The following is a 72,089-nucleotide window of genomic DNA, read 5'->3' as shown; positions in this document are numbered from 1 at the left end:
TTCTATTTCAATAAAACTTTAATGTATCAAACAACCAATATGCACAATCATTCAGAAAACGTTTTTTTTTTTAAATAAACTTTAATGTATCAAACAACCAATAGGCACAATTCTGAAAACAAAATTGGTTTCTTTTGGTTTATGGCGAGTGACATTTATAAGGTTAAAGGGACAGTCAACACCAGAATTTTTGTTGTTTTAAAAGCTAGATAATCCCTTTATTACCCATTCCCCAGTTTTGAATAACCAACACAGTTATAATAATATACTTTTTACTTCTGTGATTAACTTGTATCTAATCATCTTCTGACAGCCCCCTGATCACATGACATTTTATTTATTATCTATTGACTTTCATTTTAGCCAATTAGTGCAGTGTCTGCCACAATCCACGGACATGCTCACAATGTTATCTATAGGGTTTACCTGAACTAGCTCTCCCCTGCTGTGAAAAGCAAATACAAAAGTATGTGATTAGAGGCGGCCTTCAAGGGCTTAGAAATTATCATATGAGCCTTCCTAGGTCTAGCTTTCAACTAAGAATACCAAAAGAACAAAGCAAAATTGGTGATAAAAGTAAATTGGAAAGTTGTTTAAAATGACATGCCCTATTTGAAACATGAACGTTTTTTTTGGACTTGACTGTCCCTTTAAGGCAAAGTGTAAGCGAATGTAATGATTAAGTTATAAATAGATCAGGAAATCACAGGAGGAATTCTTTAGTGTTTATGTATTATCTACTGTTTTAAATGAACAATACTGAACTATTTAAAGCTCCACTCTACACAAGAAACACGTGACATCCACAACCTCCAGGGGAAGTTCTCTTTAAACAAGAAGAAGGTTTGCTGCATTCTTTTTTTTATTTAACCCCGTAGTGACCTGACTGTTGTACCAATTTTTTAGCGTTAGCGACCAGGGCTGTTTTTACATTGCTGCAGTGTTTGTGTTTAGCTGCAATTTCCCTCTTACGCCTTTACTGTACCCACACATATTATATACTCAGTACTGTACCCACACATATTATATACTCATTACTGTACTCACACATATTATATACTCATTTACTGTACCCACACATATTATATACTCATTACTGTACCCACACATATTATATACTCATTACTGTCCTCACACATATTATATACTCATTACTGTACCCACACATATTATATACTCATTACTGTACCACACACATTATATACTCATTTACTGTACCCACACATATTATATACTCATTACTGTACCACACACATTATATACTCATTACTGTACCCACACATATTATATACTCATTACTGTACTCACACATATTATATACTCAGTACTGTACCCACACATATTATATACTCATTACTGTACTCACACATATTATATACTCATTTACTGTACCCACACATATTATATACTCATTACTGTACCACACACATTATATACTCATTTACTGTACCCACACATATTATATACTCAGTACTGTACCCACACATATTATATACTCATTACTGTACCACACACATTATATACTCATTACTGTACCCACACATATTATATACTCATTACTGTACTCACACATATTATATACTCAGTACTGTACCCACACATATTATATACTCATTACTGTACTCACACATATTATATACTCATTTACTGTACCCACACATATTATATACTCATTACTGTACTCACACATATTATATACTCATTACTGTACCCACACATATTATATACTCATTACTGTACCACACACATTATATACTCATTTACTGTACCCACACATATTATATACTCAGTACTGTACCCACACATATTATATACTCATTACTGTACCACACACATTATATACTCATTACTGTACTCACACATATTATATACTCATTACTGTACTCACACATATTATATACTCATTTACTGTACCCACACATATTATATACTCATTACTGTACTCACACATATTATATACTCATTATACTGTACCCACACATATTATATACTCATTACTGTACTCACACATATTATATACTCATTACTGTACCCACACATATTATATACTCATTATACTGTACCCACACATATTATATACTCATTACTGTACTCACACATATTATATACTCATTACTGTACCCACACATATTATATACTCATTACTGTACTCACACATATTATATACTCATTATACTGTACCCACACATATTATATACTCGTTACTGTACTCACACATATTATATACTCATTACTGTACCCACACATATTATATACTCATTACTGTACTCACACATATTATATACTCATTACTGTACACACATATTATATACTCATTACTGTACTCACACATATTATATACTCATTACTGTACCCACACATATTATATACTCATTACTGTACTCACACATATTATATACTCATTATACTGTACCCACACATATTATATACTCATTACTGTACTCACACATATTATATACTCATTACTGTACCCACACATATTATATACTCATTACTGTACTCACACATATTATATACTCATTTACTGTACCCACACATATTATATACTTATTACTGTACTCACACACATATTATATACTCATTACTGTACCCACACATATTATATACTCATTACTGTACTCACACATATTATATACTCATTACTGTACCACACATATTATATACTCATTACTGTACCCACACATATTATATACTCATTACTGTACCACACATATTATATACTCATTACTGTACTCACACATATTATATACTCATTACTGTACCCACACATATTATATACTCATTACTGTACTCACATATATTATATACTCAGTACTGTACTCACACATATTATATACTCATTACTGTACACACATATTATATACTCATTACTGTACACACATATTATATACTCAGTACTGTACCCACACATATTATATGTTCATTACTGTACTCACACACATATTATATACTCATTACTGTACACACATATTATATACTCATTACTGTACTCACACATATTATATACTCAGTACTGTACTCACACATATTATATACTCATTACTGTACACACATATTATATACTCATTACTGTACTCACACATATTATATACTCATTACTGTACCCACACATATTATATACTCATTACTGTACTCACACATATTATATACTCATTACTGTACTCACACACATATTATATACTCATTACTGTACACACATATTATATACTCAGTACTGTACCCACACATATTATATACTCATTACTGTACTCACACACATATTATATACTCATTACTGTACACACATATTATATACTCATTACTGTACCCACACATATTATATACTCATTTACTGTACCACACATATTATATACTCAGTACTGTACCCACACATATTATATACTCAGTACTGTACCACACATATTATATACTGTTTATATACTCATTACTGTACCCACACATATTATATACTCATTACTGTACCCACACATATTATATACTCATTACTGTACCCACATATTATATATTTATTTACTGTACTCACACACATATTATATACTCATTACTGTACCCACACATATTATATACTCATTACTGTACCCACACACATATTATATACTCATTACTGTACCCACATATTATATACTTATTTACTGTACTCACACACATATTATATACTCATTACTGTACCCACACATATTATATACTCATTACTGTACCCACACACATATTATATACTCATTACTGTACTCACACATATTATATACTCATTTACTGTACCCACACATATTATATACTCATTACTGTACCCATACATATTATATACTCATTACTGTACTCACACATATTATATACTCATTTACTGTACCCACACATATTATATACTCATTACTGTACTCACACATATTATATACTCATTACTGTACCCACACACATATTATATACTCATTACTGTACTCACACATATTATATACTCATTACTGTACCCACACACATATTATATACTCATTACTGTACTCACACATATTATATACTCATTACTGTACACACACACATATTATATACTCATTACTGTACCCACACACATATTATATACTCATTACTGTACTCACACATATTATATACTCATTACTGTACACACACACATATTATATACTCATTACTGTACTCACACATATTATATACTCATTACTGTACCCACACACATATTATATACTCATTACTGTACTCACACATATTATATACTCATTACTGTACCCATACATATTATATACTCATTACTGTACCCACACATATTATATACTCATTACTGTACTCACACATATTATATACTCATTACTGTACCCACACATATTATATACTCATTACTGTACTCACACATATTATATACTCATTACTGTACCCACACATATTATATACTCATTACTGTACTCACACATATTATATACTCATTACTGTACCCACACATATTATATACTTATTACTGTACCCACACATATTATATACTTATTACTGTACCCACACATATTATATACTCATTACTGTACTCACACATATTATATACTCATTACTGTACTCACACACATATTATATACTCATTACTGTACACACATATTATATACTCAGTACTGTACCCACACATATTATATACTCATTACTGTACTCACACACATATTATATACTCATTACTGTACACACATATTATATACTCATTACTGTACCCACACATATTATATACTCATTTACTGTACCACACATATTATATACTCAGTACTGTACCCACACATATTATATACTCAGTACTGTACCACACATATTATATACTGTTTATATACTCATTACTGTACCCACACATATTATATACTCATTACTGTACCCACACATATTATATACTCATTACTGTACCCACATATTATATATTTATTTACTGTACTCACACACATATTATATACTCATTACTGTACCCACACATATTATATACTCATTACTGTACCCACACACATATTATATACTCATTACTGTACCCACATATTATATACTTATTTACTGTACTCACACACATATTATATACTCATTACTGTACCCACACATATTATATACTCATTACTGTACCCACACACATATTATATACTCATTACTGTACTCACACATATTATATACTCATTTACTGTACCCACACATATTATATACTCATTACTGTACCCATACATATTATATACTCATTACTGTACTCACACATATTATATACTCATTTACTGTACCCACACATATTATATACTCATTACTGTACTCACACATATTATATACTCATTACTGTACCCACACACATATTATATACTCATTACTGTACTCACACATATTATATACTCATTACTGTACCCACACACATATTATATACTCATTACTGTACTCACACATATTATATACTCATTACTGTACACACACACATATTATATACTCATTACTGTACCCACACACATATTATATACTCATTACTGTACTCACACATATTATATACTCATTACTGTACACACACACATATTATATACTCATTACTGTACTCACACATATTATATACTCATTACTGTACCCACACACATATTATATACTCATTACTGTACTCACACATATTATATACTCATTACTGTACCCATACATATTATATACTCATTACTGTACCCACACATATTATATACTCATTACTGTACTCACACATATTATATACTCATTACTGTACCCACACATATTATATACTCATTACTGTACTCACACATATTATATACTCATTACTGTACCCACACATATTATATACTTATTACTGTACCCACACATATTATATACTCATTACTGTACCCACACATATTATATACCGTTTTTCTCGCCATAAGATTGACTTTCTACGATACCATTATTTTCATCATTTCATAATTTTTACTAAATATTTTTATAAATTATGATTAAAAATATTAAAAAACACGCTTTTTTTTTTACTTTTACCCCTAAAATCTGTTACGCATCTACAACCCCCAAGAAAACAAGATGGCTAAACAGTTTCTTCATTTTGTCCTGAGTTTTGAAATACCCAATTTTCAATTTTTACAATTAACCTTTTTCTCCTTCAGTGACCTTTTAACCCCAACCCTCCCCCTAGATCTAACCCTCCCCCTAGATCTACCACTAAGCCTAGATCTAACCCTAACCCTACATAACTATTTATTTTTATTATTTTTACTATTTAATTTTTTTTCATCTGTTACAGCTGCGGTCCTTAAGGAGATAAAGGGATAGTAAATTCAAAATTTAACTTGCATGATTCAGATAGAACATGTCATTTTAAGACACTTATAAATTCACATCTATTTTTAAATGTGCTTTGTTCTCTTGTTATCCCTTGCTGAAAGAGAATACGCACATATTCAACACTAGTGGGAGCTAGCTGCTGATTTTTGCCTGCACACATTTGTCTTTTGCGATTGGATGACTATGGCTCCATTCGGGCAGCGCTCCAAGCAAACTGGGACTCGCTTGTAGCGTTTTCCTCACATTTGCAAGTGAGATGCCTGGCGTTTTTGAGTGCTCTGATGATATAAGTCCCAGCGCTTCCATCGTGCTGGAAAAGCTGTCACTTTTCAGAGCAAGCTCAGACGCTTGGCAACATGGCAGCCTCCACACACGTTTTGCTGTGGAGGCTGCCATGTTTTTATAAGCAGCAGAGGAGGGACAGGTGAGGCGGATGAGTCTGACAGCAGCATTTAGTACAGGGCAAATTGGAGATAGGTTAAGTAAGCCCTGTACTAAATGCTGCTGTCATGCTTATCCGGTGTTATGCTGAGAATTGTTTCCCCAGTGTCTCTGGTTTCCCCTGCCTCTCGGCAAACATTGGAACTCTGACCCACCTCCATTCAGCTGCTCTCAGCTCAGCACCTGTACTATTATTAGCTTAATGTGGCAGGATAAGCTACAGGGGCTGAGCTGAGAACAGCTGAATGAAGGTGGGTCAGAGTTCCAATGTTTGCCGAGAGGCAGGGGAAACCATTCTTGAACAACGGTGTTGTGTAAACAGCTTAAATAAAAATAATCCTCCACTAATAAAGAGAGACACAATTTAAACATTTTTACAGTCAGCTACAAGGGAGCTTATTTAAAAACGTTCATTATTGTGCAGCAGATCCCTTTGCGCATGCAATCGTTTTCTCTAAGCTCCCTTGCTTGTGACGTCACCTAGCGCCACGTCATCGCTGGAAGTGAAGCGCCTCCACTAGCTCCTGAGCGCTGCCCGAACGCGGCCTATATGTGTTCATCTTGCTGCCAGTAGTGCAATGTTGTTCCTTCAGCAAAGGATAACAAGAGAACGAAGCAGATTTTATAATGGAAGTAAATTGGAAACTGCATGTTCTTTCTGATTTATAAAAGTCTGTTTTTGACTTGAGTGTCCCTTAAATGATTTTTTATTTATTATGAAAATAACAGTTTTGATTCTGACTATGACTAAGTTTCCTCCCATGTGCTTGACACAGGAGCCAGCAATCATTAAAGATCTACACATTGCTATACAATGGGTTGTCAAGAATGAGGCACTGTTCTGTGGGCGCATAACCATGCCAAGTTATGTGTCAATGAATGAAGATGACCGCCAGAAGGCCATAGATAACGTGATGCAAAGAGAAGAACCAGAAGCAAGGGAGCCATTCCTCTTTGTATTTCAGCACAGAGAAGATATGGAGTTGTTTTTGCAGGCATGTCTTGACCAACAGGGCCTCCAAGTTAATGTCATGTTCAACAAATGACTGATGGACAAGGGGTGGTGGTGTGTTTCTGTTTAAATTATTTCTGAGTCAGTGCTTTAATAACACACTACCACAAGTATGAAGGTACAAGATAATTATAGGTAACAGTATATATATATATAGCAGTAGCCTATTGTTGCTTCTGCTTTCATAGTATAAGGTTAGGGTTATAAGTTCAAATGGTTTCTGACCTTGATTGAACACGATTCTCCAGAGCTCCGGGGAACAGCAAGAAAGCACACAAGCACAGAGAGTGTTTCTCACTAGTTCCGTTTACTGTAAGTATACACAGCAGTTATATAGCAGTCTCGCATCATGAGGCTACAGGAAATGCAGTTTGAGGAGTAACATAAAATGTCCATATATGTCTATCTAAGAAACATGTTAAAGGAAGTTGTGGGTGTTGTTTGCTGTATTACAGACAATCATATGAGTTTCAAAATGCCCTCATGTGTCGGTTACAAGTCACCCAGTAACATAATATACCTATCAACACACAGACACATAAAACACACAAAGACATAGAGACACACACACAGCCTCACTGAGACATCCAGAGAAAACAGAGAGACATACACTCTCATTGAGACACCCACAGAAACTGCACATACATACACACACCCTCACAGAGACAACCAAAGAAAACACACAGACATACTCACACACCCTCAGAGAGACATCCACAGAAAACGCAGACATACATACACACACCCTCAAAGAGACATCCACATAAAAAATTATACACATCCACCCTCACAGAGGCATCAAGAGGAAATACACAAAGACATACATACACACACCCTCACAGGGACACAAATAGAAAAAGCACAACGACATATGCACACACCCTCACAGACATACACAGAAAATGCACAAAGACATATACACCCACTCTCACAGAGAGACCAACAAAAACAACAAAACAGTGTTTGACATGCATGATAAAAAAAATTGCAGAAATTAAGAGATCACTTTTTAAACAATCAGATTTGCAAATGTGCAAACAAAAATGAAACTCTATGAATTCAAAATTGTAGATTAATGTTATCGGTAGATGGTTAGATGAAGAAAAGTACTTTTAAAAGGTTGACATATGTTTGTGTTTTGTCCCCCAAACAAGAGCAACACTTCAATTATGGTGTAAACATGTTCCCATCTGTCAGCTGTACTTATGGATTTTGAAAATGCTGTGCTCTATATGGTCTTGGTGGAACCATAAGCCGTGGCACTAGGTCTCATACCATTAGATATGGTTAAATGCATGATTTAGGCTCGTTTGTATGTATTTCAAAATTAAGTCAGCTGTAGTGTAAACTGAACAGTGTTAAGTTAACCTGTATCATTTGAAACACTGAGAAATCTTAGGCCTAGATTTGGAGTTCGGCGGTAAAAGGTCTGTTAACGCTCCGCGGGCTTTTTTCTGGCCGCACCATAAAATTAACTCTGGTATCGAGAGTTCAAACAAATGCTGCGTTAGGCTCCAAAAAAGGAGCGTAGAGCATTTTTACCGCAAATGCAACTCTCGATACCAGAGTTGCTTACGGACGCGGCCGGCCTCAAAAACGTGCTCGTGCACGATTCCCCCATAGGAAACAATGGGGCTGTTTGAGCTGAAAAAAAACCTAACACCTGCAAAAAAGCAGCGTTCAGCTCCTAACGCAGCCCCATTGTTTCCTATGGGGAAACACTTCCTACGTCTGCACCTAACACTCTAACATGTACCCCGAGTCTAAACACCCCTAACCTTACACTTATTAACCCCTAATCTGCCGCCCCCGCTATCGCTGACCCCTGCATATTTTTTTAACCCCTAATCTGCCGCTCCGTAAACCGCCGCTACCTACATTATCCCTATGTACCCCTAATCTGCTGCCCCTAACACCGCCGACCCCTATATTATATTTATTAACCCCTAATCTGCCCCCCTCAACGTCGCCGACACCTGCCTACACTTATTAACCCCTAATCTGCCGAGCGGACCTGAGCGCTACTATAATAAAGTTATTAACCCCTAATCCGCCTCACTAACCCTATCATAAATAGTATTAACCCCTAATCTGCCCTCCCTAACATCGCCGACACCTACCTTCAATTATTAACCCCTAATCTTCCGATCGGAGCTCACCGCTATTCTAATAAATGGATTAACCCCTAAAGCTAAGTCTAACCCTAACACTAACACCCCCCTAAATTAAATATAATTTTTATCTAACGAAATAAATTAACTCTTATTAAATAAATGATTCCTATTTAAAGCTAAATACTTACCTGTAAAATAAATCCTAATATAGCTACAATATAAATTATAATTATATTATAGCTATTTTAGGATTAATATTTATTTTACAGGCAACTTTGTAATTATTTTAACCAGGTACAATAGCTATTAAATAGTTAAGAACTATTTAATAGCTACTTAGTTAAAATAATTACAAAATTACCTGTAAAATAAATCCTAACCTAAGTTATAATTAAACCTAACACTACCCTATCAATAAAATAATTAAATAAACTACCTACAATTAACCTAACACTACACTATCAATAAATTAATTAAACACAATTCCTACAAATAAATACAATTAAATAAACTAGCTAAAGTACAAAAAATAAAAAAGAACTAAGTTACAGAAAATAAAAAAATATTTACAAACATAAGAAAAATATTACAACAATTTTAAACTAATTACACCTACTCTAAGCCCCCTAATAAAATAACAAAGCCCCCCAAAATAAAAAATTCCCTACCCTATTCTAAATTAAAAAAGTTACAAGCTCTTTTACCTTACCAGCCCTGAACAGGGCCCTTTGCGGGGCATGCCCCAAGAATTTCAGCTCTTTTGCCTGTAAAAAAAAACATACAATACCCCCCCCCCAACATTACAACCCACCACCCACATACCCCTAATCTAACCCAAACCCCCCTTAAATAAACCTAACACTAATCCCCTGAAGATCTTCCTACCTTGTCTTCACCATCCAGGTATCACCGATCCGTCCTGGCTCCAAGATCTTCATCCAACCCAAGCGGGGGTTGGCGATCCATAATCCGGTCCAGAAGAGGCTCCAAAGTCTTCCTCCTATCCGGCAAGAAGAGGACATCCGGACCGGCAAACATCTTCTCCAAGCGGCATCTTCGATCTTCTTCCATCCGGAGCGAAGCGGCAGGATCCTGAAGACCTCCAGCGCGGAACATCCATCCGGACCGACGACTGAACGACGAATGACTGTTCCTTTAAGGGACGTCATCCAAGATGGCGTCCCTCGAATTCCGATTGGCTGATAGGATTCTATCAGCCAATCGGAATTAAGGTAGGAATTTTCTGATTGGCTGATGGAATCAGCCAATCAGAATCTAGTTCAATCCGATTGGCTGATCCAATCAGCCAATCAGATTGAGCTCGCATTCTATTGGCTGTTCCGATCAGCCAATAGAATGCGAGCTCAATCTGATTGGCTGATTGGATCGGCCAATCGGATTGAACTAGATTCTGATTGGCTGATTCCATCAGCCAATCAGAAAATTCCTACCTTAATTCCGATTGGCTGATAGAATCCTATCAGCCAATCGGAATTCGAGGGACGCTATCTTGGATGACGTCCCTTAAAGGAACAGTCATTCGTCGTTCAGTCGTCGGTCCGGATGGATGTTCCGCGCTGGAGGTCTTCAGGATCCTGCCGCTTCGCTCCGGATGGAAGAAGATCGAAGATGCCGCTTGGAGAAGATGTTTGCCGGTCCGGATGTCCTCTTCTTGCCGGATAGGAGGAAGACTTTGGAGCCTCTTCTGGACCGGATTATGGATCGCCAACCCCCGCTTGGGTTGGATGAAGATCTTGGAGCCAGGACGGATCGGTGATACCTGGATGGTGAAGACAAGGTAGGAAGATCTTCAGGGGATTAGTGTTAGGTTTATTTAAGGGGGGTTTGGGTTAGATTAGGGGTATGTGGGTGGTGGGTTGTAATGTTGGGGGGGGGGTATTGTATGTTTTTTTTTACAGGCAAAAGAGCTGAAATTCTTGGGGCATGCCCCGCAAAGGGCCCTGTTCAGGGCTGGTAAGGTAAAAGAGCTTGTAACTTTTTTAATTTAGAATAGGGTAGGGAATTTTTTATTTTGGGGGGCTTTGTTATTTTATTAGGGGGCTTAGAGTAGGTGTAATTAGTTTAAAATTGTTGTAATATTTTTCTTATGTTTGTAAATATTTTTTTATTTTCTGTAACTTAGTTCTTTTTTATTTTTTGTACTTTAGCTAGTTTATTTAATTGTATTTATTTGTAGGAATTGTGTTTAATTAATTTATTGATAGTGTAGTGTTAGGTTAATTGTAGGTAATTGTAGGTAGTTTATTTAATTATTTTATTGATAGGGTAGTGTTAGGTTTAATTATAACTTAGGTTAGGATTTATTTTACAGGTAATTTTGTAATTATTTTAACTAAGTAGCTATTAAATAGTTCTTAACTATTTAATAGCTATTGTACCTGGTTAAAATAATTACAAAGTTGCCTGTAAAATAAATATTAATCCTAAAATAGCTATAATATAATTATAATTTATATTGTAGCTATATTAGGATTTATTTTACAGGTAAGTATTTAGCTTTAAATAGGAATAAGTTATTTAATAAGAGTTAATTTATTTCGTTAGATGTAAATTATATTTAACTTAGGGGGGTGTTAGTGTTAGGGTTAGACTTAGCTTTAGGGGTTAATCCATTTATTAGAATAGCGGTGAGCTCCGGTCGGCAGATTAGGGGTTAATAATTGAAGTTAGGTGTCGGCGATGTTAGGGAGGGCAGATTAGGGGTTAATACTATTTATGATAGGGTTAGTGATGCGGGTTAGGGGTTAATAACTTTATTATAGTAGCGCTCAGGTCCGCTCGGCAGATTAGGAGTTAATAAGTGTAGGCAGGTGTCGGCGACGTTGTGGGGGGCAGATTAGGGGTTAATAAATATAATATAGGGGTCGGCGGTGTTAGGGGTAGCAGATTAGGGGTACATAGGGATAACGTAGGTGGCGGCGCTTTGCGGTCGGAAGATTAGGGGTTAATTATTTTAAGTAGCTGGCGGCGACGTTGTGGGGGGCAGGTTAGGGGTTAATAAATATAATACAGGGGTCGGCGGGGTTAGGGGCAGCAGATTAGGGGTACATAAATATAACGTAGGTGGCGGTCGGCAGATTAGGGGTTAAAAATTTTAATCGAGTGTCGGCGATGTGGGGGGGCCTCGGTTTAGGGGTACATAGGTAGTTTATGGGTGTTAGTGTACTTTAGGGTACAGTAGTTAAGAGCTTTATAAACCGGCGTTAGCCAGAAAGCTCTTAACTCCTGCTATTTTCAGGCGGCTGGAATTTTGTCGTTAGAGCTCTAACGCTCACTTCAGAAACGACTCTAAATACCAGCGTTAGAAAGATCCCATTGAAAAGATAGGCTACGCAAATGGCGTAGGGGGATCTGCGGTATGGAAAAGTCGCGGCTGAAAAGTGAGCGTTAGACCCTTTAATCACTGACTCCAAATACCAGCGGGCGGCCAAAACCAGCGTTAGGAGCCTCTAACGCTGGTTTTGACGGCTACCGCCGAACTCCAAATCTAGGCCTTAGTTTGAAAGTATAACTTTTTATGCATATGTAAAAATCATAGATAAAATGCCTCCTTGCATGTGTAAAGTCCTTGCATAAAGGGGCAGTAAACTGAAATGTAGTTAAAATGTATATATTACAAAAAAAAATATCTTTCAAAAGGGCAACTACCATTTGTGTATTAAGGAGGAAACCTTTATGCATGGCTTTAAATATAGAATTTCTACAGCATTGTCAAATAATCATAAATACACTGCTGCAGATTGCTAAAAAAATAAATGTTTTTTATGGACCCCTGGCCCCACCATACTACTACCACACTGAAGTTACAATCCAAAATTGCACAAAGAAATAAAAAAAAATTACTATGTAAATCCTACCTCCTCTGCAAATGAAAGTGCTCTGCCATCTGACTCGGACACACACTGTACAAACTTAAAGGGCTACTGGACCCACATTTTTTCTTTCATGATTCAGATAGAGCATGCAATTTTAAGCAGCTTTATAATTTGTTCCTATTATAATTTTTTATTCGTTCTCTTGCTATCTTTATTTGAAAAGTTAGGAATGGAAGCTTTGGAGCATGGCTATTTTTTGTTCAGTACCCTGGATAGAGCTTGCTAATAGGTGCCTGCATTTAGCCATCCAATAAGCAAGCGTAACCCAGGTTCTCAAACTAACATGGGCCGGCTCAAACGCTTTTATTTCTTCTTTTTCAGATAAATATAGGAAGAGAACGAAGAAAATGTAATAATAGAAGTAAATACCTTTACTTAATAAGGTACGATAAAATATATGAAGTTGCAAAGTTGGCACCAGATTGTTTGCATTGGGCCATGCTGAAAATATTTGTCTATTCTATGATGAAGTTCATGCCGGGTATTTATCATCACAGAAATGAGTGACCCAAAAGGATTTTAACGCTTTTAAAATAACAGTTTATTATAAAAGGTAAAATATATGAAGTAGCAAGGTTGTCACCAATGTTTTCCATAAAGAGCGTTGGGCAAGTCTGATAACATGTCTGTCATATGATGGGGTTCGTGCCGTGTATATATCCACAAATAAATAAGTGGCTCAAAGGATTTTAACTCTTTTTAAAATAACAGTTACTTTTTGAAAACATAACCAAATTTGTTCCACATTTGCTATCTGTTTATTGCAATACTAGTGTTAAAGTCCGTGTAGACGGTCAAAAATGTGTCCAACTTACTAACCACTCCCTTATTTACCCACCTCTCCCTCCAAGAACCTTTGCCTACCATCTGACCCCCCATCCACTCAGATCTCCTCTCTCTTATCCCCCCTCCCTCCTTCACCCTCCCTGCCACTTTCAACATCTAATTTTCTGCAGCGCAGAGATACCACCCGCTCCCGTCTATATCACCAATCCCTCTATCTCTATCACTATCCATATATCCCTCTATCCCTCTGTTGCTGTGTCCATCTATCCCTATCCATCTATCCCTCTATCTCTATTCCTCTATCTCTATCCCTATCTCCCTATACCTATATCCATTTATCTCTATCCATCTATCACTATCCTGCTATCCCTATCTTAACATATTTTTTTTATGCAGCGCAGTGGTCCCAGCCTCTCCAGCCCCTCCAGCGATGGGGCTCCCACCTGCCTCCCTCCTTACCCTCCCACGCCATTGATTGGCACCACCGCTGCACAATACAGAAAGGGACACAGATTGCAGAAATGCCTCAGTATTGAGGCATAGTGCATTACCATTTTCTAAGCAACCGTTGCAGAGAGGGCCAGTGATGGTGCCGATCGTTGGTGGCATGCGAAGGATAGGAGGTAGGCAGGTGGGTGGCCCATCACTGGAGGTAGGAGGAAGAAGGCGGTAGGGTGTGTGAGAGGGGCAGGAGCGGGTGGGAACGCTTATACTACGGAAAAAGTTGGAAGCTGGAAGGAGGGAGAGGGGGATAATAGATTAGTAAAATAAACTGGGAGAGGGTAGAGTGGTAGGGGAATGAGGGTGGGCAAATACACTACAGATTTTATTTTATATATCTACTGTATATAAAAAAAATAAAAGCAAATAAATATTAGCTACTGGCAGACAGCTGAAAGTACATAACATGTACGCTAAAAGGTAGAAGGGGGGGGGGGTTAGAGAGCTGTTTGGGTGGGGGGTCTGAACAAAGGAGATCCCAGAGATGCATTTACAACCATTTGTGCTATAATTGCACAAGCTGTTTGTTCAGTGATAAACCCAAAGTTTGTGAAAAAGTAAAACATTTTTTTTATTTGATCGCATTTGGCGGTGAAATGGTAGCATGAAATATAGCAAAATGGGCCTAGATCAATACTTTGGGTTGTCTACTACACGAAAGTGAAAATTAAACGTACAAGCTCCCTACAAGCTAATGAATTAACACCTTCACTGCTGGGCATAATAAAAGTGTGGTGCGCAGCAGCATTTAGCAGCCTTCTAATTACCAAAAAGCAATCCCAAAGCCATATAAGTCTGCTATTTCTGAACAAAGGGGATCCCAGAGAAGCATTTACAACCATTTGTGCCATAACTGCTGAAGCTTTTTGTAAATAATTTCAGTGGGAAACCTAAAGTTTGTGACAAAATGTGTGAAAAAGTTAACTTTTTTTTTTTTATTTGATCGCCTTTGGCGGTGAAATGGTGGCATGAAATATACCAAAATGGGCCTAGATCAATACTTTGGGTTGTCTACTAAAAAAAAAATATATACATGTCAATAGATATTCAGAGATTCCTGAAAGATATCAGTGTTCTAATGTAACAAGCGCTTATTTTGAAAAAAAAAAAATGGTTTGGAAATAGCAAAGTGCTACTTGTATTTATGGCCCTATAACTTACAAAAAAAGCAAAGAACATGTAAACATTGGGTATATCTAAACTCAGGACAAAATTTAGAAACTATTTAGCATGGGTGTTTTTTGGTGGTTGTAGATATGTAACAGATTTTGGGGGTCAAAGTAAGAAAAAGTGTTTTTTTCATTTTTTCCTCATATTTTACAAAAAGAATTATAGTAAATTATAAGATATGATGAAAATAATGGTATCTTTAGAAAGTCCATTTAGTGGCGAGAAAAACGGTATATAATATGTGTGGGTACAGTAAATGAGTAAGAGGAAAATATAGCCCTGGTACTTAAAGGGACATGAAACCCAAATTTTTTATTTCATGATTTAGAAAAAGCATGCAATTTTAAACAACTTTCTAATTTACTTGTATTATCTAATTTGCTTCACTTTCTTGGTATACTTTGCTGAAAAGCATATCTAGATAGGCTCAGTAGCTGCTGATTGGTTGCTGCACATTGATGCCTCCTGTTATTGGCTCACACATGTGCATTGCTATTTCTTCAACAAAGGATATCTGAAGAATGAAGCAAATTAGATAATAAAAGTAAATAAGAGTGTTGTTTAAAATTGTATTCTCTACTTGAATCCTGAAATAAAATTGTTGGGTTTAGTGTCCCTTTAAGGGTAAGAAAATGTAACAATGGTCTGGTCACTAAGGGGTTAATGTTCATTCACAGTGGTTACCTTATAAATCACAATCTGCATAAAACACTGTGAATGCAAGAAAGCTACAAAATGTTTCGTTTTCATAATCATTGTCACAGTCTATAGCTTGTTTGTTACATTAAAGTTGATTTAAAAAAAAAAAAAAAAAAGCTTTGAGTGGAGGTCACATGCTTCCTGTCTAGAGTGGAGCTCCACTCTGCAGTTGGACCCTTCTCGCATTTAATACAGGGCAAATTGGAGATAGGTTAAGTAACCTATCTCCAATTTGCCCTGTACTAAATGCTGCTGTCATGCTTATCCGGTGTTATGCTGAGAATTGTTTCCCCAGTGTCTCTGGTTTCCCCTGCCTCTCGGCAAACATCAGAACTCTGACCCACCTCCATTCAGCTGCTCTCAGCTCAGCACCTGTAGTATTATTAGCTGAATGGGGCAGGATAAGCTACAGGGGCTGAGCTGAGAACAGCTGAATGAAGGTGGGTCAGAGTTACAATGTTTGCCGAGAGGCAGGGGAAACCATTCTCGAACAACGGTGTTGTGTAAACAGCTTAAATAAAAATAATCCTCCACTAATAAAGAGAGACACAATTTAAACATTTTTACAGTCAGCTACAAGGGAGCTTATTTAAAAACGTTCATTATTGTTCAGCAGATCCCTTTGCGCATGCAATCGTTTTCTCTAAGTTCCCTTGCTTCTGACGTCACCTAGCGCCACGTCATCGCTGGAAGTGAAGCACCTCCACTAGCTCCTGAGCACTGCCCGAACGCGGCCTATATGTGTTCATCTTGCTGCCAGTAGTGCAATGTTGTTCCTTCAGCAAAGGATAACAAGAGAACGAAGCATATTTTATAATGGAAGTAAATTGGAAACTGCATGTTCTTTCTGATTTATAAAAGTCTGTTTTTGACTTGAGTGTCCCTTAAATGATTTTTTATTTATTATGAAAATAACAGTTTTGATTCTGACTATGACTAAGTTTCCTCCCATGTGCTTGACACAGGAGCCAACAATCATTAAAGATCTACACATTGCTATACAATGGGTTGTCAAGAATGAGGCACTGTTCTGTGGGCGCATAACCATGCCAAGTTATGTGTCAATGAATGAAGATGACCGCCAGAAGGCCATAGATAACGTGATGCAAAGAGAAGAACCAGAAGCAAGGGAGCCATTCCTCTTTGTATTTCAGCACAGAGAAGATATGGAGTTGTTTTTGCAGGCATGTCTTGACCAACAGGGCCTCCAAGTTAATGCCATGTTCAACAAATGACTGATGGACAAGGGGTGGTGGTGTGTTTCTGTTTAAATTATTGATAATAATAAAAAAATAAGATAATTAACACCATTTCTGAGTCAGTGCTTTAATAACACACTACCACAAGTATGAAGGTACAAGATAATTATAGTTAACAGTATATATATATATATATATATATATATATATATAGCAGAAGCCTATTGTTGCTTCTGCTTTCATAGTATCAGGTTAGGGTTATAAGTTCAAATGGTTTCTGACCTTGATTGAACACGATTCTCCAGAGCTCCGGGGAACAGCAAGAAAGCACACAAGCACAGAGAGTGTTTCTCACTAGTTCCGTTTACTGTAAGTATACACAGCAGTTATATAGCAGCCGCGCATCATGAGGCTACAGGAAATGCAGTTAGAGGAGTAACATAAAATGTCCATATATGTCTATCTAAGAAACATGTTAAAGGAAGTTGTGGGTGTTGTTTGCTGTATTACAGACAATCATATGAGTTTCAAAATGCCCTCATGTGTCGGTTACAAGTCACCCACTAACATAATATACCCATCAACACACAGACACATAAAACACACAAAGACATAGAGACACACACACACCCCCTCACTGAGACATCCAGAGAAAACAGAGAGACATACACTCTCAGAGAGACACCCACAGAAACTGCACATACATACACACACCCTCACAGAGACAACCAAAGAAAACACACAGACATACTCACACACCCTCAGAGAGACATCCACAGAAAACGCAGACATACATACATACACACACCCACCCTCAAAGAGACATCCACATTAAAAAAAAAAGTCATACACATCCACCCTCACAGAGGCATCAAGAGGAAATACACAAAGACATACATACACACACCCTCACAGGGACACAAATAGAAAAAGCACAACGACATACGCACACACCCTCACAGACATACACAGAAAATGCACAAAGACATATACACCCACTCTCACAGAGAGACCAACAAAACAGTGTGTGACATGCATGATAAAAAAATTGCAGAAATTAAGAGATCACTTTTTAAACAATCAGATTTGCAAATGTGCAAACAAAAATTAAACTCTGAATTCAAAATTGTAGATTAATCTTATCGGTAGATGGTTAGATGAAGAAAACTTTTAAAAGGTTGACATATGTTTGTGTTTTTTCCCCCAAACAAGAGCAACACTTCAATTATGGTGTAAACATGTTCCCATCTGTCAGCTGAACTTATGGATTTTGAAAATGCTGTACTCTATATGGTCTTGGTGGAACCATAAGCCGTGGCACTAGGTCTCATACCATTAGATATGGTTAAATGCATGATTTAGGCTCGTTTGTATGTATTTCAAAATTAAGTCAGCTGTAGTGTAAACTGAACAGTGTTAAGTTAACCTGTATCATTTGAAACACTGAGAAATCTTAGTTTGAAAGTATATCTTTTTATGCATATGTAAAAATCATAGATAAAATGCCTCCTTGCATCTGTAAAGTCCTTGCATAAAGGGGCAGTAAACTGAAATGTAGTTAAAATGTATATATTACAAAAAAAAAATATCTTTCAAAAGGGCAACTACCATTTGTGTATTAAGGAGGAAACCTTTATGCATGGCTTTAAATATAGAATTTCTACAGCATTGTCAAATAATCATAAATACACTGCTGCAGATTGCTAAAAAAATAAATGTTTTTTATGGACCCCTGGCCCCACCATACTACTACCACACTGAAGTTACAATCCAAAATTGCACAAAGAAATAAAAAAAATTACTATGTAAGTCCTACCTCCTCTGCAAATGAAAGTGCTCTGCCATCTGACTCAGACACACACTGTACAAACTTAAAGGGCTACTGGACCCACATTTTTTCTTTCATGATTCAGATAGACCATGCAATTTTAAGCAGCTTTATAATTTATTCCTATTATAATTTTTTATTCGTTCTCTTGCTATCTTTATTTGAAAAGTTAGGAATGAAAGCTTTGGAGCATGACTATTTTTTGTTCAGTACCCTGGATAGAGCTTGCTAATAGGTGCCTGCATCTAGCCATCCAATAAGCAAGCGTAACCCAGGTTCTCAAACTAACATGGGCCGGCTCAAACGCTTTTATTTCTTCTTTTTCAGATAAATATAGGAAGAGAACAAAGAAAATTTGATAATAGAAGTAAATTAAAAAGCTGCTTAAAATTGCATGCTCTATCTGAATCTAGAATGAAAAAAATTGTGTTTAGTGTCCTTTTAAGTGCCAAGTCTGTCTCACTATGCATAGTGATTTAGTGCACACTCAAAAATCCTCTCAAATGCTAATGCTTTACTCATTTTAATACAATTGACCACACTCAGTAGCACTCTGCTGTAGTACCCTCTGGTGGCTGCCAAAATTGTTTAAAGAAAATAATAGTTGTTCTTGCCTCATGGGGCACCCTGGCCCATTTGGCCCCTGACAGGAGTCACCCCTGTAACCCCCTGATGGCAGCCAGGTGTGATTTACGGATATAATTTTAAACCTTTTTAAATACAAGTTACTTTTAAAAAAGGTAAAATATATTCAGTGGCAAGGTTGGCACAAGTTTGTTTGCCATATAAAGCATTGGGTCAGGCTTAGAACTTAAAAATATGAAGGGGTTCATGCCCTGTATATATACACACAGAAATGAGTGACTCATCAGATTTCAACCCTTTTTAAATACCAGTTTAAATACCAGTTACTTATTCAGAAAAGGTAAAATATATGAAGTGGCCAGGTTGGCACCAAAAAATTGCTATAAAAAGCATTGGGCACGGCTGAAAATATGTATATTCTATGAAGATGTTCATGCCGAGTATATATCATCACAGAAATAAGTGACCAAAAGGATTTTAACACTTAAAATACCAGTTACTTATTCAGAAAAGGTAAAATATATGAAGTGGCAAGGTTGGCACCAGATTGTTTGATATAAAAAGCATTGTGACAGGCTGAAAACATGTATATCCTATATAGAGGCTTATGCCATGTATATAAGCACACATTAATGAGCGTTCCAAAGGATTTTAAGAGTTTTTAAATACCAATTACTTATTTAGAAAAGGTAAAATATATGAAATGGCAAGGTTGCCTGCATTTTTTTTGCTATAAAAAGCGTTGGGCCAGGTTGATAACATGTCTATTCTATAATGGGGTTCATGCCCTGTATATATCCACACATAAATTAGTGGGCCAAATGATTTTAACCCTTTTTAAATACCTTTACTTGATAAGATAAGATAAAATATATGAAGTTGCAAAGTTGGCACCAGATTGTTTGCATTGGGCCATGCTGAAAATATTTGTCTATTCTATGATGAAGCTCATGCCGAGTATTTATCATCACAGAAATGAGTGACCCAAAAGGATTTTAACCCTTTTAAAATAACAGTTTATTATAAAAGGTAAAATATATGAAGTAGCAAGGTTGTCACCAATGTTTTCCATAAAGAGCGTTGGGCAAGTCTGATAACATGTCTGTCCTATGATGGGGTTCATGCCGTGTATATATCCACAAATAAATAAGTGGCTCAAAGGATTTTAACTCTTTTTTAAATAACAGTTACTTTTTGAAAACATAAACAAATTTGTTCCACATTTGCTATCTGTTTATTGCAATACTAGTGTTAAAGTCCGTGTAGGCGGTCAAAAATGTGTCCAACTTACTAACCACTCCCTTATTTACCCACCTCTCCCTCCAAGAACCTTTGCCTACCATCTGACCCCCCATCCACTCAGATCTCCTCTCTCTTATCCCCCCTCCCTCCTTCACCCTCCCTGCCACTTTCAACATCTAATTTTCTGCAGCGCAGAGGTACCACCCACTCCCGTCTATATCTATCACCAATCCCTCTATCTCTATCACTATCCATATATCCCTCTATCCCTCTATTGCTGTGTCCATCTATCCCTATCCATCTATCCCTCTATCTCTATTCATCTATCTCTATCCCTATCTCCCTATACCTATATCCATTTATCTCTATCCATCTATCACTATCCTTCTATCCCTATCTTAACATATTTTTTTTATGCAGCACAGTGGTCCCAGCCTCTCCAGCCCCTCCAGCGATGGGGCTCCCACCTGCCTCCCTCCTTACCCTCCCACGCCACCGATTGGCACCACCGCTGCACAATACAGAAAGGGACACAGATTGCAGAAATGCCTCAATATTGAGGCATAGTGCATTACCATTTTCTAAGCAACCGTTGCAGAGAGGGCCAGTGATGGTGCCAATCGTTGGTGGCATGCGAAGGATAGGAGGGAGGCAGGTGGGTGGCCCATCACTGGAGGTAGGAGGAAGAAGGCGGTAGGGTGTGTGAGATTGGCAGGAGCGGGTGGTAACGCTTATACTACGGAACAGTTGGAAGCTGGAAGGAGGGAGAGGGGGATAATAGATTAGTAAAATAAACTGGGAGAGGGTAGAGTGGTAGGGGAATGAGGGTGGGCAAATACACTACAGATTTTATTTTATATATCTACTGTATATAAAAAAAATAAAAGCAAATAAATATTAGCTACTGGCAGACAGCTGAAAGTACATAACATGTACGCTAAAAGTTAGAAGGGGGGGTTAGAGAGCTGTTTGGGGGGGGGGGGGGGGGTTCTGAACAAAGGAGATCCCAGAGAAGCATTTACAACCATTTGTGCTATAATTGCACAAGCTGTTTGTTCAGTGATAAACCCAAAGTTTGTGAAAAAGTAAAACATTTTTTTTATTTGATCGCATTTGGCGGTGAAATGGTAGCATGAAATATAGCAAAATGGGCCTAGATCAATACTTTGGGTTGTCTACTACACTAAAGCGAAAATTAAACGTACAAGCTCCCTACAAGCTAATGAATTAACACCTTCACTGCTGGGCATAATACAAGTGTGGTGCGCAGCAGCATTTAGCAGCCTTCTAATTACCAAAAAGCAATCCCAAAGCCATAAATGTCTGCTATTTCTGAACAAAGGGGATCCCAGAGAAGCATTTACAACCATTTGTGCCATAATTGCATAAGGTGTTTGTAAATAATTTCTGTGAGAAACCTAAAGTTTGTGAAAAAGTGAAATTTTTTTTTGTATTTTATGCATTTGGCGGTGAAATGAAATATACCAAGATGGGCCTAGATCAATACTTTGGGTTGTCTACTACACTACACTTAAGCTAAAATTAACTCTACAAGCTCCCTACATGCTCCCTAATTAACCCCTTCACTGCTGGGCATAAAACACATGTGGTGCGCAGTGGCATTTAGCAGCCTTCTAATTACCAAAAAGCAACGCCAAAGCCATATAAGTCTGCTATTTCTGAACAAAGGGGATCCCAGAGAAGCATTTACAACCATTTATGCCATAATTGCATAAGTTGTTTGTAAATAATTTCTTTGAGAAAAATAAATTTTGTGAAAAAATAAACATTTTTTTTTTATTTGATCGCATTTGGCGGTGAAATGGTGGCATGAAATATACCAAAATGGGCCTAGATTAATACTTTGGGGTGTCTTCTAAAAAAAAATATATATATACATGTCAAGGGATATTCAGAGATTCCTGAAAGATATCAGTGTCCCAATGTAACTAGCGCTAATTTTGAAAAAAAAAAAATGGTTTGGAAATAGCAAAGTGCTACTTGTATTTATGACCCTATAACTTACAAAAAAAGCAAAGAACATGTAAAAATTGGGTATTTCTAAACTCAGGACAAAATTTAGAAACTATTTAGCATGGGTGTTTTTTGTGGTTGTAGATATGTAACAGATTTTGGGGGTCAAAGTAAGAAAAAGTGTGTTTTTTTCATTTTTTCCTCATATTTTATAAAAAAAATTATAGTAAATTATAAGATATGATGAAAATAATGGTATCTTTAGAAAGTCCATTTAGTGGCGAGAAAAACGGTATATAATATGTGTGGGTACAGTAAATGAGTAAGAGGAAAATATAGCCCTGGTCCTTAAAGGGACATGAAACCCAATTTTTTTATTTCATTATTTAGAAAGAGCATGCAATTTTAAACAACTTTCTAATTTACTTGTATTATCTAATTTGCTTCACTTTCTTGGTATACTTTGCTCAAAAGCATATCTAGATAGGCTCAGTAGCTGCTGATTGGTTGCTGCACATTGATGCCTCCTGTTATTGGCTCACCCATGTGCATTGCTATTTCTTCAACAAAGGATATCTGAAGAATGAAGCAAATTAGATAATAAAAGTAAATAGGAGTGTTGTTTAAAATTGTATTCTCTACTTGAATCCTGAAATAAAATTGTTGGGTTTAGTGTCCCTTTAAGGGTAAGAAAATGTAACAATGGTCTGGTCACTAAGGGGTTAATGTTCATTCACAGTGGTTACCTTATAAATCACAATCTGCATAAAACACTGTGAATAAACTTTAAGAAGAACAAGAAAGCTACAAAATGTTTCGTTTTCATAATCATTGTCACAGTCTATAGCTTGTTTGTTACATTAAAGTTGATTAAAAAAAAAAAAAAAAAGCTTTGAGTGGAGGTCACATGCTTCCTGTCTAGAGTGGAGCTCCACTCTGCAGTTGGACCCTTCTCAGCTGCAGACTGGAGCTCCACTGTAGACAGGAAACATGAGACCTCCACTGACTCTAGACAGGAAACATGTGACCTACACTCAAAGCTTTTTTTTTTTTTTAATCAACTTTAATATAACAAACAACCTATAGACAATCATTCTGATAACGAAACATTTTGCAGCTTTCTTGTTCTTCTTAATGTGCACTCACAGTGGTTTATGCTGATTGTCATTTATAAGGTAACCACTGTGAGTGCACATTAAGAAGAACAAGAAAGCTGCAAAATGTTTCGTTTTCAGAATGATTGTCTATAAGTTGTTTGTTACATTAAAGTTGATTAAAAAAAAAAAAAAAACAACAACTTTGAGTGGAGGTCACATGTTTCCTGTCTAGAGTCAGTGGAGGTCGTATGTTTCCTGTCTAGAGTGGAAGAGCTGCAGCTAGACCCTTCTGGAAGGAGTGTGTGTGTGAGTCAGAGGAAACCTCTTTATAATATTATTTATTTGTGTATAATGCACCGGGGAGATGTTTATGTGTGAGGCAATGGGGATATCTCTCTAATATTTTATACCTGTGTATAAGGTACTAGGGAAGGGGGCGGGTGTGTGTGTGAGGCAAAGGAACCTCTCTATAATATCATATATCTGTGTATAAGGTACTGGGGAGGGGTCTGTGTTTGTGACACAATGGGACTTCTCTATAATATATATCTGTATATAAGGTACTGGGGAGGGGTCTGTGTGTGTGAGACAATAGGAACCTCTCTATAATATATATCTGTATATAAGGTACTGGGGAGGGGGCGGTGTGTGTGAGACAATGGAACCTCTCTATAATATATATCTGTATATAAGGTACTGGGGAGGGGTCTGTGTGTGAGACAATGGGAACCTCTCTATAATATATATCTGTATATAAGGTACTGGGGAGAGGTCTGTGTGTGTGAGACAATGGGAACCTCTCTATAATATATCTCTGTATATAAGGTACTGGGGAGGGCTCTGTGTGTGTGAGACAATGGGAACCTCTCTATAATATATATCTGTATATAAGGCACTGCACTGGGGAGGGGGCGGTGTGTGTGTGTGAGGCAAAGGAACCTCTATATAATATATATCTGTATATAAGGTACTGGAGAGGGGTCTGTGTGTGTGAGACAATGGGAACCTCTCTATAATATATATCTGTATATAAGGTACTGGGGAGGGGTCTATGTGTGTGAGACAATGGGAACCTCTCTATAATATATATATCTGTATATAAGGCACTGGGGAGGGGGCGGTGTGTGTGTGAGGCAAAGGAACCTCTCTATAATATATATCTGTATATAAGGTACTGGGGAGGGGTCTGTAGTGTGAGACCATGGGACTTCTCTATAATATATATCTGCATATAAGGTACTGGAGAGGGTTCTATGTGTGTGAGACATTGGGAACCTCTCTATAATATATATCTGTATATAAGGTACTGGGGAGGGGGCGGTGTGTGTGAGACAATGGGACTTCTCTATAATGTATATCTGTATATAAGGTACTGGAGAGGGTTCTATGTGTGTGAGACATTGGGAACCTCTCTATAATATATATCTGTATATAAGGTACGGGGGAGGGGGCGGTGTGTGTGAGACAATGGGACTTCTCTATAATGTATATCTGTATATAAGGTACTGGGGAGGGGTCTATGTGTGTGAGACAATGGGAACCTCTCTATAATATATATCTGTATATAAGGTACTGGGGAGGGCTCTGTGTGTGTGAGACAATGGGAACCTCTCTATAATATATATCTGTATATAAGGTACTGGGAAGGGGGCGGTGTGTGTGAGACAATGGGAACCTCTCTATAATATATATTTGTGTATAAGGTACTGGGGAGGGGTCTGTGTGTTTGAGACAATGGGAACCTCTCTATAATATATATCTGTATATAAGGTACTGGGTGCTCTGACAAAATGCAGAAGGACATTTGGCCGACAGACAGAAAGCTAAAGAATGTTCAGATGACGGCCGAGGGCAGATGCGTTCCAGAGTGCTCTGTTCTAATCAGAGCCTCGGGCGCCGCAACTGCCTCTGAGAACCTTACCATGGGTCTCAGACGCACGTCTTGTAATTCTCTGTCTGGGAAATTATCTATCTATCAAATCTATCTATTTATCTATCAAATCTATCTATCTATCGTATCTATCAAATGTATCTATTGCATCTATTGATCTATCTATCTAATCTATGTATCTATCAAATCTATCTATCTCGTGGCCGGACTGTTATCTGACAGCCACTTGTGTTTCGGCCAAATGTCCGTCTGCCAAATGTCCGTCGGCTAAAAGTCCGGCCACGAGGTACTGGGGTGGAGTCTGTGTGTTTGAGACAATGGGGAGGATAGCTCTATAATATATATCTGTATATAAGGTACTGGGGAGGGGTCTGTGTGTGTGAGACAATGGGGATATCTCTATAATATATATCTGTATATAAGGTACTGGGGAGGGCTCTGTGTTTGTGAGACAATGGGAACCTCTCTATAATATATATCTGTATATAAGGTACTGGGGAGGGGTCTGTGTGTATAAAACAACGGGAACCTCTCTGTAATATATATCTGTATATAAGGTACTGCGGTGGACTCTGTGTGTGTGATACAATGGGAACCTTTCTAATATATATCTGTATATAAGGTACTGGGGAAGGGGCGGTATGTGTGTGAGACAATGGGAGCCTCTCTATAATATTATATATTTTTATATAAGGTACATAGTACTGTGTGTGTGATGCAATGGGAAACGTTCTATAATATTTTATGTATGTATAGAAGCTAATGGAGAGGGGGCTGGGTGTGTGAGACAATGCAGACATCCCAACTCTCCCTGAAGTTTAGGGAGTCTCCCTGGTTATAATAGTGACTCCCTGATGCAAGCAAATGTTATGCAATCTCCCTGAAACTCCAAGTACCATGATCCAATGTGGCCCAAATACGGAAAATTATTTCTTTAATGAATGCCTTTAGTTGCTGGGACGTTATAGAACCCTCAAACATGCATCAGTAACCAAAAAGCCCCCCCTGATTTTAATAAAATAAAACACAAATACTACCTTATTTACTGCACATAATTAAACTTCGTATTCTAAAATATTTAAGCATTCAACAAGCGTACGATCACTGGAAAATAGGTTTGTTGTATGTGGTTGTGCAATAAAGCTACTTTTTTAAAATGTGACTTTAGTGGGAAGCTACTTTAATGATAAGTCTCTATCTTATTTAGGGTTTCAAGGTGTCCAATATATAACTGGGGGGGGGGGGGGTGGCGCAGTAGCCGGTGAAGCCACCTCCCTGAAATGAGTTTTTGCAGGTTGGGATGTCTGGAGAATTTGAACCTCTTTATATTATATATCTGTATATACGGTACTGGGGAGGGGTCTGTCTGTGTGTAAAACAATGGGAAAATCTCTATAATATTATATATTTTTATATAAGGTACATAGTACTGTGTGTGTGATGCAATGGGAAACGTTCTATAATATTTTATGTATGTATAGAAGCTAATGGAGAGGGGGCTGGGTGTGTGAGACAGAGAGAACCTCTCTATAATATTATATATCTGTATATAAGGAACAAGAGTGGGGTCTGGGTGTGCATGAGACAAATGAAACCGCCGTATAAAATTATATGTCTGCATTTTAAAGGGACAGTCAACCCAAAAATTACTGTTACTTATTTAGATTAGTTAATTAATGATCTTTACAGCAAACCGTAACCCAATTATCATCTAAATAAACTTTGGCAGAAAATACACTTACTAGATCTCATCTGGCCGTTTTGAAATGGCCGCCTGACCCCTCCTTCTCTGACGTCTCCCAAAAACTTCCACTAGTACAGGATCCTTTCGTCCCTGCGCGCCCCTGTATCTCCCTTAATTCAGTTCAGTGAGACACTCATATGGCACCCTCCTCACACTATCTCCCCTCACTTCACTATCACCCTCATTCATCCCCACAGCTGCAATTTCAGCTCTCTAGCTGTTCGTACCCGGCACTCACTGCCTCTCATCCATGCTGTGCACTGTGTGTTACAGAGAATGAGAGGTAGTGAGTGCCGGGCAGGCGGCCATGTGATGTGGGTCTGTGCGTGTAACAGCGATAACCGGGTCTACAAGCTGTTCCTGCCGGCACTCACTGCCTCTCATTCTCTGTAATAGTGTATCAGTGAAACATCATACAACTACTGTATGTTAGATTTTAACAGCTTAACAGCCAAGAGGTTAAGAAGGCTCTGTAAGGATCATATTAAATAGTAAAACACAATAACTTCAATAGGTCTTCCTTTCAGCAGAACGTTCTGTCTGCACAATCTCTTCCTGTTCTCTTTTGTATTTTGTGCATGTGTAAGGATGGGATGCAGAACGACTTTTACTCTGCATAGTGATTACAGTGAAAGACAGCTCCTGCTGCTCCTAAGCGTGTGTTTGTGTTTGTGCAGACAGAACATTCTGCTAAAGGAAGACCTATTGAAGTTATTGTGTTTTACTATTTAAAGGGACATTCAACACTTACTGTAACAGGCTTTGATATTGTAAATAAAAAAAACGGAGGTCCGCCTACACTATACCCCTCCTCCCTTGCCGCCTTGCTTCTGTCCTAATCAGCGGCGCTAACTACTCTAATGCCCGGTCAATATGGATGCCGAACTCCCCCCACTATTACGTAGCTGCCTTCTTCTTCAACTGATAATCAAATCAGAATCCAGACCTCGGACAGAAATTGCACGCGCGTTAGGACAGAAGCAAGGCGGCAAGGGAGGAGGGGTATAGTGTTGGCGGACCTCCGTTTTTTTATTTACAATATCAAAACCTGTTACAGTAAGTGTTGAATGTCCCTTTAATATGATCCTTACAGAGCCTTCATTTTTTACCTCTTGGCTGTTAAGCTGTTAAAATCTAACTATCATATAAAACCTGCTTCTAACATACAGTAGTTATATGATGTTTCACTGATACACTATTACAGAGAATGAGAGGCAGTGAGTGCCGGCAGGAACAGCTTGTAGACCCGGTTATCGCTGTTACACGCACAGACCCACATCACATCGCCGCCTGCCCGGCACTCGCTGCCTCTCATTCTCTGTAACATAGCGCACATCATGTTTGAGAGGCAGTGAGTGCCGGGTACGAACAGCTAGAGAGCTGAAATTGCGGCCGTTGGGATGAATGAGGGAGATAGTGAAGTAAGTTGAGATAGTTAGTGTGAGGGGGGTGCCATATGAGTGTCTCACTGAACTGAATGAAGGGAGACACAGGAGCGTGCAGGGACAAAAGATCATGTACTAGTGGAAGCTTTTGGGAGACGTCAGAGAAGGAGGGGTCAGGTGACCATTTCAAAACGGCCAGATGAGATCTAGTAAGTGTATTTTCTGCCAAAGTTTATTTAGATGATAATTGGGTTACGGTTTGCTGTAAAGATCATTAATTAACTAATCTAAATAAGTAACAGTAATTTTTGGGTTGACTGTCCCTTTAAGTACTGGGAAGGGGGGGGCTGTACTAAAAGGAATGACAAGGGTGAATGACAAAATAACTTTAATGGGATGTAAAGTTAAAAGTGCTATAGCAATAAATCTATGAGACATATTAAGTAGATATTTACTAGATATGTTCCCTAGATAATGTAACATATTCTGAAAGTGAGATTATGTGGGATTATAGCTGATTTCTATGGAATGACAAGGGTGAATGACAAAATGGGATGCCCATAGACTTTAATGGGATGTAAAGTTAAAAGCAGCTATAATCCCACATAATCTCACTTTCAGAATATGATACTGCACACAGGGAATATATCTGGTAAATATCTACTTGATATCTCTCAGTTTTTTGTTTTTTTTTAATTCTTTTTATTGAGAGAAGACGTGGATACATACAGTCATATACAGTCATATCAATAAAACATCACAATTCTCAGTCTTTTTATACACGATATATCTCAAATTAGAAGTATGTATTACATTTAGAGATCACCATCTCCATCATTCCACTCACTTGTGTCACATCAGTATTTTTCAATGTATAGCTTCTCAAATCCTAAAGAATTCCACATGTATCTAACTCTCATATTTTTTATTTTTATGGAGAGACAAGGGTCTCTATCCTAAACTTAACTAATCAACAAACCTAACCTTATAGCTAATCTAGCTAACTAATTTAACCATTAAACAAAAAAACAAAACAACATACTATAACAGAACAAACTTTAGCTTGTTGTCTCAGCCTATGATTTGATATATGAATTACTCCGGTGAGTAAAAAGGACAGAAACATAGAGAACTTCTCAAGTTATAACATGATGGCACACCTTAAAGTCTTGCAACAGGGCTTTAAAAGAAAAGCAAGGAGCCCATTTTTTTCCTACTAAGTGGTAGAATTGCATGAACTGAACCAGGGGCTGACATTTACCAGCAAAATCCTTGGACCTAAACAATGACATTAACGCAAAATGAGCAAACATATGAAGCAGAATATTTATAATAATTGTGTACCAAGCAACTATTTCTGCCTGATAATTGTGACCTTAAAGGGGCAGTAAACACCAGCATTTTGTTTAAAAAGGTAGATAATCCCTTTATTACCCATTCCCCAATTTTGCATAACCATCACAGTTATAATAATACACTTTTTACCCCTGTGAATACCTTGTATCTATGCCCCTGCAAACTGCCCTTTTATTTCAGTTCTTTTGACTGACTTGCATTTTTAGCCAATCAGTGCTGACTCCTAAGAGCTTCATGTGCTTGAGCTCAATGTTATCTATATGAAACACATGAATTAATGCCCTCTAGTGGTGATAAACTGTCAAATGCTTTCAGATTAGAGGCAGTCTTCAAGGCCTAAGAAATTAGCATATGAACATCCTAGATTTAGCTTTCAACTAAGAATACCAAGAGAACAAAGCAAAATTGGTAATAAAAGTAAATTGGAAAGTTGTTTAAAATGACATGCCCAATTTAAATCATGAAAGTTTTTTTTTTTTTTTTTTACTTTACTGTCCCTTTAAGAGAGAAAGGCAGTCATGAGTCCTTAGATGTGTAATATTGCCTGTAGTGCCCATTAGGATTAGAATCTAGAAACTTAGCGTTATTGTTAAAAATAGAGATACCTTGGCGAAAGTGGACATTCACTTTGTATTGAGATGCAATACTACAATAACCACTAGAGGTCCTCGTGTTTTCTTTCCTTTCCAGTTTATATCTGACAAAATCAATATTCTTGACATGTTATGCAGAATTAAACACCAGAAACAGATACTTCAAGTTTTCCAGGAGTTTTTGTCCATCAATTTTTAAATCTGCTGGCAGAGGAGACAAGGTAAAGTGTTAATTATAATTTCAGCCTTCATATTAACTTTAAATTATGCCATTGTCAGATTATGGACACTGGCATCCGTTTTATACACTACACTGCTAATTAGCTAAAAATGGATGCGTGTAACCTATTCCCCTCTGCCTAAAAGCAAAAGAAGCAGGCTTCAGGTTCCAAAGCCAGATTAAAGTGAATGCAGAGATAAACACATAACTAGGGGTAATAGCTAGGACTATAGCTTCAGTATTAAACACTGCAGATATTACAAAGTAAACCTAGGAGCAGACAAATATCAGGGCGCGAGAGTGTCGTAACAAGATTGTTGCTACTGAACAACTTAGCACTCTGCACAAGTAAAGCTGTGTCCCTTTTTACATAGAATTCAGTTTGAATAGCCAGCGCAACCTTAGGATAGTAATATAAAAAATTAAGTAAGTCAGACCCACATATCTTAGGGAATATCATGCTATGGTTTTGTTTCTCTCTTCCTCCCTCCTGCTCAGAAGAAGTAGGTAGACAGGATGTATTACAGTAAGAGATAGATGCAGGCTATGTGTGTGTTCCTAGGAGACTTTAGCCGGTTGCGTAAAACTAAGTAGGAGAACGAAAGTTAACAGTGCCTTCAAGAATTATAACTCTACAAACATGTGTTTGGGAGCAAAGCTTGCAAAAAGCTATCTGTAAATTGATATGCCGAGTAAATACATGAGTGGGTCATGTGGGAGGTGGAGTCAGTATTGCAAACTGCTAACCAAGCGTATATATTATAAACTATAATTATATTAAAACAAACGCAGCATGATTATTGGTAACAGAGTTATGTCTGGTCGCATTAAGAAAGGTAGCCATATATGTCCCTGAAGTGTGCAACCAGCACTGTGTTCATAGATCTGCCTTTAGCGCCATCCTCCTGATTAATATCTGCCAAAAGGTCCCCGTTGTCAAATAGTTATAGATATAAAGGCTAGCGTCTTATGGAAGCTTTAATGTCAGAAAGAAAAGAAAAAAAACACAGCTGCAAAAAAATTATTTTACTCGAGCAGAGATATGTCTTCTTTGAGCTAGCTTATATCATGTTCATGAATACAGTCATCCCACACCAGACTTCTGTTTACCAGACTCACTTCCCAAACCAAAGCAGACAAGGTCAAATTAGAGTCAGATCATGTTGCCAGGATTAAATGGGACACAGATGGTTGAAGAAAATGCGCAGTGAATCTAGTAAAGTAGTTGCGCCTTATGTCTTTCGGGCATCTTTAAAATCTTGAGGTATAGTCATTCTCCATAGGACTGACTTGAGAATATTCCACCTTGCGAGAGGATTGCATATCTATACCCCTTGTCATGATCAGTGGCGCATTAGATCTTGGTGCTGGTAACTTAGCTGCAAACGTTAGACATAGTACTTTCTTTGGAGGCTCCACCCTAGGATACAGACGGTCCGATACTAGTGAAGACTTATCTGTGTCCTGCCGTGACAGTGAGTTCTCTGGAGGTGCTGCCAAGTTGATAAGGTTGATTTTTTGTATGCAGCGCTTGTGCTTCTAGGAGAAGTTCCCCCATAACTGCAGTTAGGCAATTGAACAGTGGTGTGAAGACTGCATTAAGGGAAGAAATAATGTGCTCCATCTTGTTTAATTGAGTGCGCAATTCTGCTGAAAAGCCCAATGGCTTGATTGGAGTTAAACGACTTCTCTGTGGCCAAGAGTTGGAAATTCTTCATCCTGGAGGTTTCCCGGGCACACCTGTTGCCAAGGGAGGAATGGATGGCTTAAGATTTGGCCACAATTTACCTTGCAGTTAGCAATCTTATACAGAACAGTAAGATTCAGTGGCCATCTTGGTGAGCCACCCACCGGAAGTCCATCTCTCATCGTTTTGTTGCTATAGCACTTTTACCTTTACATCATTACATTAAAGTCAATGGGAATTCCATTTTGCTACTCAGAATTCCGCTAGAGATTGCGCAGGTTCTGTATTCCTCTTGAAACAGTTCTCCCCGATATCACTGAAGATAAGAAAACTTCACTGGTGTATGTAAACGTTAACCACGTAATAAAGGTGCAGTATACTCACTCTGATATATATCAGAAGTCGGCTCCTCACCGTAGGATTCCTCCACTCTACGTATGCAACTGAATTCCTTGGAACCCAAGGTCCGGCGATTTTACAAAAACAGCAGAATCCATGTATATATAAAAAGAACAAGTGTTTATTAAGATAGCTCTTTTATTTCTTCTTATCCTCAGTGATATCTGGGGAACTGTTTCAAAAGGAATACAGGACCTGCACCATCTCTATCCGAATTCTACATATTTCAATGGTTCCTTTTGAGAGACTGTAAGAAGGCAGCGGTCCACCTAAAGGGGAGTACTGTTCTTACCCATTGTATACAGTATTTGCAATAACATCTGCAATAGCCTGTATTTGTTGTTTGTATTAGCATTTGGTTATTCACCCTTGTCATTCCATAGAAAGCAGCTATAATATCACTTAATCTCACTTTCAGAATATGCTACTGTTCTTGGGGAACATATCTGGTAAATATGTGAGTCAGAGAGATCCTCTCTAATATGCCCATGAAGAAGGTACTGGGGAGGGGTTTTGTTTGTGAGTCGGAGAGAATCTCCATATAATATAAATTTGTGTATACAGTGCTGGGGAGGGGGTTGCGTGTGTGAGTATGAGGGAACTACTCAATTTTATATCTGTGTAAAAGCTACAGGGGAGGGAGATAAATGTGTGGGTCACAGAGGGAATCTCTTTATAATATTATAAATCTTTGAAGGGACACTAAACCCAATTTTTTTTTCATGATTCAGATAAAGCATTTCATTTTAAGCAACTTTCTAATTTACTTCTATTATCATTTTTTCTTCATTCTCTTGCTATCTTTATTTGAAAAAGAAGGCATCTAAGCTAAGGACCCAGCCAATTTTTGGTTCAGGACCACGGACAGCACTTTTTGATTGGTTCTGTCCAATAAGCAAGGACAACCCATGTTGTTCGCCAAAAATGGGCCGGCATCTAAACTTACATTCTGGCTTTTCAAATAAAGATACCAAGAGAATGAAGGGAATTTGATAATAGGAGTAAATTAGTGCATGCAATTTCAAGCAACTTTCTATCTGAACCATGAAAGAAAAAATTTGGGCTCAGTGTCCCTTTAAGGCAGTGATTTGCAACCTTTTTTTTTGCCGTGGCACACTTTTTTACATTAAAAAATCCTGTGGCACACCACCATCCCAAAATTTGAAAAACACTGCTTTAACCCCTTAATGACCACAGCACTTTTCCATTTTCTGTTCGTTTGGGACCAAGGCTATTTTTACATTTTTGCGGTGTTTGTGTTTAGCTGTAATTTTCCTCTTACTCATTTACTGTACCCACACATATTATATACAGTTTTTCTCGCCGTTAAATGGACTTTATAAAGATATCATTATTTTCATCATATCTTATAATTTACTATAAAAAAATTATAAAATATGAGGAAAAAATGGAAAAAAACACACTTTTTCTAACTTTGACCCCCAAAATCTGTTACTCATCTACAACCACCAAAAAACACCCATGCTAAATAGTTTCTACATTTTGTCCAGAGTTTAGAAATACCCAATGTTTACATGTTCTTTGCTTTTTTTGCAAGTTATAGGGCCATAAATACAAGTAGCACTTTGCTATTTCCAAACCACTTTTTTTTTTTTAAATTAGCGCTAGTTACATTGGAACCCTGATATCTGTCAGGAATACCTAAATATCCCATGACATGTACCGGTATATTTTTTTTTTAGAAGACATCCCCAAGTATTGATCTAGGCCAATTTTTGTAAATTTCATGCCACCATTTCAACGCCAAATGCGATCAAATAAAAAAAAAAAGTTCACTTTTTCAATTTTTTTTTTTACAAACCCTTTGTTCAAAAATAGCAGACATATATGGCTTTGGAGTTGCTTTTTAGTAATTAGAAGGCCGCAAAATGCCATTGCGCACCACACGTGTATTATGCCCAGCAGTGAAGGGGTTAATTAGGGAGCTTGTAGGGAGCTTTTTGGGGTAATTTTAGCTTTAGTGTAATGTAGTAGACAACCCAAAGTATTGATCTAGGCCCATTTTGGTATATTTCACACCACCATTTCACTGCCATATGCGATAAAATTAAAAAAAATGTTAAATTTTTCCAAATTTTAGGTTTCTCACTGAAATCATTTACAAACAGCTTGTGTAATTATGGCATAAATGGTTGTAAATGCTTCTCTGGGATCCCCTTTGTTCAGAAATAGCAGACATATATGACTTTGGCATTGCTTTTTGGTATTTAGAAGGCCGCTAAATGCCGCTGCGCATCACACGTGTATTATGGCTAGCAGTGAAGGGGTTAATTAGGTAGCTTGCAGGGTTAATTTTAGCTTTAGTGTAGAGATCAGCCTCCCACCTGACACATCACCCCCTCCAGATCCCTCCCAAACAGCTCTCTTACCTCCCCTACCCCACAATTGTCCCCACCATCTTAAGTACTGGCAGAAAGTCTGCCAGTACTAAAATAAAAGGCATCCTTTTTTTCTTTTTTTTTTCCCCTTTGCATATTTACATATGCTGCTGTGTAGGATCCCCCCTTAGCCCCCAAACCTCCCTGCCCCCCCCCCCAAACAGCTCTCTAACCTCCCCCTCTACCCTCTTGGCAGCCATCTTGGGTACTGGCAGCTGTCTGCCAGTACCCAGTTTACACTATATAGTCTTTTTTTTATTTGTTATTTTATTTTTTTCTGTAGTGTAGCTGTAGTGTAGCCCAAGACCAACCCCCACCCCCTCCCAGATCCCTTAGATTACTTTTTTGGGGCATTTCTTCCCCCCCCCTTCCTCCCACTTATACTTGATAATTTTCTGTAGTGTAGCGGTTCCCACCTGCTCCCTCCCCGTGCACGCGCCTGCCCGCCGCCCCCGTGCACGCGCGCGCATTGTGCGCGCCCCCGACTGTCCCGCCCCCGATCCCGCCCCCCTCTGTGTCTTAGAACCCATCGATGGCCGCCCACCCGCCTCCCACTGCAGCTCCCACCCACCAACGAATGCGGCCATCGATGTCCGGTGTAGAGAGGGCCACAGAGTGGCTCTCTCTGCACCGGAGGGGTACAAATTGTTATTGCAGGATGCCTCAATATCGAGGCATCCTGCAATAACCGGAAAGCAGCTGGAAGCGATCAGGATCGCTTCCAGCTGCTTTCCAAACCGAGGACGTACGCCATACGTCCTCAGGCGTTAACTGTATTTTTTCTGAGGACGTATGGCGTACGTCCTCGGTCATTAAGGGGTTAAGGTACTGGGAGATAGCTGTGTGTATGTCAGAGAGAACCTCTCTAATATGCCCATGAAGAAGGTACTGGGGAGGGGATTATATGTGTGAGGCAGGAGAAGCCTCTCTGTAATATTATATATCTTTATATAAGATACTGGGGAGGGGCTATATATGTGTGTGAGTCAGAGGGAACCTCTTTATAATATAAATCTGCAAGGTACTGGGAGGTAGCTGTGTGTATGTGAGTAAGAGACAACCTCTCTAATATGCCCATGAAGAAGGTTCAGGGGAGGGGCTATATATGTGTGTGAGTCAGAGGGAACCTCTTTATAATATAAATCTGTAAGGTACTGGGAGGTAGCTGTTTGTGTGTAACTCAGAGGGAACCTCTTTAATATGCCCATGAAGAAGGTACTGGGGAGGGAGCTATATATGTGTGTGAGTCAGAGGGAACTTCTTTATAATATAAATCTGTAAGGTACTGGGAGGTAGCTGTGTGTATGTGAGTAAGAGACAACCTCTCTAATATGCCCATGAAGAAGGTTCAGGGGAGGGGCTATATATGTGTGTGAGTCAGAGGGAACCTCTTTATAATATAAATCTGTAAGGTACTGGGAGGTAGCTGTGTGTGTGTAACTCAGAGGGAACCTCTCTAATATGCCCATGAAGAAGGAGGGGCTATATATGTGTGTGAGTCAGAGGGAACCTCTTTATAATATAAATCTGTAAGGTACTGGGAGGTAGCTGTGTGTGTGTAACTCAGAGGGAACCTCTCTAATATGCCCATGTTGAAGGTACTGGGAGGGGCTATATGTGTGTGAGTCAGAGGGAACCTCTTTATAATATAAATCTGTAAGGTACTGGGAGGTAGCTGTGTGTGTGTGAGTCAGAGGGAACCTCTTTATAATATAAATCTGTAAGGTACTGGGAGGTAGCTGTGTGTATGTGAGTAAGAGAGAACCTCTTTAATATGCCCGTGTAGAAGGTACTGGGGAGGGGCTATATATATGTGTGAGTCAGAGGGAACCTCTTTATAATATAAATCTGTAAGGTACTGGGAGGTAGCTGTGTGTGTGTAACTCAGAGGGAACCTCTTTAATATGCCCGTGTAGAAGGTACTGGGGAGGGGCTATATCTGTAAGGCAGGAGAAACACCTCTATAATATTATATATCTTTATATAAGATACTGGGGAGGGGCTATATCTGTAAGGCAGGAGAAACATCTCTATAATATTATATATCTTTATATAAGAAACTGGGCAGGGCACTTTATGTGTGAGTCAGAGGGAACCTCTATAATATTATATTTCTGTGTATAAGGTGCTGGGCAGGGTGCTGTGTGTGAGCCAGAGGAAACCGCTGTATAGCTTAAAATGTGTACATATAAAGTGCTGGTGATGTGCTATTAAGACATATGGAACCTCTCCATAGTCCTGTATATCGCTACATGATGTGCTATAGGAAAGGTGGTGTATGTGAGGCAGAGAGAATCTCTCTATAATGTGAAGTGTTTGTATATAAGGTGCGGGGAGGAGGCATGTGGGAGAGACAAATAAAGGGGATGTAAAGGACATTAATGATAATAGTTATAGATAAATACATTATTAGTTATATAAAGCTGAATGAAAAATGTTTTTTTACATACAACACCAATTTATCCTGCACCCCTGCACAGCCTTTCGTTGTAGTTCTACAGTGTAGGGATTAATAATTAGACAATGTGCTGCAAAACTAACCATAAAGCTTGATGTGCTGCAGAGGATGATGGGAAATAATAAAGGTTTAGTTATTTTATTCACACGTCACACACTGCAGTGTAGTATACAGATCTATGGGCACAAAATATACTTTTATTGGAGTAATATCAACAACTTGGACACATGCTTTCAAAAAGATTCACTGCCCTTGAGGAAATAACAACTCCTGTGCTATTGTATATCATAAACGTTATAGAAAAATTACTCAAAAATCTAACTGCTAGATTACGAGTTTTTTTCGGTAAAGACTTGCGTTGCTAACGATCCTTTTTTTTTCCAGCGCCTACTTTAAACAATGCTGGTATTACAAGTTTTCTGAATGGCTGCGTTAGCCTCAGAAAAGTGAGCGTTGAGCAAATTTAACGCCACTTCTCCCTGTAATACCAGCATTGCTTACGGTAGTGGTAAGCTGGCTAAAACGTGCTCGTGCACGATATCCCCATAGGAAACAATGGGGCTGAGGCGGCTAAAAAAAAAACATAACACCTGCAAAAAAGCAGCGTTCAGCTCGTAACGCAGCCCCATATTTTCCTATGTGGAAACACATTTTATGTCTACACCTAACACTCTAACATGAACCCCGAGTCTATACACCCCTAATCTAACACTTATTAACCCCTAATCTGCCGCCCCCGACATCGTCGCCACCTGCATTATACTATTAACCCCTAATATGCCGCTCCGGACACCGCCGTCACCTACATTATACCTATGAACCCCTAATCTGCTGCCCCTAACACCGCCGCCACCTACATTATATTTATTAACCCGTAATCTGCCGCACCAGTGTTGCCGCCACTTACCTACAATTATTAACCCCTAATCTGCCGACCGGACATCGTCGCTACTATAATAAATGTATTAACCCCTAAACCGCCACACTCCCGCCTTGCAAACACTATAATAAATTGTATTAACCCCTAATCTGCCGTCCCTATCATTGCTACCACTTACCTACAATTATTAACCCCTAATCTGCTGCCCCCAACGTCGCCGCTACTATATTAAATGTATTAACCCCTAAACCTAAGTCTAACCCTAACCCCCCCTAACTTAAATCTATTTTTAATAAATCTAAATAAATTTACTATAATTAAATAAATTAATCCTATTTAAAACTAAATACTTACCTATAAAACAAACCCTAATATAGCTACAATATAACTAATAGTTACATTATAGCTATTTTAGGATTTATTTTTATTTTACAGGCAACTTTGTATTTATTTTAACTAGGTACAATAGTTATTAAATAGTTATTAACTATTTAATAACTACCTATCTAAAAGAAATACAAAATTACCTCTAAAATAAATCCTAACCTAAGTTACAATTACACCTAACACTACACTATAATTAAATGAATTAACTAAACTACCTACAATTAAATACAATTAAATTTAAATAAACTAAATAACGAAAAAAAACAAACACTAAATTACAGAAAATAAAAAAGAAATTACAATTTTATTAAACTAATTACACCTAATGTAATCCCCCTAATAAAATAAAAAAGCCTCCCAAAATAATAAAAGTCCCTACCCTATAGTAAATTACAAAGTAATCGGCTCTTTTACTTGTAAAAAAAAATACAATACCCCCCCCAACATTACAATCCACCACCCACATACCCCTACTCTAAAACCCACCCAAACCCCCCTTAAAAAAACCTAACACTAACCCCCTGAAGATCACCCTACCTTCACCCAGCCGGGCCAAACTCTTCATCCAATCCGGCGATGTGGTCCTCCATCCGGCCGAAGTCTTCATCCAAGCGGGGCAGAAGAGGTCCTCCATCCGGCAGAAGTCTTCATCCAGGCGGCATCTTCTATCTTCATCCTTCCGGAGCAGAGCGGGTCCATCTTCAAGACATCCGACGGGGAGCTTCCATCCTGGCCACCGACTTCCCAACGAATGACGGTTCCTTTAAATGGCGTCATCCAAGATGGCGTCCCTCGAATTCCGATTGGCTGATAGAATCATATTAGCCAATCAGAATTAAAGTAGGAAAAATCTGATTGGCTGATTCAATCAGCCAATCGGATTGAACTTGCATTCTATTGGCTGATCGGAACAGCCAATAGAATGCAAGCTCAATCCGATTGGCTAATTGGATCAGCCAATCACATTGAACTTCAATACGATTGGCTGATTGAATCAGACAATTGGATTTTTCCTACCTTAATTCCGATTGGCTGATAGGATTCTACCAGCCAATCGGAATTTGAGGGACGCCATCTTGGATGATGTCATTTAAAGGAACCGTCATTTGTCGGGAAGTCGTCGGCCAGGATGGAAGCTGCGCGTCGTATGTCTTGAAGATGGACCCGCTCCGCTCCGGAAGGATGAAGATAGAAGATTCTGCCTGGATGAAGACTTCTGCCGGATGGAGGACCTCTTCTGCGCCGCTTGGATGAAGACTTCGGCTGGATGGAGGACTACATCGCCGGATTGGATGAAGAGTTAGGCCTGGCTAGGTGAAGACTGCTCAAGGTAGGGTGATCTTCAGGGGGTTAGTGTTAGGTTTTTTAAGGGGGGTTGGGTGGGTTTTAGAGTAGGGGTATGTGGGAGGTGGGTTGTAATGTTGGGGGGGTATTGTATTTTTTTTTACAGGTAAAAGAGCTGATTACTTTGGGGCAATGCCCCGCAAAAAGCCCTTTTAAGGGCTGGTAAAAGAGCTGATTACTTTGTAATTTACTATAGGGTAGGGGCTTTTATTATTTTGGGGGGCTTTTTTATTTTATTAGGGGGATTAGATTAGGTGTAATTAGTTTAATAAAATTGTAATTTCTTTTTTATTTTCTGTAATATAGTGTTTTTTTTCCCGTAATTTAGTTTATTTAATTTAATTGTATTTAATTGTATGTAGTTTAGTTAATTAATTTAATTATATTGTAGTGTTAGGTGTAATTGTAACTTATGTTAGGATTTATTTTAGAGGAAATTTTGTATTTCTTTTAGCTAATAGGTAGTTATTAAATAGTTAATAACTATTGAATAACTATTGTACCTAGTTAAAATAAATACAAAGTTGCCTGTAAAATAAAAAGAAATCCTAAAATAGCTATAATGTAACTTGGTTATATTGTAGCTATATTAGGGTTTAATTTATAGGTAAGTATTTAGTTTTAAATAGGATTAATTTATTTAATTATAGTAAATTTATTTAGATTTATTAAAAATAGATTTAAGTTAGGGGGGGTTCGGGTTAGACCTAGGTTTAGGGGTTAATACATTTAATACAGTAGCGGCAACGTTGGGGACGGCAGATTAGGGGTTAATAATTGTAGGTAAGTGGCGGCGATATTAGGGGTTAATAAAAGGTATTATGTCCGGTCGGCAGATTAGGGGTTAAAAATGTTTATTATAGTGTTTGCGATGAGGGGGGGGCCTCCGTTTAGGGATTCATAGGTAGTTTATGGGTGTTAGTGTACTTTGGAGCACTTTAGTTAAGAGCTTTATGTTCCGGCGTTAGCCCATAAAGCTCTTAACTAGTGATGTCGCGAATAGTTCCCGGCGAACATAGCTTGTTCGCGTTCGCCGCGGCAGGCGAACATATGTGATGTTCGATCCGTCCCCTATTCGTCATCATTGAGTAATACTTTGACCCTGTACCTCACAGTCAGCAGACACATTCCAGCCAATCGGCAGCAGACCCTCCCTCCCAGACCCTCCTACCTCCTGGACAGCATCCATTTTAGATTGATTTGGAAGCTGCATTCTTAGAGAGAGGAGGGACAGTGTAGCTGCTGCTGATTGAATAGGGAAATCAATAGCTAGGCTAGTGTATTCAGTGTCCACTACAGTCCTGAAGGACTCATCTGATCTCTGCTGTAAGGATAGCACCCCAAAAAGCCCTTTTTAGGGCTAGATCATCAGTCTGCTTTTTTTTTTCCCTGTGTAATCTAATTGCAGTTGCCTGCCTGCCAGCGTGTGTGTCAGGCTCACAGCGTATACTGTGCCCACTTGCCCAGTGCCACCACTCATATCTGGTGTAACAGTAGTGTAGATTTAAAAAAAACAAAACACTTTTTTGACTGTGAAATAATAGCAGTCAGTTTCCTTCACACGTGTGCGTTTCAGTGCCTGCCAGGGCACAGTGTCACCCCAGTGCAACTCATATCTGGTGTAACAGTAGTGTAGATTTAAAAAAACAACCCTTTTTAGACTGTGTTAAATAATAGCAGTCCGTTTCCTTCACACGTGTGCGTTTCAGTGCCTGCCTGCCAGGGCACAGTGTCACCCCAGTGCAACTCATATCTGGTGTAACAGTAGTGTACATTTAAAAAAACAACCCTTTTTTGACTGTGTTAAATAATAGCAGTCAGTTTCCTTCACACGTGTGTGTTTCAGTGCCTGCCAGGGCACAGTGTCACACCAGTGCAACTCATATCTGGTGTAACAGTAGTGTACATTTAAAAAAAAAAAATACAATTTTGACTGTAATAGATTGAATAGCAGTTAGTTGTCTGCAAGCGTGTGTGTCAGGCCTACAGCGTCTACTCTGCCAACTTCTGCCAGTGCACAGTGCCACTCATATCTGTTGTCACAGTAGCTTGCACGCATAGTACCACTAATCGGAAAAAAAATTACAGGTAGAGGCAGGCCACCCCGCAGGGGCCGTCGTGTTCGTGGTGCTGTGATTCCCTTTGGCCCTAGAATAATGCCCAGTGTTCAGAGGCCACGTACCCCGAACTCGAACATTTCTGAGGACATAGTTGACTGGCTAACACAGGACACCCAATCTTCTACAGCGGCTGCAACAATACCTAATTTTTCAGGCATGTGTACATGCCTAATTTTTTTGGCCTCTGGTGCTGCACTGTGGCTTCAAAAACCAAACCAAAAAAAGGCACATAACAGGGATTAAACTGATAGGAATAGTACTACTTAACACACCACTCCTATCTGGTGGCACATTAGATTGCACGCACAGTGCCCCAAATTTGAAGTAGGAGGACCGACCAAGCATCTCTTTCCATCTCCCGGTTCCTAAAATCGATGCCATATACACGTCCCCTGATAGGGGACGTAACAGGGATTAAACTGATAAGAATAGTACTACTTAACACACCACTCCTAGCTGGTGGCACATTAGATTGCACGCGCAGTGCCCCAAATTTGAAGTAGGAGGACCGACCAAGCATCTCTTTCCATCTCCCGGTTCCTAAAATCGATGCCATATACACGTCCCCTGATAGGGGACGTAACAGGGATTAAACTGATAGTACTACTTAACGCACCTTATAATAACGCAGAGAGAGGCAACGCAGAGAGAGGAGTCTGAAGAAGAGGAGTCAGAGGAGGAAGGTGGCTTTGAGGAGGTGGAAGACCAAACACAGCAGGCATCCCAGGGGGCTTGTTGTCACCTTTCGGGGACCCTTGGTGTTGTACGTGGCTGGGTGGAGGAAGAGACCTTCAATGACATCAGTGAGGACAAGGAACGGGACATGGCTAGCTTGGTATCCAACCTTGTGCAAATGGGGAGTTTGCGGTTGTGCAAATGGACTGTTTGCAGTTGTTTGCGGTGCGTTAAAGGGACAGTCTAGGCCAAAATAAACTTTCATGATTCAGATAGAGCATGTAATTTTAAACAATTTTCCAATTTACTTTTATCACCAATTTTGCTTTGTTCTCTTGGTATTCTTAGTTGAAAGCTTAACCTAGGAGGTTCATATGCTAATTTCTTAGACCTCTTTCAGATTGCATTTTAACAGTTTTTCACCACTAGAGGGTGTTAGTTCACATATTTCATATAGATAACACTATGCTCGTGCACGAGAAGTTATCTGGGAGCATGCACTGATTGGCTAGACTGCAAGTCTGTCAAAAGTACTGAAAAAAGGGGCAGTTTGCAGAGGCTTAGATACAAGATAATCACAGAGGTTAAAAGTATATTATTATAAATGTGTTAGTTATGCAAAACTGGGAAATGGGTAATAAAGGGATTATCTATCTTTTAAAACAATAAAAATTCTGGTGTAGACTGTACCTTTAAACGGGGAGTTTGGTCTGTCACTGTGAAGCGGGCGTAACCCTTACACTGCATGATCGATACTACATCATACCTGATGTTTTAAAGCACGTTATTCCAAACAATTTAGGAATGTTAGGTGATTTATGCCCTTTATGGCTTAAAACCAGACTCTGCATCAACTATGTAATTTTCCATGGGAGTTTTGCCATGGATCCCCCTCCGGCATGCAACAGTCCAGGTGTTAGTCCCCTTGAAACAACTTTTCCATCACTATTGTGGCCAGAAAGAGTCCCTGTGGGTTTTAAAATTCGCCTGCCTATTGAAGTCTATGGCGGTTTGCCCGGTTCGCCCGTTCGCGAACAGTTGTGGAAGTTCGCGTTCAACGTTTGCAAACCCAAATTTTTAGGTTCGCGACATCACTACTCTTAACTACTGACATGTAAATGCGGTAGAAGTCTTGGAGGTAGAGGCTGTACCGCTCACTTCTTCCAAGACTTGTAATACCGGCGTTCGCAAAATCCCATTAAAAAGATAGGATACGCAATTGACGTAAGGGGATTTGCGGTAGCCAAAAGTCGCAGAAAAAAAGTGAGCGGTACACCTGTACCTGCCAGACTCGTAATACCAGCGGGCGTTAAAAAGCAGCGTTAGGACCCCTTAACGCTGCTTTTTAAGGCTAACGCTGAACTAAATTTTTTTTAATTGAAAAGGTGTAACAAACACAATTACATGGGCTAGATGTGTCAGATATTTACATCAAATCTGACCGCCAACAAAACAAATCATAACACTATTCAAGCTTATTTTCTCTAGTTCCATATTAATCATGCCAATCAACATCGCACAAAAACTTAAAATGCGACACAATCAGCTGTATATCCTTAAATTCTCCTAACGTAAATTCCCTTCAGCGTTTCACTATATAAAGGACATATTGGGAAATATAACTCCTCTCGTGAGCAATCGCAATGGTTCCTTATACACAGTTCAATAAGGCAATACTAGCCAAATAATAACCTCAAAGCGTGTTAACTTAACTGCCGTCTTGAGATTCTAACTATCCGAAGAAAAATTAAGTACACATAATATAATCCATTGTAGTATATATTATAAAGGAGAAATGGCATGGAAAAAAAAACCATTGGGGAAAGGGTGGGGATCAGTCTCCCCTTCAGTCACTTAGTCTACTGGAAACCAAATTCTGGGTAACGTCCCTAGTTCCAATTGTTGTCTAACCCAGTTAGAAGTTTTGAAATATGAGACTACCTGCAGTTGAACCTCTAATGGTAGTGAGCTAATAAACAATTTCCATTTACTAAAAAAGTGACAATCTGCTTATTTTTAGGATTTTTTAAATTAAGCTGCTCAAGGATCATCTGATGTTGGACGCTTTTACAAAATTTAGAAATTTTAGGTCATTTACAACCTTTCCAGTTCTTTAATATTAAATTCCTCCCTACAAAGATAATTGAGTTGATAAATCTGACATTCGGGATAATAACTGAATATGAAGAATATCTGGGTAGAGTCAAATTTAAAGTGGATCCCCAGTATCTTCATACACCAGAAGTTGATTTTTTGTCAGAATTGGTAAATTTTTGGGCATGCCCAAAAGCAATGAACTAGGCACTTTCTAGTCCACACTTTTAACCCTTCCCTTTGTCTTGTGCCCATTTAACTATTCTAGCTGGCGTAAGATATGCCATATTTATTGCCTTGACTTGTGCTTCTCTCCAGCTAACGGAGACCACAGCCTTAATTACAAGTACAATACTATGTAATATAATTTCCCTATCTATGGAGATCTTAGCTTTAGTCCATTTAGCTATCATATTGGTAATATGCCTTTCCCCATGACATTTCAATAGCAAATTATAGATCTGAGAGATATAGTATTTACACCTTCGAATAGCCCTTAATCACTAATCCCAGTCTCCCTATATCTAGATTTATACCCGTTTCTCATTTTAGATTCCCTATCCTATGTCTGACCTGGAGATAGTCATATAAATTAGTTCTTGGAAAATTATAAAACAATCTCAATTTTTAAAAGGATCTCCCATTCAATGTCCTATCTTCACATAGCTGGCTTACAGATTTAAGTCCTTTTTCAGCTCATAGTAAAAACACGGAGGTGTCCAATCCATGTGAAAAATCAGGGTTACCTATCAGGGGTAGGAACTCTGATTTACGAAATTTAGCTTAATCTCCATACACATTGTTTGCCATGCATGAATTATATATTTAAAAGAGTAAAGTTGAGATATAGTACTAGGGAGTTTGGCAAAGGGACAGTGTAGGGTTGCTTTCAATGCAAAGGGGGTGATCAGTCTAGATTCTAAATCATAAAAAGCAACATAATCCTTCTCCGTAATTCAATCTAATGCAAATTTACATAAGGCTGCATAATTGTAAAATGTAATTTCTCCAACATAGGTGTGTCCGGTCCACGGCGTCATCCTTACTTGTGGGATATTCTCTTCCCCAACAGGAAATGGCAAAGAGCCCAGCAAAGCTGGTCACATGATCCCTCCTAGGCTCCGCCTTCCCCAGTCATTCTCTTTGCCGTTGCACAGGCAACATCTCCACGGAGATGGTTAAGAGTTTTTTGGTGTTTAAATGTAGTTTTATCCTTCAATCAAGAGTTTGTTATTTTAAAATAGTGCTGGTATGTACTATTTACTCTGAAACAGAAAAGAGATGAAGATTTCTGTTTGTAAGAGGAAGATGATTTTAGCAACCGTTACTAAAATCGATGGCTGTTTCCACACAGGACTGTTGAGATGAAGTAACTTCAGTTGGGGGAAACAGTGTGCAGACTTTGCTGCTTGAAGTATGACACATTTCTAACAAGACTTGGTAATGCTGGAAGCTGTCATTTTCCCTATGGGATCCGGTAAGCCATTTTATTATTAAGAATAAAGGGCTTCACAAGGGCTTTAAAGACTGGTAGACATTTTTCTGGGCTAAAACGATTACTTCATAAGCATTTTTAATAGTTTATAGCTTTGAGGAGTTATTTTAATCTTGGGAATTATGTTAAAAAAACGGCAGGCACTGTATTGGACACCTTTTTCACTGGGGGCCTTTCCTGATCATAGGCAGAGCCTCATTTTCGCGCCACTAATGCGCAGTTGTTTTTGGGAAGCAAGGCATGCAGATGCATGTGTGAGGAGCTCAGATACACAGAAAAAGCTTACTGAAGGCGTCATTTGGTATCGTATTCCCCTCTGGGCTTGGTTGGGTCTCAGCAAAGCAGATACCAGGGACTGTATAGGGGTTAAATATAAAAACGGCTCCGGTTCCGTTATTTTAAGAGTTAAAGCTTTCAAATTTGGTGTGCAATACTTTTAAGGCTTTAAGACACTGTGGTGAAATTTTGGTGAATTTTGAACAATTCCTTCATACTTTTTCACATATTCAGTAATAAAGTGTGTTCAGTTTAAAATTTAAAGTGACAGTAACGGTTTTATTTTAAAACGTTTTTTGTACTTTGTTATCAAGTTTATGCCTGTTTAACATGTCTGAACTATCAGATAGACTATGTTCTGTATGTGAGGAAGCCAAGGTTCCTTCTCATTTAAATAGATGTGATGTATGTGACAAACAATTTAGAGAAAATTATGCCCAAGATGATTCCTCAAGTGAGGGGAGTAAGCATGGTACTGCATCATCCCCTCCTGTGTCTACGCCAGTCTTGCCCACACAGGAGGCCCCTAGTACATCTAGTGCGCCAATACTTCTTACTATGCAACAATTAACGGCTGTAATGGATAATTCTATTAAAAACATTTTAGCCAAAATGCCCACTTATCAGCGAAAGCGCGACTGCTCTGTTTTAGATACTGAAGAGCATGAGGACGCTGATGATAATGGTTCTGACATGCCCTTACACCAGTCTGAAGGGGCCAGGGAGGTTTTGTCTGAGGGAGAAATTTCAGATTCAGGAAAAATTTCTCAACAAGCTGAACCTGATGTTATTACATTCAAATTTAAATTGGAACATCTCCGCGCTCTGCTTAAGGAGGTGTTATCTACTCTGGATGATTGTGACAATTTGGTCATTCCAGAGAAATTATGTAAGATGGACAAGTTCCTAGAGGTCCCGGTGCCCCCCGAAGCTTTTCCTATACCCAAGCGGGTGGCGGACATTGTAAACAAAGAATGGGAAAGGCCCGGCATACCTTTTGTCCCTCCCCCTATATTTAAGAAATTGTTTCCTATGGTCGACCCCAGAAAGGACTTATGGTCGAGGGGGCGGTTTCTACTCTAAACAAACGCACTACTATCCCTATAGAAGATAGTTGTGCTTTCAAAGATCCTATGGATAAAAAATTAGAGGGTTTGCTTAAAAAGATGTTTGTTCAGCAAGGTTACCTTCTACAACCAATTTCATGCATTGTTCCTGTCACTACAGCAGCGTGTTTCTGGTTCGATGAACTAGAAAAGTCGCTCAATAAAGAATCTTCGTATGAGGAGGTTATGGACAGAGTTCACGCTCTTAAATTGGCTAACTCTTTTACTTTAGACGCCACTTTGCAATTAGCTAGATTAGCGGCGAAAAATTCAGGGTTTGCTATTGTGGCGCGCAGAGCGCTTTGGCTAAAGTCTTGGTCAGCGGATGCGTCCTCCAAGAACAAATTGCTTAACATACCTTTCAAGGGGAAAACGCTGTTTGGCCCTGACTTGAAAGAGATTATTTCAGATATCACTGGGGGAAAGGGCCACGCCCTGCCTCAGGATAGGTCTTTTAAGGCTAAAAATAAACCAAATTTTCGTCCCTTTCGCAGAAACGGACCAGCCTCAAGTTCTACGTCCTCTAAGCAAGAGGGTAATACTTCTCAAACCAAGCCAGCCTGGAGGCCAATGCAAGGCTGGAACAAAGGTAAGCAGGCCAAGAAACCTGCCACTGCTACCAAGACAGCATGAGATGTTGGCCCCCGATCCGGGACCGGATCTGGTGGGGGGCAGACTTTCTCTCTTCGCTCAGGCTTGGGCAAGAGATGTTCTGGATCCTTGGGCGCTAGAAATAGTCTCCCAAGGTTATCTTCTGGAATTCAAGGAGCTACCCCCAAGGGGAAGGTTCCACAGGTCTCAATTGTCTTCAGACCACATAAAAAGACAGGCATTCTTACATTGTGTAGAAGACCTGTTAAAAATGGGAGTGATTCATCCTGTTCCATTAGGAGAACAAGGGATGGGATTCTACTCCAATCTGTTCATAGTTCCCAAAAAAGAGGGAACATTCAGACCAATCTTAGATCTCAAGATCCTAAACAAATTTCTCAGGGTTCCATCGTTCAAAATGGAAACCATTCGGACAATTCTTCCTACCATCCAGGAAGGTCAATTCATGACCACGGTGGATTTAAAGGATGCGTATCTACATATTCCTATCCACAAGGAACATCATCGGTTCCTAAGGTTCGCCTTTCTGGACAAACATTACCAGTTTGTGGCACTTCCATTCGGATTAGCCACTGCTCCAAGAATTTTCACAAAGGTACTAGTGTCCCTTCTAGCGGTGCTAAGACCAAGGGGCATTGCAGTAGTACCTTACTTGGACGACATACTGATTCAAGCGTCGTCTCTGCCACAAGCAAAGGCTCATACGGACATTGTCCTAGCCTTTCTCAGATCTCACGGGTGGAAAGTGAACGTAGAAAAAAGTTCTCTATCTCCGTCAACAAGAGTTCCCTTCTTGGGAACAATAATAGACTCCTTAGAAATGAAGATTTTTCTGACAGAGGCCAGAAAATCAAGACTTCTAAGCTCTTGTCAAGTACTTCATTCTGTTCTTCTTCCTTCCATAGCGCAGTGCATGGAAGTAATAGGTTTGATGGTCGCGGCAATGGACATAGTTCCTTTTGCGCGAATTCATCTAAGACCATTACAACTGTGCATGCTCAGTCAGTGGAATGGGGATTATACAGACTTGTCTCCGACGATACAAGTAGATCAGAGGACCAGAGATTCACTCCGTTGGTGGCTGACCCTGGACAACCTGTCACAAGGGATGAGCTTCCGCAGACCAGAGTGGGTCATTGTCACGACTGACGCCAGTCTGGTGGGCTGGGGCGCGGTCTGGGAACCCCTGAAAGCTCAGGGTCTTTGGTCTCGGGAAGAATCTCTTCTCCCGATAAACATTCTGGAACTGAGAGCGATATTCAATGCTCTCAAGGCTTGGCCTCAACTAGCAAAGGCCAAATTCATAAGGTTTCAATCAGACAACATGACGTCTGTTGCGTATATCAACCATCAGGGGGGAACAAGGAGTTCCCTGGCGATGGAAGAAGTGACCAAAATAATTCAATGGGCGGAGAAACACTCCTGCCACTTGTCTGCAATCCACATCCCAGGAGTGGAAAATTGGGAAGCGGATTTTCTGAGTCGTCAGACATTTCATCCGGGGGAGTGGGAACTCCATCCGGAAATCTTTGCCCAAATAACTCAGTTATGGGGCATTCCAGACATGGATCTGATGGCGTCTCGTCAGAACTTCAAGGTTCCTTGCTACGGGTCCAGATCCAGGTATCCCAAGGCGACTCTAGTGGATGCACTAGTAGCACCTTGGACCTTCAACCTAGCTTATGTGTTCCCACCGTTTCCTCTCATTCCCAGGCTGGTAGCCAGGATCAAACAGGAGAGGGTATCGGTGATCTTGATAGCTCCTGCGTGGCCACGCAGGACTTGGTATGCAGACCTGGTGAATATGTCATCGGCTCCACCATGGAAGCTACCTTTGAGACAGGACCTTCTTGTTCAAGGTCCGTTCGAACATCCGAATCTGGCCTCACTCCAACTGACTGCTTGGAGATTGAACGCTTGATTTTATCAAAGCGAGGGTTCTCAGATTCTGTCATTGATACTCTTGTTCAGGCTAGAAAGCCTGTAACTAGAAAAATCTACCATAAAATATGGAAAAAATATATCTGTTGGTGTGAATCTAAAGGATTCCCATGGAACAAGATAAAAATTCCTAAGATTCTATCCTTTCTTCAAGAGGGTTTGGAGAAAGGATTATCTGCAAGTTCTTTGAAGGGACAGATTTCTGCTTTATCTGTTTTACTTCACAAAAAGCTGGCGGCTGTGCTAGATGTTCAAGCTTTTGTTCAGGCTCTGGTTAGAATCAAGCCTGTTTACAAACCTTTGACTCCTCCTTGGAGTCTCAATTTAGTTCTTTCAGTTCTTCAAGGGGTTCAGTTTGAACCCTTACATTCCGTAGATATCAAGTTATTATCTTGGAAAGTTTTGTTTTTGGTTGCAATTTCTTCTGCAAGAAGAGTTTCAGAGTTATCTGCTCTGCAGTGTTCTCCTCCTTATCTGGTGTTCCATGCAGATAAGGTGGTTTTGCGTACTAAACCTGGTTTTCTTCCGAAAGTTGTTTCTAACAAAAATATTAACCAGGAGATAGTCGTGCCTTCTTTGTGTCCAAATCCAGTTTCAAAGAAGGAACGTTTGTTGCACAATTTGGATGTAGTTCGTGCTCTAAAATTCTATTTAGAGGCTACAAAGGATTTCAGACAAACATCTTCTTTGTTTGTTGTTTATTCTGGTAAAAGGAGAGGTCAAAAAGCAACTTCTACCTCTCTCTCTTTTTGGCTTAAAAGCATCATCCGATTGGCTTATGAGACTGCCGGACGGCAGCCTCCTGAAAGAATCACAGCTCACTCCACTAGGGCTGTGGCTTCCACATGGGCCTTCAAGAACGAGGCTTCTGTTGATCAGATATGTAAGGCAGCGACTTGGCCTTCACTGCACACTTTTACCAAATTTTACAAATTTGATACTTTTGCTTCTTCTGAGGCTATTTTTGGGAGAAAGGTTTTGCAAGCCGTGGTGCCTTCCATCTAGGTGACCTGATTTGCTCCCTCCCATCATCCGTGTCCTAAAGCTTTGGTATTGGTTCCCACAAGTAAGGATGACGCCGTGGACCGGACACACCTATGTTGGAGAAAACAGAATTTATGCTTACCTGATAAATTACTTTCTCCAACGGTGTGTCCGGTCCACGGCCCTCCCTGTTTTTTTTTTAATCAGGTCTGATGAATTATTTTCTCTAACTACAGTCACCACGGTATCATATGATTTCTCCTATGCATATTCCTCCTTTACGTCGGTCGAATGACTGGGGAAGGCGGAGCCTAGGAGGGATCATGTGACCAGATTTGCTGGGCTCTTTGCCATTTCCTGTTGGGGAAGAGAATATCCCACAAGTAAGGATGACGCCGTGGACCGGACACACCGTTGGAGAAAGTAATTTATCAGGTAAGCATAAATTCTGTTATTTGGACATGGCAAGCCACCATAAGATTTTGGCAAAGTTAATATAAATAATTTTTTCTTACCCTGCCAAATAAACACCTAGATTACGAGTTTTGCGTTAGAGGCTGTGCGGTGCTAACGAGCAGTTTTCCCTCACCGCTCACTTACCTACAGCGCTGGTATTAGGAGTTTTTACAAACCCAGAGTTAAAAGACAAGAAGTGAGCGTTGAGCAAAATTTTGCTTATTACCGCACTCCAATACCAGGGCTGCTTTAGTCAGCGGGGAGCTGGTGTAACGTGCTCGTGCACGATTTACCCATAGGAATCAACGGGGAGAGCCGGCTGAAAAATAGTCTAACACCTGCCAAAAAGCAGGGTAAAACTCCTTAACGCAGCCCTATTGATTCCTATGGGGAAATAAACACCTAACACCCTAACATGAACCCCGAGTCTAAACACCCCTAATCTTACACTTATTAACCCCTAATCTGCCGCCCCCGACATCGCCGACACCTGCATTATATTATTAACCCCTAATCTGCTGCTCCGGACACCGCCGCCACCTACATTATACTTATGAACCCCCTAATCTGCTGCCCCAAACATCCAAACATCGCTGACACCTACCTACACTTATTAACCCCTAATCTTCCGCCTCCAACATCGCCGCCACTATAATAAACATATTAACCCCTAAACCGCCACACTCCCGCCTCGCAAACACTAGTTAAATATTATTAACCCCTAATCTGCCGGACCTAACATCGCTGCCACCTACCTACATTTATTAACCCCTAATCTGCCGCCCCAACGTCGCCGCCACCACTAAATTAAAGTTATTAACCCCTAAACCTAAGTCTAACCCTAAACCTAACACCTTCTAACTTAAATATAATTTAAATAAATCTAAAAAAATTTTTTTCTATCATTACCTATATTATTCCTATTTAAAACTAAATACTTACCTGTAAAATAAACCCTAAGATAGCTACAATATAACTAATAGTTACATTGTATCTAGCTTAGGTTTTTTTTATTTTACAGGCAAGTTTGTATTTATTTTAACTAGGTACAATAGTTATTAAATAGTTATTAACTATTTAATAACTACCTAGCTAAAATAAAAACAAAAGTACCTGTAAAATAACACCTAACCTAATTTACACTAACACCACACTATAATTAAATAAATTACATAAATTTAAAACAATTAAATAAATTAAATTATCTAAAGTACAAAAAAACGACACTAAAATACAGATATTTAAACTAATTACACCTAATCTAATAGCCCTATTAAAATAAAAAAAGCCCACCAAAATAAAAAAAAACCTAGTCTAAACCAACAATAGCCCTTAAAAGGGCCTTTTGCTGGGCATTGCCCCAAAGTAATCAGCTCTTTTACCTGTAAAAAAAAATACAAACAACCCCCAACAGTAAAACCCACCACCCACACAACCAACCCCCCAAATAAAATACTAGCTAAAAAAAACTAAGCTCCCCATTGCCCTGAAAAGGGCATTTGGATGGGCATTGCCCTTAAAAGGGCAATTAGCTCTTTTGCCGCCCAATGTCTCTAACTTAAAAATGAAACCCACCCAATAGACCCTTAAAAAAGCCTAACACTAACCCCCTGAAGATCGACTTATCGGGAGATGTCTTCATCCAAGCCGGGCAAAGTGTTCCTCCAGACGGGCAGAAGTCTTCTTCCAACCGGGCAGAAGTGGACCTCCAGACGGGCAGAAGTCTTCATCCAGACGGCATCTTCTATCTTCATCCATCCGGCGCTGAGCAGGTCCATCTTCAAGATATCCGACGCAGAGCATCCTCTTCATCCGACGACTAACACAGAATGAATTCTATCAGCCAATCGGAATTAAGGTAGAAAAAATCCTATTGGCTGATGCAATCAGCCAATAGGATTGAGCTTGCATTCTATTGGCTGATTGGAACAGCCAATAGAATGCGAGCTCAATCCCATTGACTGATTGGATCAGCCAATAGGATTTTTTCTACCTTAATTCCGATTGGCTGATAGAATTCATCAGCCAATCGGAATCTAAGCGACGGCAGATTAGGGGTTAATAATTAACTAATGTTTGCAATGCAGGAGTACAGCGGTTAAGGGGTTAATATGTTTATTATTGTGGTGGCGACGTTGAGGGTGGCAGATTAGGGGTGTTTAGACTCTGGGTTCATGTTATGGTGTTAGGTGTAAACATAAATTTAGTTTCCCCATAGGAATCAATGGGGCTGCGTTACGGAGCTTTACACTGTTTTTTTGCAGGTGTTAGACTTTTTTTTCAGCCGAGCACGCACAACCAGCTCACCGCTGACTTAAGCAGCACTAGTATTGGAGTGTAGTGTGGAGCAAAATTCTGCTCTACGCTCAATTCTTGTCTGTTAATGCCGGGTTTATAAAACCCCGTAATACCAGCGCTGTATGTAAGTGAGCGGTGACAGAAAACTGCACGTTATCTCCACACCCCTGTTACCGCAAAAGTCGTAATCTGACCGATAGCTTCTCTCATGTCTTCTACAATTTCTGATGCATTGTCTGCTTTTCCAATGTTGCAGGGCAAGCATAAGAGGAAAATCAGACATTCAGTAAGCAGGGTTTCTGACGCAATTGTTGCAATTTCGGAGGTGCCCTCCCAAAAGCCCGAAGAGGAGGATACCGCTGTAGCATCTGAAAGTGAAACTTCAGATTCAGAAAGTGTAATGCCTCTGGCTGATACTAAGGTTGTATCTTTTAGGTTTAAGCTAGAACACCTCCGTCTGTTACTTAGGGAGGTTTTAGTTACTTTGGACGACAGTGACTCCACGGTAGTGGTTGTCCCTAAGAAGTCTAGTAAGCTGAACAAATATTTCGAGGTTACTTCCTCGACAGATGTGTTTCCGGTCCCTGACCGAGCTTCTGAAATAATTGCTAAGGAAGGGGAGAGACCGGGTATACCTTTTTCTCCCTCTCCTATTGTTAAGAAGATGTTTCCCATAGCCAACTCTATCAAAGAGGCTTGGCAAACAGTACCTAACAGGGGCCGTTTCCACCTTAGCTAAGAGAACTACTATTCCCATAGAGGATAGTTTTGCCTTCAAAGATCCTATGGACAAAAAGTTAAAGGGTTTACTCAAAAAGATATATGTACACCAGGGCCTGCAATGGCAACCAGCTGTGTGCATTGCTACCGTCACTAGTGCGGTGGCATATTGGTATGATGCACTGTCTGAGGCTCTCAGGACAGAAACTTATTTGGACGAGATCCAGGATAGGATAAAGGCTCTTAAACTAGCTAATGCCTTTATTATGGATGCTTCCCTTCAGGTTATCAAGCTGGGAGCTAAGATTTCGGGGTTCTCTATTCTAGCTCGCAGAGCCTTATGATTAAAACCGTGGTCTGCGGATGTTTCCTCTAAGTCTAAACTTCTGGCTATTCCTTACAAGGCGAAGACCTTGTTTGGACCTGGCCTAACGGAAATTATCTCTGATATCCTGGGAGGTAAGGGTCATCTTCTCCCTCAAGATAAGAGAAACAAACAGAAGGGACGACAGAGTAATTTTCGTTCCTTTCAAAATTTCAAGGGAAATTCTTCCTCTTCCTCCTCTAAGCAGGAACAATCTAAACCTGCATGGAGACCCAACCAGTCTTGGAATAAGGGAAAACAATCCAAGAAGCCTGCTATTGAATCCAAGACAGCATGAAGGGCATGCTCCCAATCCGGAACCGGATCTGGTAGGGGGGCAGACTTTCCTTCTTCGCTCAGGCTTGGGTTCGGGATGTTCAGGATCCCTGGGCAATATAAATAATGTCCCAGGGATACAAACTAGAGTTCAAAAACTTTCCTCCCAGAGGCAGGTTTCTACTTTTAAGATTATCTGCAAACCAGACAAAGAGAGAGGCAGTCTTACACTGCGTAGGAGACCTCTCCGCCCTGGGAGTGATTGTTCCCGTTCCAGTACAGGAACAGGGTCAGGGTTTTTATTCCAATCTGTTCGGGGTTCCCAAGAAGGAGGGAACCTTCCGACCAATTTTAGACCTCAAAAGTCTAAACAAATTTCTCAGGGTACAGTCTTCCAAGATGGAAACTATTTGTTCCATTCTTCCCTTGATCCAGCAGGGTCAATTTATGACAACAGTGGATTTAAAGGACGCGTACCCACATGTTCCTATTCACAGGGATCATCACAAGTTCCTAAGGTTTGCCTTCCTGGACAAACACTTCCAGTCCGTGGCTCTTCCTTTGGTCTTGCCACAGCTCCCAGAATTTTCAGAAAGATTCTGGGGTTGCTGTTGGCAGTGCTTCGGTCACGGGGCTTTGCAGTGGCGCCCTATCTGGATGACATCCTAGTCCAGGTGCCATCCTTTCAACAAGTAAGATGTTATCTTTCCTGCGAACTCACGGGTGGAAGGTAAATTTAGAAAAAGAGTTCCTTAGTTTCAAATACAATGGTAACTTTCTTAGGAACATAATATATTCCCTGTCTATGAAGATTTTTCTGACAGAAGTCAGGAAATCAAAGATTATCGATACTTGCCTAGTTCTTCAGTCCACTCCTCGGCCGTCAGTGGCTCAGTGTATGGAGGTAATCGGGCTGATTGTGGCGGCAATGGACATCATCCCGTTTGCTTGGTTCCACCTCAGACCACTGCAGTTCAGCATGCTCAGGCAATGGAATGGAGATTATGTGGACTTGTCTCCTCGAATACTACTGGAGCAGGAGACAAGGGATTCTCTTCAATGGTGGTTGTCTCTGGATCACCTCTCCCAGGGAACTTGCTTTCGCAGACCATCTTGGGTAATTGTGACAACAGACGCCAGCCTTCTAGGGTGGGGAGCAGTCTGGGGCTCCCTAAAAGCTCAGGGAGTTTGGACTCAGTCAGAGTCTGTTCTTCCTATAAACATTCTAGAACTTAGAGTGATCTTCAATGCCCTTCTGGCCTGGCTGCAGTTAGCCTTGGTCTGGTTTATCAGGTTCCAGTCGGACAATATAACTTCAGTGGCTTACATCAATCATCAGGGAGGAACAAGGAGTTCCTTAGCCATGCCCAAGGTAGCCAAAATAATCCAGTGGGCAGAAGTCCACTCTTGCTGTCTGTCGGCGATCCACATCCCAGGGGTGGACAACTGGGAGGCGGATTTCCTGAGCAGACAGACTTTTCATCCTGGGGAGTGGGAACTCCATCCGGAAGTGTTTTCAAACCTGATTCTCAAGTGGGGTCAGCCGGAATTGGATCTCATGGCATCCGACAGAATGCCAAGCTCCCGAGATACAGGTCGAGGTCCATGGACTACCAGTCTGAGCTAATAGATGAACTGGTGGTTCCTTGGACCTTCACTCTAGCATACCTATTTCCTCTGTTTGCTCTTCTTCCTCGGGTCATTGCTCAAATCAAACAGGAGAGGGCATTGGTGATCCTCATAGCACTGGCTTGGCCTCGCAGGATTTGGTATGCAGATCTGGTGGAGATGGCATCTCTGCCACCTTGGAGGCTTCCATTGAGGAAGGACCTTCTAATTCAGGGGCCCTCAGCTGACTGCTTGGAGATTGAATGCTTAATTTTATCCAAGCGGGGGTTTTCTGACTCAGTCATAGAGAACATGATTCAGGCTCGTAAGTCTGTAACTAGAAGGATTTACTATAAGATATGACGTAAATATCTCTATTGGTGCGAATCCAAGGGTTACTCATGGAATAGAGTTAGGATTCCTAGAATTTTGTCTTTTCTCCAAGAGGACTTGGATAAGGGATTATTGACAAGTTCCTTAAAGGGTCAAATCTCGGCGTTATCTATTTTGTTACACAAATGTCTGGCGGATGTCCCAGATGTACAATCATTTTGTCAGGCCTTGGTCAGGATCAGGCCTGTCTTCAAACCAGTTACTCCTCCATGGAGTCTTAATTTAGTTCTCAAAGTTCTTCAAGGGGCTCTGTTTGAGCACATGCATTCCTTAGATATTAAATTGTTATCTTGGAAATTGTTAGGTGTTGTTTTAAGAGGGGAGTGTCAGTTCAGGCCTAAGCCTCGGGCCCACTGTACCACCTGGCGATGATGTAGATTATCTGATAAGGATATCCGGAGAACAGCTCTTTAGACCACACAGCAATAGTCTCAGATCATTCTCGTTTATTGAAAGACAAAAAGCACATCTTATAGACTACAGTAACAGCAGATAGGGTTAACTTGATGACACGTTATCACTGCGTCATTTTACACAGTTTTAAACAGTGTTTGTCAGGAAAAACACCAGCTCTAAACAATATTTCTATAGTCATAATAAGCAGTGCATCTAGGCGAATAACAAGGTTATTTGAACATCTTATAGAGATAACGGTTTCCAGGCGTTTTGCCCAGAACATCTACAAGGCCAACTAGCTAATACAATTCTTACTAACATCAGCATATTTCACTACATAATAATTGCTATAATAAAGGTTATTGAGACAAGATGGATGCCAAAGACAAAATGGCAGCCAAGAACAAGATGGCTCTGGTCACGCTAACAATAATTCCTAACAGAAAGTTTTATTTCTTGTTGCTATTTCTTCTGCTCGGAGAGTGTCTGAGCTCTCGGCATTGCAGTATTAGTCTCCTTATCTTATTTTCCATTCAGATAAGGTAGTTTTACGTACTTAATTAGGATTTCTTCCTAAGGTTGTTTCTGATCAGAACATTAATCAGAAGATTATTGTTCCTTCTTTGTGTCCTAATCCTTCTCAGAAAGAACGACTTCTGCACAATTTGGACGTGGTCCGTGCTTTGAAGTTTTACCTGCAGGCGACTAGGGACTTTCGTCGGTCTTCTGCCTTGTTTGTGTTTTTTTTTCGGGAAAACGTAAGGGACAGAAAGCTATGGCTACTTCTCTTTCTTTTTGGCTGAAGAGTATCATACGGTTTGCATATGAGACTGCTGGACAGCAGCCTTTTGAGAGAGTTATGGCTCATTCCACGAGGGCTGTTGCTTCCTCATGGGCATTCAAAAATGAAGCTTCTGTGGAACAGATTTGCAAGGCTGCAACTTGGTCTTCTCTTTACACTTTTTCAAAATTCTACAAATTTGACACTTTTGCCTCGGCTGATGCCACTTTTGGGAGAAAATTTCTTCAAGCAGTGGTGCCTTCCGTTTAGGTTCCCTGTCTTGTCCCTCCTGTATCATCTGTGTACTCTAGCTTGGGTATTGAATCCCATTAGTAATTAAGATGATCCGTGGACTCATCGTGTCTTAAAAAAGAAAAGAACATTTATGCTTACCTGATAAATTTAATTTCTTTTTTGACACAATGAGTCCACGGCCCGACCTGTTCTTGTAAGACAGGTTGTTAGTTATTGTAAACTTCAGACACCTCTGCACCTTGATTTTTCCTTTCTATCCTTAACTTTGGTCGAATGACTGGGGTGGGAGGAAAGGGAGGAGCTATTTAAAAGCTCTGTTGTGGTGCTGTTTGCCGCCTCCTACTGACCAGGAGGTGAATATCCCATTAGTAATTAAGATGATCCGTGGACTCATTGTGTCAAAAAAGAAATACATTTATCAGGTAAGCATAATTTTTCTTTTCCTGGTGTTCCACTCATGATTCCTCTAGGCATTCCTTTAGAACTCCTAGCCTTTCTTCAAGATGGTTTAGATAAAAGTTTATCTACTAGTACCTTAAAAGGACAAATCTACTCTTTCTGTGATGTTCCACAGAAAAATTGCTAATTTTCCAAACATTCTTTGTTTTGTTCTGGCTTTAACTTGTGTTAAACCTGTTTTTATATATATTTTTCTCCTTCATGGAGTCTTAAGCTAGTGTTAAAGTTCTTACAGGCTCCTCCTTTTAAACCTATGCATTCTTTGGACATGAACTACTTTCTTGGAAAGTTCTTTGTTTCTTTTGGCTATCTCTTCTGCTAGAAGAGTTTCTGTATTGCCTGCTCTCTCTTGTGAGTCTCTATATCTGATTTTACATCAAGATAAAGCAGTTTTGCAGACTAATTTCCCATTTTTTTCCTTAGGTTGTCCTACTCCTTAGAATGAGACTAAAAGGACTTTGGATATTGTTAGAGCTTTTAAATGTTGTTAGAGTTTTGAAATTTTATGTTGCTGCTACTAAAGATTTCAGAACAACTTCTCTTTTTTTGGTTCCAAGGAAGGTCAGAAAGCTTCTGCTATTTCTTAGCCTCTTGGTTCTAACTTCTAATTCACAAAGCTTATTTGGAGGCGGGACAATCTCCGCCTCAGAATTACAGCTCATTCTACTATATCAGTTGCCACTTCTTGGGTTTTCAAGAATGAAGCTTCAGTTGATCAAATTTGCAAAGCAACCACATGGTCTTCTTTGCATACTTTTACCAATTTTTACCATTTTGATGATTTAGCCTCTTCCGAAACAGCTTTTGGTAGAAAGGTTCTTCAGGCAGTTGCCACTATTTAATACTGGTGCCTATATATTTTGATCTTAAAATATTAAATTTTTTGGATTTAATTTCTCGGCGAAAAAAAGCTGTTTTTATTTTATCCCTCCCTTTATATTGTTAGTCGTGGACTTCCACATCTTGGGTATTATATCCCATACATCATAACTCATGGACTCTCGCCACCTATATGAAAGAAAACATAATTTATGTAAGAACTTACCTGATAAATTAATTTCTTTCATGATGGCGAGAGTCCACGAGGCCCCACCCTTTTATGGGTTAAAATTTGTTTAAATTGCACATCTTTTTTCCTGTACCTCCTTTTTTTGTGTGGCTTTTTTTACTCCTTTTAAACACCTCACTTCTTGGCTATACGATAAACTGAGATATGAGTGAGGTGGGTGGGGTATTTATAGGCTTTGAGGTTTTGGAGCTTTGCCTCCTCCTGGTAGGAATGTATATCCCATACGTAACAACTCATGGACTCTCGCCACCATGAAAGAAATTAATTTATCAGGTAAGTTCTTACATAAATTATGCTTTTCACTTGTGTATGTGATGGGGTCACAGGAAGTCAGTCTGCATGGTGCCTCATACAGGTTGTGACATAACTGGGGAAAAGTTTGTTAAAAAATGTGTTTGTTATTGCTATAGATATTATTATTATTATTATTATTACTGTTGCTATAATTGACCATTTATGATTATCTTAATGGTGTTAAGAGAGGTGAAAAGTAAGGGGTGACATGAAGCCATTTAACTAAATATGAAGAGGAAGCCACATCGCAGAGTAATACAATATATATAATTATATGAAGCACAGCTGTTCAGTGGGTAGTAGGTATAAGGACCAGTCTTACAGCACATAGAGTAGTGCAGATACTTACTTGGTGCCCAGTATTTGTTGTGTCCTCACTTAAGCAGCCTCCTATAATCTGTAATTGTATCCTATGAGCAAGGTAATATAGGGGTTATGTAATTCGGTGCAGACTCTGGTTTGAGCATAAACCGCAGATGAAGAACTGAGGGGCAGCAGGACAGAGCTACCAGTTTGGGATAATCTCATAATTACTGGATGACTGGTAACCAGGGACCTGTGGCACTTAGTATTTTACATTTGTTTCCTGATTTATCAGATAACTCTGCAGATTCCTGTATACAGCCCCTTTCTCTTGCTCCTCACGATACTAATATTAAATAAATGTGTCACCCCATAATGTTTACAAACCTGCTATATAAAGATTGTCACATGTTATCACTTTATATGTTATCTGCTCTACATGCAGCTGGTCACGTGTAGTATTAGATTGTGTATAAGTGAAATAAATATGTTTAGTATCACATAATCATCTCTTTACCATAATAAAAATACAGGAAGAGCTCTGATTATTTCTGATCTCTCACGTTGCCGTATTTCTTTCTTCTCACAGGTGTCACATTTATAGCATCTGACTCGGTCAATGACAAAGAACAAGATGAACACATACAGAAAGCAGATAGCAGAACAGTTCCTGAGTCAGGCGCTGGGCATAATCTGCATGCTGACCGGAGAGGTGAGAGCTGCTAGCTGCTGGGTAATACCATGTGACACTGGTCCTATTTACTGTGCTGCTTCTGATACACCAGACCTATCTCACTAACCCTAACTTCAGCTCACCCAGACCTTCTCACTAACCCTAACTTCAGCTCACCCAGACCTTCTCACTTACCCTAACTTCAGCTCACACAGACCATCTCACTAACCCTAACTTTATCACACCAAGACCATCTCACTAACCCTAACTTCAGCTCACCCAGACCACCTCACTAACCCTAACCTCATCTCACCCAGACCATCTCACTAACCCTTACTTCAGCTCACCCAGACCATCTCACTAACCCTAACCTCATCTCACCCAGACCATCTCACTAACCCTTACTTCAGCTCACCCAGACCATCTCACTAACCCTAACTTCAGCTCACCCAGACTATCTCACTAACCCTAACTTTATCTCACACAGACCATCTCACTAACCCTTACTTCAGCTCACCCAGACTATCTCACTAACCCTAACTTCAGCTCACACAGACTATCTCACTAACCCTAACTTCAGCTCACCCAGACCATCTCACTAACCTTAACTTCAGCTCACACAGACTATCTCACTAACCCTTACTTCAGCTCACCCAGACCATCTCACTAACCCTTACTTCAGCTCACCCAGACCATCTCACTAACCCTAACCTCAGCTCACCCAGACCATCTCACTAACCCTAACTTCAGCTCACACAGACTATCTCACTAACCCTTACTTCAGCTCACCCAGACCATCTCACTAACCCTAACTTCAGCTCACACAGACCATCTCACTAACCCTAACTTCAGCTCACCCAGACCATCTCACTAACCCTAACTTCAGCTCACCCAGACCATCTCACTAACCCTAACTTCAGCTCACCCAGACCATCTCACTAACCTTAACTTCAGCTCACACAGACTATCTCACTAACCCTTACTTCAGCTCACCCAGACCATCTCACTAACCCTTACTTCAGCTCACCCAGACCATCTCACTAACCCTAACCTCAGCTCACCCAGACCATCTCACTAACCCTAACTTCAGCTCACACAGACTATCTCACTAACCCTTACTTCAGCTCACCCAGACCATCTCACTAACCCTAACTTCAGCTCACACAGACCATCTCACTAACCCTAACTTTATCACACCAAGACCATCTCACTAACCCTAACTTCAGCTCACCCAGACCACCTCACTAACCCTAACCTCATCTCACCCAGACCATCTCACTAACCCTTACTTCAGCTCACCCAGACCATCTCACTAACCCTAACCTCATCTCACCCAGACCATCTCACTAACCCTTACTTCAGCTCACCCAGACCATCTCACTAACCCTAACTTCAGCTCACCCAGACTATCTCACTAACCCTAACTTTATCTCACACAGACCATCTCACTAACCCTTACTTCAGCTCACCCAGACTATCTCACTAACCCTAACTTCAGCTCACACAGACCATCTCACTAACCCTAACCTCAGCTCACCCAGACCTATCTCACTAACCCTAACTTCAGCTCTAACAGACCTATCTCACTAACCCTAACTTCAGCTCACCCAGACCATCTCACTAACCCTAATTTTATCTCACCCAGACCATCTCACTAACCCTAACTTCAGCTCACCCAGACTATCTCACTAACCCTAACTTTATCTCACCCAGATTATCTCACTAATCCTAACTTCAGCTTTTTAATCAAAACGGCTGTTTTGGTAACTTTGATGAATGAAAGTGCCCCTGTTTTTAACAGTACAGTATTTTTAAAAAACTGACTTTCATTCATCAAAGTTTACCTTCACTTTAATACCCAAGGGACCCCAGCACCGAAGGAACCTCCTTTAAACCAATGGCTCAGCTTCCCCCGTCCCATCAGACCCTCTCAAATGTTCCAGCAATGTCTGAGCTTATGTCCTCAGTCTTTAGCAGCTTTTATCCATAGAGGCCCCACAACATTATCCACTATATTTTATTTATTTATTTGTGTTGTGATGATCAAGAGACGTGAAGAAGAACTTGTTAGTCCAGGCAAATGGTGTCTGATGATTTCTCTCATACATATTATAGGAATACACCATTGTGAAGAAGAGGCCCTCCCACAGCAGCAATCACCGGCTGAGCGGAGAGGTGAGCGCTGAATGTGACATTATAGCAGTGTCAGGGCACAGTGACTCACTTTACTGACCCATCTGGCCCTGTGTGTATTTCCTACCTTCTGTGTCTCTGCTTGTCCTCAGTAACACTCTCCTGGCTCTGTCAGTAAAGTGTGTGACAGAACCTGTCCCTGTGTCAGCACTGAATGTGACATTATATCAGCGTCAGGGCACAGTGACTCACTTTACTGACCCATCTGGCCCTGTGTGTATTTCCTACCTTCTGTCTGTGTCTCTGCTTGTTCTCAGTAACACTCTCCTGGCTCTGTCAGTAAAGTGTGACATAACCAGTCCCTGTGTCAGCGCTGAATGTGACATTATAGCAGTGTCAGGGCACAGTGACTCACTTTACTGACCCATCTGGCCCTGTGTGTATTTCCTACCTTCTGTCTGTGTCTCTGCTTGTTCTCAGTAACACTCTCCTGGCTCTGTCAGTAAAGTGTGTGACAGAACCAGTCCCTGTGTCAGCGCTGAATGTGACATTATATCAGTGTCAGGGCACAGTGACTCACTTTACTGACCCATCTGGCCCTGTGTGTATTTCCTACCTTCTGTCTGTGTCTCTGCTTGTTCTCAGTAACACTCTCCTGGCTCTGTCAGTAAAAGTGTGTGACAGAACCAGTCCCTGTGTCAGCGCTGAATGTGACATTATATCAGTGTCAGGGCACAGTGACTCACTTTACTGACCCATCTGGCCCTGTGTGTATTTCCTACCTTCTGTCTGTGTCTCTGCTTGTTCTCAGTAACACTCTCCTGGCTCTGTCAGTAAAGTGTGTGACAGAACCAGTCCCTGTGTCAGCGCTGAATGTGACATTATATCAGTGTCAGGGCACAGTGACTCACTTTACTGACCCATCTGGCCTGTGTGTATTTCCTACCTTCTGTCTGTGTCTCTGCTTGTTCTCAGTAACACTCTCCTGGCTCTGTCAGTAAAGTGTGTGACAGAACCAGTCCCTGTGTCAGCGCTGAATGTGACATTATATCAGTGTCAGGGCACAGTGACTCACTTTACTGACCCATCTGGCCCTGTGTGTATTTCCTACCTTCTGTCTGTGTCTCTGCTTGTTCTCAGTAACACTATCCTGGCTCTGTCAGTAAAGTGTGTGACAGAACCAGTCCCTGTGTCAGCGCTGAATGTGACATTATATCAGTGTCAGGGCACAGTGACTCACTTTACTGACCCATCTGGCCCTGTGTGTATTTCCTACCTTCTGTCTGTGTCTCTGCTTGTTCTCAGTAACACTATCCTGGCTCTGTCAGTAAAGTGTGTGACAGAACCAGTCCCTGTGTCAGCGCTGAATGTGACATTATATCAGTGTCAGGGCACAGTGACTCACTTTACTGACCCATCTGGCCCTGTGTGTATTTCCTACCTTCTGTCTGTGTCTCTGCTTGTTCTCAGTAACACTATCCTGGCTCTGTCAGTAAAGTGTGACAGAACCAGTCCCTGTGTCAGCGCTGAATGTGACATTATATCAGTGTCAGGGCACAGTGACTCACTTTACTGACCCATCTGGCCCTGTGTGTATTTCCTACCTTCTGTCTGTGTCTCTGCTTGTTCTCAGTAACACTCTCCTGGCTCTGTCAGTAAAGTGTGTGACAGAACCAGTCCCTGTGTCAGCGCTGAATGTGACATTATATCAGTGTCAGGGCACAGTGACTCACTTTACTGACCCATCTGGCCCTGTGTGTATTTCCTACCTTCTGTCTGTGTCTCTGCTTGTTCTCAGTAACACTCTCCTGGCTCTGTCAGTAAAGTGTGTGACAGAACCAGTCCCTGTGTCAGCGCTGAATGTGACATTATATCAGCGTCAGGGCACAGTGACTCACTTTACTGACCCATCTGGCCCTGTGTGTATTTCCTACCTTCTGTCTGTGTCTCTGCTTGTTCTCAGTAACACTCTCCTGGCTCTGTCAGTAAAGTGTGTGACAGAACCAGTCCCTGTGTCAGCGCTGAATGTGACATTATATCAGTGTCAGGGCACAGTGACTCACTTTACTGACCCATCTGGCCCTGTGTGTATTTCCTACCTTCTGTCTGTGTCTCTGCTTGTTCTCAGTAACACTATCCTGGCTCTGTCAGTAAAGTGTGTGACAGAACCAGTCCCTGTGTCAGCGCTGAATGTGACATTATATCAGTGTCAGGGCACAGTGACTCACTTTACTGACCCATCTGGCCCTGTGTGTATTTCCTACCTTCTGTCTGTGTCTCTGCTTGTTCTCAGTAACACTCTCCTGGCTCTGTCAGTAAAGTGTGTGACAGAACCAGTCCCTGTGTCAGAGCTGAATGTGACATTATATCAGTGTCAGGGCACAGTGACTCACTTTACTGACCCATCTGGCCCTGTGTGTATTTCCTACCTTCTGTCTGTGTCTCTGCTTGTTCTCAGTAACACTCTCCTGGCTCTGTCAGTAAAGTGTGTGACAGAACCAGTCCCTGTGTCAGCGCTGAATGTGACATTATATCAGTGTCAGGGCACAGTGACTCACTTTACTGACCCATCTGGCCCTGTGTGTATTTCCTACCTTCTGTCTGTGTCTCTGCTTGTTCTCAGTAACACTCTCCTGGCTCTGTCAGTAAAGTGTGTGACAGAACCAGTCCCTGTGTCAGCGCTGAATGTGACATTATATCAGTGTCAGGGCACAGTGACTCACTTTACTGACCCATCTGGCCCTGTGTGTATTTCCTACCTTCTGTCTGTGTCTCTGCTTGTTCTCAGTAACACTATCCTGGCTCTGTCAGTAAAGTGTGTGACAGAACCAGTCCCTGTGTCAGCGCTGAATGTGACATTATATCAGTGTCAGGGCACAGTGACTCACTTTACTGACCCATCTGGCCCTGTGTGTATTTCCTACCTTCTGTCTGTGTCTCTGCTTGTTCTCAGTAACACTATCCTGGCTCTGTCAGTAAAGTGTGTGACAGAACCAGTCCCTGTGTCAGCGCTGAATGTGACATTATATCAGTGTCAGGGCACAGTGACTCACTTTACTGACCCATCTGGCCCTGTGTGTATTTCCTACCTTCTGTCTGTGTCTCTGCTTGTTCTCAGTAACACTATCCTGGCTCTGTCAGTAAAGTGTGTGACAGAACCAGTCCCTGTGTCAGCGCTGAATGTGACATTATATCAGTGTCAGGGCACAGTGACTCACTTTACTGACCCATCTGGCCCTGTGTGTATTTCCTACCTTCTGTCTGTGTCTCTGCTTGTTCTCAGTAACACTCTCCTGGCTCTGTCAGTAAAGTGTGTGACAGAACCAGTCCCTGTGTCAGCGCTGAATGTGACATTATATCAGTGTCAGGGCACAGTGACTCACTTTACTGACCCATCTGGCCCTGTGTGTATTTCCTACCTTCTGTCTGTGTCTCTGCTTGTTCTCAGTAACACTCTCCTGGCTCTGTCAGTAAAGTGTGTGACAGAACCAGTCCCTGTGTCAGCGCTGAATGTGACATTATATCAGTGTCAGGGCACAGTGACTCACTTTACTGACCCATCTGGCCCTGTGTGTATTTCCTACCTTCTGTCTGTGTCTCTGCTTGTTCTCAGTAACACTATCCTGGCTCTGTCAGTAAAGTGTGTGACAGAACCAGTCCCTGTGTCAGCGCTGAATGTGACATTATATCAGTGTCAGGGCACAGTGACTCACTTTACTGACCCATCTGGCCCTGTGTGTATTTCCTACCTTCTGTCTGTGTCTCTGCTTGTTCTCAGTAACACTCTCCTGGCTCTGTCAGTAAAGTGTGTGACAGAACCAGTCCCTGTGTCAGCGCTGAATGTGACATTATATCAGTGTCAGGGCACAGTGACTCACTTTACTGACCCATCTGGCCCTGTGTGTATTTCCTACCTTCTGTCTGTGTCTCTGCTTGTTCTCAGTAACACTCTCCTGGCTCTGTCAGTAAAGTGTGTGACAGAACCAGTCCCTGTGTCAGCGCTGAATGTGACATTATATCAGTGTCAGGGCACAGTGACTCACTTTACTGACCCATCTGGCCCTGTGTGTATTTCCTACCTTCTGTCTGTGTCTCTGCTTGTTCTCAGTAACACTCTCCTGGCTCTGTCAGTAAAGTGTGTGACAGAACCAGTCCCTGTGTCAGCGCTGAATGTGACATTATATCAGTGTCAGGGCACAGTGACTCACTTTACTGACCCATCTGGCCCTGTGTGTATTTCCTACCTTCTGTCTGTGTCTCTGCTTGTTCTCAGTAACACTATCCTGGCTCTGTCAGTAAAGTGTGTGACAGAACCAGTCCCTGTGTCAGCGCTGAATGTGACATTATATCAGTGTCAGGGCACAGTGACTCACTTTACTGACCCATCTGGCCCTGTGTGTATTTCCTACCTTCTGTCTGTGTCTCTGCTTGTTCTCAGTAACACTCTCCTGGCTCTGTCAGTAAAGTGTGTGACAGAACCAGTCCCTGTGTCAGCGCTGAATGTGACATTATATCAGTGTCAGGGCACAGTGACTCACTTTACTGACCCATCTGGCCCTGTGTGTATTTCCTACCTTCTGTCTGTGTCTCTGCTTGTTCTCAGTAACACTCTCCTGGCTCTGTCAGTAAAGTGTGTGACAGAACCAGTCCCTGTGTCAGCGCTGAATGTGACATTATATCAGTGTCAGGGCACAGTGACTCACTTTACTGACCCATCTGGCCCTGTGTGTATTTCCTACCTTCTGTCTGTGTCTCTGCTTGTTCTCAGTAACACTCTCCTGGCTCTGTCAGTAAAGTGTGTGACAGAACCAGTCCCTGTGTCAGGTGCTGAATGTGACATTATATCAGTGTCAGGGCACAGTGACTCACTTTACTGACCCATCTGGCCCTGTGTGTATTTCCTACCTTCTGTCTGTGTCTCTGCTTGTTCTCAGTAACACTCTCCTGGCTCTGTCAGTAAAGTGTGTGACAGAACCAGTCCCTGTGTCAGCGCTGAATGTGACATTATATCAGCGTCAGGGCACAGTGACTCACTTTACTGACCCATCTGGCCCTGTGTGTATTTCCTACCTTCTGTCTGTGTCTCTGCTTGTTCTCAGTAACACTCTCCTGGCTCTGTCAGTAAAGTGTGTGACAGAACCAGTCCCTGTGTCAGCGCTGAATGTGACATTATATCAGTGTCAGGGCACAGTGACTCACTTTACTGACCCATCTGGCCCTGTGTGTATTTCCTACCTTCTGTCTGTGTCTCTGCTTGTTCTCAGTAACACTCTCCTAGCTCTGTCAGTAAAGTGTGTGACAGAACCAGTCCCTGTGTCAGCGCTGAATGTGACATTATATCAGTGTCAGGGCACAGTGACTCACTTTACTGACCCATCTGGCCCTGTGTGTATTTCCTACCTTCTGTCTGTGTCTCTGCTTGTTCTCAGTAACACTCTCCTGGCTCTGTCAGTAAAGTGTGTGACAGAACCAGTCCCTGTGTCAGTGCTGAATGTGACATTATATCAGTGTCAGGGCACAGTGACTCACTTTACTGACCCATCTGGCCCTGTGTGTATTTCCTACCCTCTGTCTGTGTCTCTGCTTGTTCTCAGTAACACTCTCCTGGCTCTGTCAGTAAAGTGTGTGACAGAACCAGTCCCTGTGTCAGCGCTGAATGTGACATTATATCAGTGTCAGGGCACAGTGACTCACTTTACTGACCCATCTGGCCCTGTGTGTATTTCCTACCTTCTGTCTGTGTCTCTGCTTGTTTCTCAGTAACACTATCCTGGCTCTTGTCAGTAAAGTGTGTGAGCAGAACCAGTCCCTTGTGTCAGCGCTAAAGGTGACTATGATTCAGTGTCAGGGCACAAGTTGACTCAACTTTACTGACCCATCTGCCCTGTGTGTATTTCCTAACTTCTGTCTGGGGTTCTGCTTGTTCTCAGTTTACACTCTCCTGCTCTGTCAGTAAAGTGTGTGACAGAACCAGTCCCTGTGTCCAGCGCTAATGTGATATTATATCTGTTGTAAGGGCACAGTGACTCACTTTATACTGTCCCATTCTGGCCCTTGTGTGTATTTCCTACCTTCTGTCTGTGTATTCTGCTTGTTCTCAGTAAACCTTTCCTGGCTTCTGTCAGTAAAGTGTGTGTTGGACAGAACCAGTCCCTGTGTCAGCGCTGAATGTGACATTATATCAGTGCCAGGGCACAGTGGACTCACTTTTACGACCAATCTGTCCTGTGTGTATTTCTTACTTCTGTCTGTGTCTCTGCTTGTTCTCAGTAACACTCTCCTGGCTCTGTCAGTAAAGTGTGTGACAGAACCAGTCCCTGTGTCAGCGCTGAATGTGACATTATATCAGTGTCAGGGCACAGTGACTCACTTTACTGACCCATCTGGCCCTGTGTGTATTTCCTACCTTCTGTCTGTCTCTGCTTGTTCTCAGTAACACTCTCCTGGCTCTGTCAGTAAAGTGTGTGACAGAACCAGTCCCTGTGTCAGCGCTGAATGTGACATTATATCAGTGTCAGGGCACAGTGACTCACTTTACTGACCCATCTGGCCCTGTGTGTATTTCCTACCTTCTGTCTGTGTCTCTGCTTGTTCTCAGTAACACTATCCTGGCTCTGTCAGTAAAGTGTGTGACAGAACCAGTCCCTGTGTCAGCGCTGAATGTGACATTATATCAGTGTCAGGGCACAGTGACTCACTTTACTGACCCATCTGGCCCTGTGTGTATTTCCTACCTTCTGTC

General features: G+C 40.3%; 1 long non-coding RNA gene across 1 annotated transcript; it reads left to right on the top strand.

Moving 5' to 3' along the window:
- Positions 1-25,079: 25,079 nt before the first annotated feature.
- LOC128659232 (uncharacterized) lies at positions 25,080-65,392 on the top strand. Its single transcript, XR_008402312.1, has 3 exons — positions 25,080-25,129; positions 63,131-63,253; positions 65,330-65,392. It is a non-coding gene; the product is annotated as an uncharacterized LOC128659232 (long non-coding RNA).
- The last annotated feature ends 6,697 nt before the right edge of the window (positions 65,393-72,089 follow it).

This window comes from Bombina bombina, chromosome 5, assembly GCF_027579735.1.
Source record: "Bombina bombina isolate aBomBom1 chromosome 5, aBomBom1.pri, whole genome shotgun sequence".
In the NCBI taxonomy this organism is placed as follows: domain Eukaryota; kingdom Metazoa; phylum Chordata; class Amphibia; order Anura; family Bombinatoridae; genus Bombina; species Bombina bombina.
This window is presented reverse-complemented; position numbering and strand designations above follow the sequence as displayed.